Source organism: Gigantopelta aegis, chromosome 1 (genome assembly GCF_016097555.1).
Source record: "Gigantopelta aegis isolate Gae_Host chromosome 1, Gae_host_genome, whole genome shotgun sequence".
Lineage (NCBI taxonomy): Eukaryota > Metazoa > Mollusca > Gastropoda > Neomphalida > Peltospiridae > Gigantopelta > Gigantopelta aegis.
In genome coordinates this window covers 40,449,836-40,521,924 of record NC_054699.1, presented here as the reverse complement: position 1 = coordinate 40,521,924, position 72,089 = coordinate 40,449,836, and the positions used below count along the sequence as shown (strand labels likewise).

Below are 72,089 nucleotides of genomic sequence, written 5' to 3'. Positions count from 1 at the left end.
TTACTAGTATGAGCATCCAAGTTCAAAGTTATATTGTTTAATGTTTTGAAAATATTACATTAAATAGGTTTTGACTATTCTGCACATTAAACATCAGAATTAACAAGATATAGTTTAAATGACCTCTAAAAATGCACAATGTTTTTAAAATGGTAAAAACATGTTGGTTACAGGTTTTTGTGTCAGTGGTGTTACCGATTTTGAATTTGTCAATTTCTATATATAATCATACCCAATCTGACAGTTTTGAACTTCAGTGAGCACTGCAATGCTAGAAAGAAGTGAATGGCATCCTAAAAAGACAAATTTGTTAAATAATATAACTTTTATTTGTGTTTTTCATGAGGATTTGTAAGCAGTATTTTTATTTTCCGTCAGTGGTATTACCAATTTAATTCAATGGCAAATGAAGTTTTACACAAACTAAATGATGTAAAATGTATAACACTGGATTTTGATGATGATGAGGATAACTAGTTTAACGTGCCCATATACCACTAGGGTTTCGAACACGCCCATCCCGAGTCCGACCTCCGATAAGATCGGTGGCCTGACTCGGGAGGGGGGGGGGGGGGTGTGTGGTAGAAACTGGGCAGAATTTTGAAAATAGCAATTAGTAAAGAAGTTAATAGATAAAAAAATTAAAAGGTTACAAGCCAAAAATAAAAAAGAATTGACTGCTCGGTCGAATATTTATATAATTTGGAGCATTTTAGAAGGACAGTCCAAAATTAAATAAGAGAAAGAAGAGAGGATCGGACTATTTAATAATATTTAAAAAAAAAAAAAAGTAATTTCGACATAAAATTTTGAACGCAGATCTAAAAGTTTAAAGTCCGATCGATATGTCCACGCGAGTGGCCTCGTTAAGGCCGTTTGGGTGCACAGCATCTACGGGGAGGTGATGTTGTTCCTCTCCTCAAAGTGAGGCACCAGTCTCCTGTAGCTGTTGGTGCTAAGGCAGTGGACCATCTGTGGGTACTGGGCGCCGGTGACGATCTTCATGATTCTGTGGATGGTGTTGTTATCCATGTCATGGCTGAGGAATCCCTGTCGGTAAAGATCATCCCGGCGCGACGTCACTACTATAGCTTCCACTCCCCGTAGTTTGACCGTGTGGATGGCGACCTGGTGGCCATCGGGAAACGTCTTGAAGTTTTCTTCGTAGACCCCGCCTGGCAGTCTGTCGGGGTCCGTGACGTCTCCCACCAAGTACTTAGAGTACTGGCCTTTGATTTTCCGCGCTGCCACTCTCCAGTCACCCGAAGAGGAAGTAGAAGGCCGCGTCTTGGCTGGTTGGTCCTCCGGGGGGGTCACGGCCTTCCTCTTGACAGCCCCAACATCCAGAGTCGCCGTCGCGGAGTCCCCCGTGGGTGGGGGTCTCGACGCAGACGAACGACGAGCGGTAACAGGTGACACTGGTCGCGGTGCACTGGTTGGCTGCTCCACTTCCCGCATCTGAACAGTCGGTCCGGCTGGTTGGCGAGTCGCCTCCCGTCGATCCGTCCGGTTTGGCCGTGGTGGGGGCGGCGACGCAGATGGGACCGCCACTGGCGGTTGAGCCGCCAGCTTTGTCCCCGCCTGAGCCGCCCCTGGCGCACGTTTCCTCTTCCTAGTTCCCTTCCTCTTGGCTGTAGCCGCGTCGCCATACACCAAGGTCACGGTTGCCCGTGACCCGGTGTACGCGACGCGGTACTCCAACAGCGATCCATAACTAGCGATCAGTCCCCCCAGGTGGGGGGGGGGGGGGGGGGGGTAAGCCGAGAGCGCATGAAACCACGTCTAACTTCATCGCTGGCCAAACTGAATTTTGATCATTCAAGATCATTCAAGATTGACCACGTGGTAAGGCTTTTGTTAATTGCATGGTTTGGGGAGAATTCATTGTTTACTGTTATTTTGTCAGTCGTGTTACTGTCAGTGGTGTAACCAAATACGGTAACACCACTGACAAAACCATGCAACATCAATAACATTCAAACAATATTTTAACTAAACATTTTTTATTTCTTCTTAAATTTATGAACAATATTAAAAATGTTAAAAACATTTGATACATTTGTCCACATATTTAAAAGTAAATCCATGATCAATTTAATACACAAGTCACTTATTCGATTTTCAAAATTTTTTTTAAAGGTGCAAACCCTAGTTTTAGTCTGAAAAGAATGGGCACTAAGTTTAGCTAATTTACGAACCTGTAACTCATTTGGATAAAGTTACAATAGAGTGAAAGAAGAGTGTCACGGGAAATATCTTTAAAAATAGACTAGTTTTAAAGGGACATTCCCTAGTTTTTAAACACTAAGGTATATTTTTGACTATTATAACTGTTTTTTGTAACTGAAATCATACTTTACTTACATTTTATGGTTTAGATTATCAATTGCCATACATTTGATGTGTCTTTGGTCATCCTGGTGTTTCTGATATCACAAAATGCATTTCTCATATTTTTCAAAACGCACGTGAGTCTGAGAAGTAACAGTTATGGAGTCGAGTTTTAGTCCGTTTTCAGAGGGTATTTCACCATTTCAAAGTCACAGACTCCTGTTTCACTGAACTGTAACTTTATCCAAATGTGTTACAGGTTTGTATATTAACTAAAATTAGTGTTAATGTTCACAGGTTCAAACTAGGGTATTTCCCTTTAACTCAGATCAATAATTACTACTTCTCAAACATACGTGCGTTTTAAAAAATATGAAAAATGCTCTTTTTTTTGGTATTAGAAACACCAGGATTATCAGAAACACTTCGGTTGTTTGGAAATGGAAAATCTAAAAAATAAAATATAAATAATGTTTGATTTTAGTGATCATAAACGGCTCTATTAGTGAAAAATATTCCGTTTAAAAACTAGGGTCTGTCCCTTTAATTACTGAAGCCTTTTTTAATTATGTATATATATATATATATATATATATATATATATATGTATATATATATATATATATATATATATATATATATATATATATATGTATGTATATATATATATGTATATATATATATATATATATGTATGTATATATATATATATATATATATATATATATATATATATATATATATATATATATATATTTTAAATTAAAAAAATTCAAACATGTTAATTTCCGCCACTCTTTGTATTGCTTGTATTACTCAAAGCTAGTGTTGCAGTCATAACGCTGCCAAATGCCAAACAGTCATAACCGTACAAGAAAGAAAGAAAGAAATGTTTTATTTAACGACGCACTCAACACATTTTATTTACGGTTATATGGCGTCAGACATATGGTTAAGGACCATACAGATATTGAGAGGAAACCCGCTGTCGCCACTTCATTGGCTACTCTTTTCGATTAGCAGGTAGGGATATTTATATGCACCACCCCACAGACAGGATAGCACATACCACGGCCTTTGATATAACAGTCGTGGTGCACTGGCTGTGACGAGAAATAGCCCAATGGGCCCACCGACGGGGATCGATCCCAGACCGACCGCACATCGAGCGAGCGCTGTATCACTGAGCTACGTTCCGCCCACACCATAACTGCACAAGACTGAGTGCCAACTTGGAAAATCATGGTCAGTTCTAAGATAAAAAATTAAAAAAAAAAAAGTCAGGTCAGACTTCGATTTTTACATTAACTTACAATTCTTTTTTTCTTTTTTAAGATTGTGGAATTAACTTTGTGTTCGCAAAAAAAAGTTCTTCAAATTAAAATTTAAACTGTATCAATATTTGACTTTCTTTTCTTTTTTTATTTTGTTTATGAGAATGATAGGTTACTTTATTTTATCAAAGCAATGTTTAAACTACCATAATTTAAAAAATCAAAGTAAAATCTGCACTATGTCAGTGGTGTTACCCTTAGCAACAGCAAAAGTTTAATGTCAGTGGTGTAACTACTACTTTCTTTATACTCAATTATTTAACCATTTGTTTCATCAATAAAACAGGGGTGTTATATTCAATTGATATGCTCCAAAAATACAACACGGTGTTGCACACAATTTTAATATTAAAGAATTATCCAAAATATGATAAAAAAGATATTCAAAAATTGTAAATTTACATATTTTTGTCTTTTCAAAGGTTTATTTGTATATAGTAAGCATTCAAATGTGACATATATTTTGCTCATTTGTTTGTAAACACTTGAACATTAACAAATACCATTTTCTTTTTAAATCTTATAATTGTGTGCTAGTACGAGATGCATTTTATTGTGTGTAACACCACTGACAAAATGTCCTCACTTATATGTCTCAAACATTTTTTTCTAGTTCGGGTCAATCATTTAAGCATTAATTTCAGATTATCTATATATTTTAAATTCACATATAGAAATCGTTTTCTGATTTCATACAACCAAACAGTTCAGATCTGTATAGCTTAAAAATTGCACTTAATGGAGAATGGTCCATCCCATGAAGTGGCGACAGCGGGTTTCCTCTCTCAATATCTGTGTGATCCTTAACCATATGTCCAACGCCATATAACCGTAAATAAAATGAGTTGAGTGCGTCGTTAAATAAAACATTTCCTTCTTTTTAACTGTATGACCTATAATTTACTTTCATGGTCATTTTATTATTATTTTCATTTCATTTCAACTTATTTTCGTGCTTATATCCATTTAAGGTTCAAACACGCTGTCCTGGGCACACACCTCAGCTATATGGGATGTCTGTCCAGGACAGTGAGTTAGTTGTTAGTGGTTAGTGGTTAGTGAGAGAGAAGAGGGTGTAGTGGTCTTACACCTACCTATTTAGTCCTTAAAAGTCGCTCTAAGTGAAAGTCGGTACCGGGCTGCGAACTTTGTACCTACCAATCGTAGTGGTGGTGGTAGTCATAGTAGTAGTAGTAGTAGTAGCAGCAGCAGCAGCAGCAGCAGTAGTAGTAGTAGTAGGATTTGTATTGCCAGGGTACCATGTGTGATGGGATTGGTAAAATTAGCGTGAGCAAATCAAATTTGGGATATTTTTTCTGGCACTGTTAAATTAAATTATTATTTGGAATTTTTAATCATTGTGACGGATCATGCTCTTATCTTTTTCGCCTGTGGCAATGTTAATGGTTTTAGAGGGCTGTGTGCAGCTTGGTTAAGTAATACCCCCCGCGCGACGGTGGTAGTCTTGTATCCCAATATGCACTTAAGACCAGGTGGGCACTTTGTTACGTAATACCTCCGCGCGACCGTACCCCCTAATACATACCCAGACCAGGCGTGGAGGCCATGTGGCCAGTAGTTACGTAATACCTCCGCGAGTTCTGTTTTATGACCAGGGTATTCCTAGCGGAATGGTGACATCTAGTCTGACCATCTAAGAAAAAAAATGCCGTCTTGGTCGCTGTGGAACTATCACATGATAGGGGGAGTACCGCGATGTGCCCCCAGGCGATATTCGGGTTTTATAATAAATAGCTAGGATTTTAGATATATCGAGGAGAAACTTTGGAAGGCTGCAGGGGAACGAACGTCATCCACTGAACGATCTATATAAGTTCAGTCCGGACGTGGTAAATATATATTTCTGCTCTGTTGTATAACCTTGATGTGATTGATGTGAATTTAAATATTTTAATACTGTATTATACCAATATTATTTAGACAGTGTTTCCGGTAATCTGACGAAGTAAATTGTAGGCTTCACTGTTCTAATATATTAAAGCTTAGCCAGTCATCCCAGAGGACCTAGGTAAACTGTAGGTTATTGTCTTTATTGTGATAGGTACCAGTATTAATTCTGTATTGCAAGGTTACTGAATGAGTAGTTAAGGGTTAATTAAAAATTAACCAGTTAGGAATAGAGTTGTAATTCATTTATTAATTAAGTTCCCCTGGCAGCGTTTCTCAATTATCACACGTGTGCGTGTTGTATCATGGTGAAGTGATTAGAATATTGTGTAAACTAGACACCTAGTGATTAACTAATTAAGTGTTTAGTTCTGGGTTGTTATATTTGTTGTTGTTAATTAACTACTGCGGCATATATTTGTCAGCGTAAGGTTAATACAGATTCCAAAGTGTATTGTGTTTTGTTGTGTTTTCTAGTGAACTAACGTGCTATATTAAACATATTTATATAAGATCGTATCTCTAATTATACCTAGAGCCGAGCCACTCGGGTATTGGACTGCCCAATACAGAGAGATCTAATAGATATACAGTTAGGAGAGATATTTGGATAATCGTGTTTTATTCAGTTACGGGTGTTATAGGATCCCCGTGACAGGAGTAAAAATTGGGGCGCTCGTCCCGGATCTGAAACGGGACATGCATATTTAAAAAGTATTGTTTGTAAATGGGGGCTTTATAAATTATTTTTACAAATTACTAGAAGTAGCAACGTTGTTCACAAGAAAAAATAATAATAAGTGCGTCATACCTAAACATGGATAAGAATTTGCTGGATAGGCCTACGCTCAGTGAAGTGGAGATTAAGCGAGCACGTAAGGCCGAATTAGTTGAAATCGCGAGTGAGCGGGAAATTGATTTAACATCAGCTAAAACATTAGGAGATATAAGGACAATTATTATCCAGGAAGTTTTTTGTGATAGTCCTGTTATGGAAGAAAGTGAGATTGTTCCAGAGATAGAAATAAATGAGTTAAGTGTGGAACAACAGTTAGCTTTTAAAAAACTTGAGTACGAAAGAGTAGAACGTGCATTAGATAGAGAAGAGAGAGATAGAGATAGAGATAGAGAAAAAGAACATAAAGATAGAGAAAGAGAAGATAGAGATAGAGAAGAGAGAGAGAGAGATAGACATAGAGAGAGAGAAAGAGAAGAGGGGGATAGAGAATTCCAGTTAGCAAAATTAAAAGTGGAACATGAGTTAAAGTTGAATACTGAAGAAGTTAGACGGGAGGAAGGAAATGGGTTTAACATGTCGGAGGCTTATAGATCAGTGCCTGTATTTGACGACCAGGAGGTAGACATGTTCTTCCAACTTTTTGAACGGGCCGCTAAGCAGCTAAATTGGCTGCAGTTTAAGTGTACATTGTTAGCCGTGTCTAAGTTTAAGGGCAAGGCTAGCGTAGCTTATAATTCAATGAGTGATGAGCGAGCAAGTCAGTACGACCTAGTTAAGTCTGCAGTGTTGAGGGCTTATGAGTTACGACCTGAGGATTATCGTTTACGGTATAGCGAGTTGAGAAAAACGCAGGGTCAGTCTTATAGTGAGTTTGTGGCTAAGAAGGCAGGGATGTTTGATAAATGGGTGGTTTCTCATCAGGTAGAGTCATATACCGAGTTACGGGAGTTGTTGATTTTACAGGACATTAAAAATGGATTACCAGTTAGCTTACGTATTCATTGAGAGGGTCGTGATGTCAAAAAAATAGAGGAGGCAGGCATAGTGGCAGATGATTACGTGTGTTAATACACAAAGCTCAGGCAGTACAGGGTAGCTCTATACAACAGGGTGATAAGAAGAAATTTCAGCCAGGTTTTTCCCGGGAAGGTAACTATCGGAGAGAGTCATCTAGTTGGTTAGCTAGTCAGGCAAGGAATGCACCTGGTGGGCAAAGTAAGGATAAGCCTGCATTATCAGCCAATGCACGAACTTTTCGTCCACATTGCAGTTACTGTAAAAAGGATAACCATCTTGTCGGGGACTGTTTTAAAAGGAAACGCGATAATGCGCAAGTGGTCGGTTTAGTGAGGTCAGCTCCGTTAGCGAGAGAGTTAATAGTTAGTCCCATGGCAGAGAAAGTAAACCCGTATGTGTCCACTGGTATGGTTTGTGATGTGAAACAAGAGTTGTGTCCTAAGGCAATATCAGTCTATCGAGATACAGGGTGTAGCCAGTCACTGATAACGTCAGAGTGTTTAGCTGGTATAGAGAATTCAGATACATGACGTAGTTTGGCCTTAACCTCGGTTACTGGAGAAAATATGGTTGTCCGGTTAAATAACGTTTTCTTGTGTTCGAAGTTTGTGACGGGACCAGTCATTATGGATGTTGTGAAGGACTTGCCTTTTGAAAACATAGGAGTTTTGTTGGGTAATGATTTGACTAGTCAGTGTTGTCAGCCGCAATGTGACCAATTGTTAATTGAAGACAGCCCTTTACCCATAGAAGAGTGTGAGGTTGATGAGATTAGATATCCTGCTTGTGTAATGACTAGGACTATGGCCAGAGGGGTAACACAAGACCCAGAGGATATTTGTGATTTGTCTGATACGTCTGTGAGCCATGAAATTGGAGTGGATGAGGTTATCAGTAAAATGGTAGATAAGTCAACTGAGGAACTAAATGTGGTGGAACCTGTTGATCTCCCGCAGAGGGGAAATGAACCAGCTGTGTTTGATAGAGGGGACTTACCTTGTAATAGACAAGAGTTAATCCTAGAGCAGGGGGCTGATCCAAGTTTGTTGGCAGCTCGCACTACATTGTTAACTGAGGGTGAGATGGAGGATCAGATGTCAGGTTATTATATGGACAAGGGAGTATTAATGAATACGAGTGTGAAGAAGGTTGTGCCTGATAGTGAGGAATGTGTAACAAGATGTAGAATTGTGGTGCCCTCTAAGTACCGTCCGTCATTGTTATTGTTAGCACATGAGGACGTGTTTGCTGGCCACTTAGGGCGGAATAAAACTCATAGTAAAGTTGCCTCAGAGTTTTATTGGAAGGGAATGTTTGCAGATGTCATCATGTGTGTCAGGTTGTGGGCAAACCAAATCGGCTAATTCCTTCCTATCCCCTACAGAAGGTTCCCATAGTTGGGGAAGCCTTTTCAAAAGTGTTGATAGATGTCGTGGGGCCATTACCGAAAACGCGTTCAGGCAACCAATTCTTGTTAACAATTATGTGTTTAACTACGCGTTTTCCAGAGGCGATTCCCGTAAGGAAGGTTACTGCGTCTGTTGTAGCTAGTGCGCTGCTTAAATACTTCACGTATATGGGTTTACCAAATAAAATTCAAAGCGACCGGGGTACGAACTTTATGAGCAAGTTAATCCAGCAAGTACTGTCTATGTTAGATATACGACAGATTCGTTCTGCTGCATTCCACCCTGAGAGCCAGGGCGCAATAGAACGTTTCCACCAGAGCATGAAAAGTATGCTCCACTGCCATTGTTTCGGCAATGGTACTGACTGGGACCAGTCAATCCCTTTCGTGTTGTTCGCAGCACGGGATGCTAAGCAAGAATCCCTAAGATTCACCCCATTTGAGTTGGTCTATGGGCATTCAGCCCGAGGCCCTCTCAAATTGGTAAAAGATAGTTGGTTAGACAAGGATAATGCCGAAAACCTGCTGATTTATGTAGGGAGAGTTAGAGATAGGTTGTGGCAGGCGACCGAACTAGCTAGGAAGCATCTGAGCTATGCTCAGAGCAAAATAAAATCAGTCTTTGATAGGAAGGCAAGGAGTCGGGAATTTAAACCAGGGTATAAAGTGCTGCTGTACCTTCCCATTAAACGGGGTTCATTACAGAACCGGTATTTCGGGTCCTATGTTGTGCACAAACGGGTTAATGAGACAGGGTATGTGATCAACACTCCTGATAGGGTTAGGAAAAGTAGGTATTGTCACATCAATTTGCTAAAAGGTTATTTTGACAGACTGCCGATAGTTCCAGTGTTACCTGTCCAAATTGAGAGTCACTCAATTGCCTGTGATGACGTCAAGACTGCAGAGATCAAGTTAAGCAACAGCCAGATTCTAGCAGTCTTCAGTTCCTAGCTACAGCACCTTGACAGCCCCCAGCGAGCAAAGTTGACTACGTTGATACAAGACAACGTTTCCATTTGTCAGGACTTTCCAATGGTTACCAATACCTTAATCCAGGATGTGCGCTTGGAACCCAACGCTACACCGATTCGATAGCATGCCTATCGGATAAACCCTGTAAAACGTGCGGCACTGAAAAAGGATATAGATTACATGTTGGAACACGACATTCTGGAACCATCAAACAGTCAGTGGGCATCACCTGTTATACTGATATAAAAGGGAGATAACAGTTTTCGGGTGTGTGCTGACCTACGTCTCGTGAATCAACTCATCAAGGCAGATGCCTACCCTCTACCCCGCCTTGACGATTGCATCGACCGAGTTGGACATGCTCAATACATCACCAAATTGGACCTATTGAAGGGTTTTTATGCCATTCCGTTAACGGAGAAAGCTAAGGACATCCTGGCGATTATCACACCTGACGGCCTCTTCCAATTTCGATTGATCCGTTTGGTTTGAAGACTGCCCCTGCTGCCTTTCAAAGGATGATGAACCAGGTGTTAACGTCAGTGTGTATCTGGACGATGTGGTGTTAGCCACCAACACTTGGGATGAACATTTAACCGGGTTACAACAAATACTCAGTCGCCTACAGAAAGCTACTTAGGTCATACTGTCGGACATGGTTGCGTCGCCCCACTGCAGGCCAAGACACTAAGCATCAGCCAGTATCCTGCACCGACCAACCGTCGTGAAGTTCGCCGGTTCTTTGGTATGACCGGTTATTATCGTCGTTTCTGCGCTAAATTTGCGACGGTAGCTGCCCCCATCACATCGCTGTTAAAGAAGGAAACGAAGTTCCAGTGGTCAGATGAATGCGAGAAGTCATTCAACCGTCTTAAGCAGATGCTCTCCTCGTCTCCCGTGATGGCAGCACCAGACTACCGAATGTCTTTCAAGCTGGCTGTGGATGCCAGTGACGTGGGAGCTGGAGCTGTGCTGTTCCAAGAAGACGAAAATGGACTGGACCATCCTGTAACTTTCTTCTCCAAAAAGTTTGACAAACACCAGGTGAACTATTCCACTAGAGAGAAGGAAGCTTTGGCCATGGTACACGCTCTGAATCATTTTCAGATCTACGTGAAATCGGCATTGCATCAAGTGGTGGTCTTTACTGATCATAATCCGCTTACCTTCATTCACAGAATGAAAGCCACCAACCAGAGAGTTTTGAGATGGAGTCTTCTTCTGCAGGAATTCCCAATTACCACTGAACATATCAAGGGCACATCCAATGTAATCGCTGATGCCCTGTCCCGAAGTTGAACGTTGTGATAATGTGTTGACGTTCTTGATTTCTGTTTTTGTTTTTATATATTTTATCGTATACCAGGGACTCAGAGACTCAGTGTGATTACTGGTAGTCACCTTTACTATGTGTTATAAATGCCCGGATGCGTCGGTTAACGCACATTTGTTTTGTTTAAATGTAGTATATTTCCCTATTCCTAGAGTAGAGGAAATATCCTTTGTGAGGTGGGGGTGTGTGACAGAACATGCTCTTATCTTTTTCGCCTGTGGCGATGTTAATGATTTTAGAGGGCTGTGTGCAGCTTGGTTACGTAATACCCCCAAGCGACGGTGGTAGTCTTGTATCCCAATATGCACTTAAGACCAGGTGGGCACTTTGTTACGTAATACCTCCGCGCAACCGTACCCCCTAATACACACCCAGACCAGATGTGGAGGCCATGTGGCCAGTAGTTACGTAATACCTCCGCGAGTTCTGTTTTATGACCAGGGTATTCCTAGCGGAATGACGACAGCTAGTCTGACCATCTAAGAAAATAAATGCCGTCTTGGTCGCTGTGGAACTATCACATGATAGGGGGAGTACCGCGATGTGCCCCCAGGCGATATTCGTATTTTATAATAAATAGCTAGGATTTTAGATATATCGAGGAGAAACTTTGGAAGGCTGCAGGGGAACGAACGTCGTCCACTGAACGATCTATATAAGTTCAGTCCGGACGTGGTAAATATATATTTCTGCTCTGTTGTATAACCTTGATGTGATTGATATGACTTTAAATATTTTAATACTGTATTATACCAATATTATTTAGACAGTGTTTCCGGTAATCTGACGAAGTAAATTGTAGGCTTCACTGTTCTAATATATTAAAGCTTAGCCAGTTATCCTAGAGGACCTAGGTAAACTGTAGGTTATTGTCTTTATTGTGATAGGTACCAGTATTAATTCTGTATTACAAGGTTACTGAATGAGTAGTTAAGGGTTAATTAAAAATTAACCAGTTAGGAATAGAGTTGTAATTCCTTTATTAATTAAGTTCCGCTGGCAGCGTTTCTCAATTATCACACGTGTGCGTGTTGTATTACGGTGAAGTGATTAGAATATTGTGTAAACTAGACACCTAGTGATTAACTAATTAAGTGTTTAGTTCTGGGTTGTTATATTTGTTGTTGTTAATTAAAAACTGCGGCATATATTTGTCAGCGTAAGGTTAATACAGATTCCAAAGTGTATTGTGTTTTGTTGTGTTTTCTAGTGAACTAACGTGCTATATTAAACATATTTATATAAGATCGTATCTCTGATTACACCTAGAGCCGAGCCACTCGGGTATTGGACTGCCCGATACAGAGAGATCTAATAGATTATCAGATAGGAGAGATATTTGGATAATCGTGTTTTATTCAGTTACGGGTATTATAGGATCCCCGCGACAATCATATTAATTCAATTGGGAATTTTAAGAGTCGTCATCGTCAACATCACCACCACCACCATCATCGTCAACATCACCACCACCATCATCATCAACATCATCACCACCATCATCAACATCACCATCACCACCACTATCATCATCACCATCACTACCACCACATCATTATTGACTTTGCTACCATCATCATAAACATCACCATCACCACCATCATCATCACCATCATCAACATCATCATAAACATCACCACCATCATCAACATCATCATCAACATCAACATCATCAACAACATCACCATCATTATTACCACCATCATTATCATTACCATCATCAACATCACCACCACCATCACCACCACCACCATCATCAACATCACCACCACCACCACAATCATTATCAACATCATCATCACCACCACCACCACCCACCACCACACCACCATCATCAACATCACCACCACCACAATCATCATCAACATCACCACATTATCAACATCACCACCACCACCACCAACATCACTACCACCAAAATCATCATCAACATCACCATCATCACCACCACCACCACCACCACAATCATCATCAACATCACCACCACCACCACCATCACCAACATCACCATCACCACCACCACAATCATCATCACCACCACCACCACCATCATGATCATAAACCCGCAATATGTTATAATACAATTTTTGTGCAACAACACATATATAACGTTCATCCTTCCCCACCCTCAGAAACAAAAAATTAACAAATAATGATTTTTTAAATATCGCCATTGTATTTGAAAATTAAGGACCCGTAATTTTTATCCCATCTTTGTTATAAAACATCTGTGGGAAAAACAAACAGCTGAAGATGTGTGCGGTGTGAAGTGGCGAGCTCCGGGTCGCGCGTTCGATACTCGACCTGTGTGTTCTTTGTCCAGTGTATAGGGAATCCAATAAAAACAATGGCTTTGGTAATTCAATTCATTAATCGATTTCGGCTCACCTTTCGCCCAATCGAACACGCGTCGGCAGCAAGATCAAAGATTAAGGCTGTCCAGACTATTTGCGAAGACAAACCACACAACGATCAACGTAAATATATGGTTTGAGTTCAATAGTTTATGGACAGATCATAACTACATTATATTACATTCAAACGTGCTGTAATTGAAACATACTAATCTTGCCAAGGTTTTAAGAAGCGATCTTAGCGCTAAGATCATCTTACGTATATAGGCTATAGCGTTACGATCCAATCTGATTAAAATTAGCTGTAGTGGTCTCACCAATATATCTAACAGCATTGCGTGGACTCCCATGTCCAGGTGACATTTCATCTATAAATAACAATTTAAATATCGACCAATTACACTTCGGCTTTTATAACGTTATTCGGGAGCATACAAATTAAAAAAATATCGGTCGAGACTATTTATGCAATAGGCGAACTTGTTGGTCTATTTCAACATTGAAAGAACAGGGGTAAAAGTGCAGTAATAAACTGAATTGTATACTATTATAAACAGATTTTATGGCTATACCATCAGGGTTTTTTCGTCTTGAAACGAATTTTATATTGAAATTAGTTTTCGGCATACTTCGTAATTCACCCGAATCATTTCGTATACCCTTGGCATAATCCCGAATGTTTTCAAATTCTTTTCAAATCACTGGCATGATTTTGCAAGTAAGGTTTTGATTGGTCGAATGAAAGGTCAACTGAACATGAGCTCCAACGGGGTGCTGTTAGATCCACATGTAATAGTGGAGCTAATTTTAATTAGATTGCGTTACGATCGCTTCGTAAAACGGGGCCCTAGGTGATTAAGCCATCGACCTTAATTGGAAGAAAGGAAGGAAATGTTTTATTAACGACGCTCTCAACACATTTTATTTACGGTTATATGGCGTCGGATATATGGTTAAGGACCACACAGATATTGAGGGAGGAAGCCCGTTGTCACCATTTCATGGGCTACTCTTTTCGATAGGCACCAAGGAATTTTTTTTATGCACCATCCAATAGACAGGATAGCACATACCATGGCCTTTGATGTAACAGTCGTGGTGCACTGGCTGGAGCGACCTATATATAAAATTTGTATTTATAAGACCATATATTTTCTTTTAATTTGATAAGGCCTAAACTACCACTACCACGACCACCCAACCCCCCCCCCCCCCCCCCCAAAAAAAAAAAAAACCCACCCTTCCCCCCAAAAAACCCTAACCATATACTGGGGAACACTGGTGTAGCGTGGGTTGCCAGCGCCCGGGGCAAAGCAGATATTGCGCCCCCCTAACCAGTGGACCGTTAGCACTCCTCTAAACGATTGTGCGTCTTGTGTAAAATAGGTGAAATTGAGGACGAGTTTCATGCGATATTATGTTGTCCCTTTTTCAGTGATTATAGCATTTTATATATCAAGAAATATTATAGAATCCACCCATCTATGTTTAAATTGATAGAATTACTAACAACTAACAATGTAAATGATTTATGTAAATTAGGGAAATATCTGTTCAAAATGTTTAAAAGACGAGAATCGATAGTTAAATAGTCTATATACAGAGTTCTATACAAAAGCATTTATATTCTCCGTGTCCTTTTCATGCCAACACCTTCCATTGTGTCATTGTTGTATATGCATTTGTATGTATAACTGATGAACTGTAAATGTCCAAGGTTAATAAATGAATTGAACAGTCCAGAATTTTACGCCCAGGGCAACCGCCCCAGTGGCCCCGCCCACGCTACGTCACTGTTAGGGAAATCTTTAGTTGTACGTGACGTAGCCCAGTGGTAAAGCGCTCGCTTGATGCGCGGTTGGTCTGGGATCGATCCCCCTCTGTGGAACCATTGGGTTATTTCTCGTTCCAGCCAGTGCACCAGAACTAGTATATAAAAAAACCTGTGGTATGTGCTATCCTCTCTGTGTGATGTTGCATATAAAATTCCCTTGCTATTAATGGAAAAATGTAGCGGGTTTCCTCTCTAAGATTAATAAATCAATGTGCTCTAGAGGTGTTGTTAAAAAAAAAAGTCAGAGGCGGATCAAGGGGCCCGATCACCCATAAATTTTGCGACAGTTATAATTTTATTATATATTAATTTTCACCCCCCTCCAAACCTCTCCCAAAGTTCCTTTGGCATTCCGATTCATGTCATTACCGCCCCCCCCCCCCCCCCTGGATTTTCTGGATCCGTCACTGTTAGTTGTACCAGTGATGTCACAAGTGTTGTGTATCGTTTTCCACCGATGACTGTTTAATCTTCTTTCTTTCTTTTTTTTAAAACCTAGATTTCAAGAGGGAGCCATTGCTCAACTCTGATCAGTAGTCCATGAAGTGGCGACAGCGAGTTTCCTCTCTCAATATCTGTGTGGTCCTTAACTATATGTCTGACACCATATAACCTTAAATAAAATGTGATGAGTGCGTCGTTAAATAAAACATTTCCTACCTTCCTGATCAGGCACGTGCGCAGGAATCTTTGCGGGGGGGGGGGGGGGGGGAGGATTTAAACTGGTGAGCGAAATTTATGGGGGGGGGGGGGGGGGAGAGAGAAGTCATGCTTCCTTGAAAAATACATTGACTGGGCCCCTGGTTACACGAATGCCTACGTACCCCCACCTTCGAATTTCAAGTCATGATTAAACAAACAAACAAAATCAAGCGAATCAAATACAATCACTTACCTTTAAATTATGGATATATATATTATATCCACTCATCAGAAAATGTATGTCGTCACTAGTAGTAATAGGTCCATACCAGGTGTTTTACATTTATACACATTTCACATAAATATGATTATTAAAATGTCAAATAGCGATTCCGTTCACACATTTCTCAAGTTGAACTATATTCAAAAGAATGTACGTGGTATCGCTTTGACATCAATAACCATATTGAAACGTCAATGCATTGTTGACGTCACATAAAAGAAATTTGGACTTCACGTCAAAGCAATGTTGTAGGCCCCTAAATGGTAGTTTCCGGTAATTTTGTAAGTTAACGAAAAAAGGCGAAATACTTTTTAAATCCGCACCCCAGCACACTCTCACAGGATCCGCGCCTGACACGGAATGAAAAAAAGTGTAAAGTTTGTTTAATTTAACGACGCCACTAGAGCACATTGATTTTTTTATCTTATCATCGGCTATTGGACGTAAAACATATGGTCATTCTTTTTTAGAGGAAACCGGCTGTAGGCAGGATTTTGTAGGGGGGGGGGGGGGGGGCACCTGTGTAGTGGGATATGACACAGGAACCTGTTTAATGTTATTAATAACCGAAATGGTAAAAATTTCCCGGGATTGGGGGGGGGGGGGGGGGGGGCATGTCCCTCTTGCACCCCCCCCCGGCTACGCCACTGCCACAGCAAGGAATCTTTTATTTGCGCTTCCCACAGGCAGGATAACACAAACCATGGCCTTTGTTGAACCAGTTATGGAACACTGGTCGGTGCAAGTGGTTTACACCTACCCATTGAGCCTTGCGGAGCACTCACTTAGAGTTTGAAGTCGGTATCTGGATTAAAAATCCCATGCCTCGACTGGGATCCGAACCCAGTACCTACCAGCCTGTAGACCGATGGCCTAACCACGACGCCACCGAGGCCGGTGACACGGAATAAAAGTTGATCAGGACAATATCAGATAGGATTGATGCTGCCAAAACTAAAGTAAGTGCATAAATAGGATTCGTCACGAGTGTTTTTAAATATGGAAACTATCAACCGAGTCTACATCAGTCAGTATTTTTCGAGACTCTGCCCTCGCCTAACAATATGATCGAAATGTATTAATTTCTGTTTCAAAATAAAAGAAAAAGAAAGAAATGTTTTATTTATCGATGCACTCAACACATTTTATTTACGGTTATATGGCATCGGACATATGGTTAAGGACCACACATATATTGAGCGAGGAGACCCGCTATCGCCACTTCATGGGCTACTCTTTTCGATTAGCAGCAAGGGATCTTTTACATGCGCCATCCTACAGACAGGGTAGTACATACCACTGCCTTTGATATACCAGCCGTGGCCCCACCGACGGGGAACTATCCAACACCGACCGCGCATCGAGCGAGCGCCTTACCACTGGGCTACGTTCCGCACTTGTTTTAAACTGTGCGAAAATATAGCAAAAAGCCATCTGTTTTTTAAATATGTGGGAGAGAGTATTATCTCGCATCCCCCACAAATGGTGGATTTAAAATAGGCTAACCAACAATTTGGGACTTTATACCGTCCTGTGTACCTAGGGATGGACACTGGCGTAGGAAGCAGGGATTTTATATATATACTCTTCAAAAAAAGAAACGCAAAAGGGTACAAATGGGTTATAACTCCGATTTTATGTTTCCTACCGGTTCATGCTTTGTGAATATAAGGTCATTGCATGTCCCAAACACATTCCCACGGTTACATTCGATAAAACGCAGCTACTGTACAATAAAGTTCCAAAATGTGAATATTCGCAAAAACGCAGCCACGTGCAAACCATGTCACCACTGCACGTGCGTTGTCTGCACGTGCAACATGAACACCGACAGTATAAAAGTGCAGGGTGTTCGCTTGCCTGGCCTCTGTATCTGGCCGACAGTTGACAATCCAGGACATGCCACGTCTCAGTGAACCGCAGAGAAACAATGCCATCGGCCGACTAGACGCAGGCGAATCCAGAACGGCCGTTGCCAGGGCATTCCATGTGTCCCCAAGCACCATCTCCAGACTGTGGGACCGTTACCAGCAACATGGATCAACACGTGACCTCCCTAGATCCGGTCGACCACGGGTCACTACCCCCGGGCAGGACAGCTACATCCGGGTACGCCACCTTCGGGAACGATTGACTACTGCCACCTCCACAGCCGCAGCAATACCAGGTTTGCGCAGGATATCCGACCAGACCGTACGGAACCGCCTACGTGAGGTAGGAATTCGTGCCAGACGTCCAGTTCGAGGTGTCATCTTAACACCACAACACCGTCGACTCCGACTGCAGTGGTGCCAGATTCATCGACAATGGCCTCAACTGCGATGGAGACAGGTGTGGTTCAGTGACGAGTCCCGATTTCTGCTCCGACGTCATGATGGAAGATGTCGCGTGTATAGGCGTCGTGGTGAACGTTATGCGGCAAACTGCGTGCAGGAAGTGGACAGATTCGGCGGGGGTAGTGTCATGGTGTGGGCAGCCATCTCACACACTGGCAGAACTGACCTGGTCCACGTGCAGGGCAACCTGAATGCACAGGGCTACATTGACCAGATCCTCCGGCCACACATCGTTCCAGTTATGGCCAACGCCAACGCAGTGTTCCAACATGACAACGCCAGGCCTCACACAGCACGTCTCACAACGGCTTTCCTACAGAACAACAACATTAATGTCCTTCCTTGGCCATCGATATCACCGAATTTGAACCCAATTGAGCATCTATGGGACGAGTTGGACCGACGCCTCCGACAGCGACAACCACAGCCCCAGACCCTGCCCGAGCTGGCAGCAGCCTTGCAGGCCGAGTGGGCCACCATCCCCCGGGACGTCATCCGTACTCTGGTTGCTTCAATGGGCAGGCTGTGCCAGGCAGTTGTCAACACACGCGGAGGCCACACCCGGTATTGACTCCAGATGACCTTGACTTTGGTGGTGTGTCCTATCACTTACTCACAATGGACTAGAGTGAATTGTGAACAATCCTGCAACATTTGGTAATTATCGGACTCACCATTCAATAATTAAATCAATTCTCCAAATGTTACGACAATGTGGTTTTGCGTTTCTTCTTTTGAAGAGTATATATATATATATATATATATATATATATATATATATATATATATATATATATATATATATATATATATATATATATATATATATATATATATATATATATATATATTTCTTAAAAACTTAAAAAAAAGTAAGGTATATTAGCTGTGGGGAATGATTATATGATAATAGTGAATTAACTGGGCAAAAATTACAACCGGTAGTTCAGTATTATAGTAGGTTTTATGACCACCAAAGATCTAGAAGGACGATTGGGGTCAGAAGTGAAATTTGAAAGTTGACGGGTTTTTTTTTATCAGTAAATCGCAAATTCAAACAATTAAAATGACTAAAAACAAAACAATAACAACTGTATGATCAACAGAATGAAAAAGATTGACAGAAATAATGTTCCACAGTGATTAATGGACCTTCCTGGAAATTGTCAAAATCGAGAATGACATCCCACGCACGTGTACAGGGGAACTGCGTGATGCACGTGCAAACTATGGAATGTGTTTCGGTGTGTTGATAAACAGACCAGAACGTTCTTTACTAGGATGTCTGTGGTCAAAACGTATGTTCGGTCTAATAGTTGATATTAACATTAATATTTCAGGTTCCCCTACTTTTTTTGAAGAGTATATTTATACATATATTTATATATACAGTATATGTGTGTGTGTGCCCCCCCCCCCCCCCCCCCCACACACACACACTTTTTAGGCCTCGGATCCTACACCCGTGTGACCGGCCTCGGTGGCGTCGTGGCAGGCCATCGGTCTACAGGCTGGTAGGTACTGGGTTCGGATCCCAGTCGAGGCATGGGATTTTTAATCCAGATACCGACTCCAAACCCTGAGTGAGTGCTCCGCAAGGCTCAATGGGTAGGTGTAAACCACTTGCACCGACCAGTGATCCATAACTGGTTCAACAAAGGCCATGGTTTGTGCATCCTGCCTGTGGGAAGCGCAAATAAAAGATCCCTTGCTGCCTGTCGTAACAAAGAGTAGCCTATGTGGCGACAGCGGGTTTCCTCTAAAAACAGTGTCAGAATGACCATATTTTTGACGTCCAATAGCCGATGATAAGATTAAAAATCAATGTGCTCTAGTGGCGTCGTTAAATAAAACAAACTTTACTTTACTTTCCTACACCCGTGATGGGGGTGCAAGGGGTCAGTTGTACCCCCAGAAAAATAACAAAAGGTTACCTTTTCGTCCACCTCAATTACTGCATCTTGATTATATTTTTACTGTCACCCCTCTTATTTTAAACTGGTACAAGCACATTTAAAACAGCTGAAAATGGTTATTTCTAAGCCTATAATATTATATAAAATTGTTTAAAATTAATTTCAAATTGTGTGGATTTATTTTATGTTTCCTACCGGTTCATGCTTTGTGAATATAAGGTCATTGCATGTCCCAAACACATTCCCACGGTTACATTCGATAAAACGCAGCTACTGTACAATAAAGTTCCAAAATGTGAATATTCGCAAAAACGCAGCCACGTGCAAACCATGTCACCACTGCACGTGCGTCGGCGGTGAAGTATGAATCCAGCTTAAACGTTAAGACACCAATAAACAAATATCTGAGCATGTTCACAAATACATTAAACAGACACAACGATTTGACTAAGAAGACTTTATCTCGTGGTGTGGAATCATTTATTTGTTGTTCAAACTTCGATAACTCGATCTTCGTGGGGACGAGCAAATAGTTCGCGTTTCAGGGAATTCGAGTTTTCGAAATTAATATATATATGTTACTAATAATGATTACTGTTAAACCATCGATTACGTCTATATCTTTTCCTTTGTTTCAGGATAGTCAGTTCTATTGATTGGTTTATTAACAGTGTATTCAATTACTGAAAATTGCAGTCGCCATTATTGTTCAATTTAATGTTTGTAATTAGGAGAAGGCCTCGTAAGTTGAATAACTTGTGCCCAATCCTTTTGTATATATGTCTGTTTGTGTTTGTGTTTGCGTGTGCGTGTGTTTGCATGTGTGTGTGTGCGTGTGCGCGTAGGAGACTGTGTGCGTGCGTGTGCGTGTGCGTGTGTGTGTGTGTGGTACGTTTCATGGTCATGTCTTATCTCTGTGGTCAGTTGAATGTATTTCAAATTTAAGCAGCGATTTTTACATAGGATTTTTGTATTTAATTTATTATTTATCAACTTTTTTTCCAGCCCAGATTTTGATAGTTGGTTAACACACTGACAGATGGTGGATCATCGAAAATTGTTAAATAATTATAACTGGTGAATAATCAAAGACATTGAACCAAAATTCTTCAAAACATTTTCTTTGAGTTACAAAGAATGCCGCTGATAAGCAACAGATAAAAGTGAAGTTTTGTTGAGATTTTATACCGTCATTCTTGACATGGTCTCTAGTTTGTGCTGACTGGTGTTGGCTTAGGGAATATATTGTCTCCTTGAATAATTCCAGTGTCCCAAACTCAATGAATTAAAATAATTCCTATATTGCATATTGTTACTAATATGAATTTTCTGAATGCTACGCTTCAGTAGGATGATAATTCTTTATACAAAGGGGTGTGACGGTGTTGACAAATAGTTACGGTGTTGACATCATCTGCAATTACGATGAATAAATCTTAAAATGTTTTAAATATGATGAACATGTATTAATTCATCTTTCTGAATGACTATCAACCAATGAATTAGCAGGACAATATTTGAGCTGTATCTTCAGAGAGCACAACAAGCTTCCAGTGCCTATAAAAATCAGAAGTTGTATATAATTACAAGTTCATCTAATTAAAACGGCAAAGGCATTGAAATACTAAGGTGCCATCCATCATTTTCAACATTTTCACGAGCGTACAAACCGTACACTTTTGACCCCCCCCCCCCCTAAAAGTGTACATCCCCAAATGAAACATGTTGATCGACATTTTTCATTTTCAAAAAAAGTGTACGCTGGCCCCTTAACCCACTCCCCCCCCCCCCCCCCCCCCCCCCCCCCACGTACGGTTTGTACGCTCGTGAAAATGTTGAAAATTATGGACGGACCCTAAATGAATGTTTGTTTAACACACATTTAAAAATTATTTCATATCTATTTAAAGCTATATGTACTTCCAGTGTTTCTGCCAGAAAGACGTTTTTGGGTATGGCGCTATGAAATTGAATATTTACAATGTGAATTGTTCTGAATGCGATAGGGGGTATAGGGCCTCTCCCAGAAAGACAATGGGTTAGGTTTAGGGTTAGGGGTAAGAAAATCATACAGTAATGATAAGAGTCATTAATTTTGTCAAAAGATCAACTTGAAAAATATTGGGTATGGCACCATACCCATATTACTCTCTGACTTCTTATCTAACACACCGGCCTCGGTGGCGTCGTGGCAGGCCATCGGTCTACAGGCTGGTAGGTACTGGGTTCGGATCCCAGTCGAGGCATGGGATTTTTAATTCAGATACCGACTCCAAACCCTGAGTGAGTGCTCCGCAAGGCTCAATGGGTAGGTGTAAACCACTTGCACCGACCAGTGATCCATAACTGGTTCAACAAAGGCCATGGTTTGTGCTATCCTGACTGTGGGAAGCGCAAATAAACAGAAACTTTTCGTTAATTAATATTATTTGAAAAGATTGTGGGGTTTTCTTCATAGAAGGAATAAAAAGAAATATTTTATTTAAGACACACTCAACACATTTTATTGACGGTTATATGGCGTCAGACATATGGTTAAGGACCACACAGATATTGAGAAAGGAAACCCGCTGTCACCACTTCATGGGCTACTCTTTTCGATTAGCAGCAAGGGATCTTTTATATGCACCATCCCACAGACAAGATAGTACATACCACGGCCTTTGTTACACCAGTTGTGGAGCACTGTCTGGAACGAGAAATAGCCCAATGGGCCCACCGACGGGAATCGATCCTAGATCGATCGCACATCAGCCGAGCACTGTACCACTGAGCTACGCCCTGCCCCCTAGAAGGAATAATATAACATGTCTTTTTTTTTCTTTTTTTTCTTTTATTATTGACCCCAGACACAAGTATGGCAATGTCAGGGTTGGGGGCCCTGATTTCACTACCTTACATCCATGTTATAAGTACATATGAACATTATTTATATATATAATATAGTGTAATTAGAATCAATATAATAATATTAATAAGCATGAATACATGAAAACATGGAGTTCACTAATATGTGTCCTGCCCGGTAGAAGGAATAATATAACATGTCTTGGTTTATCATTATACATCATAGGCTGTGTTTGTTGACCGGCGTTAGAATGATAATCTTGTAGGCTACAATAAACCATAAGTGTAATTTCAGCCTGAGAATGATAATCTTATAGGCTACAATAAATCATAAGTGTAATTTCAGCCTGAGAATGATAATCTTGTAGACTACAATAAACCATAAGTGTAATTTCAGCCTGAGAATGATAATCTTGTAGGCTACAATAAACCATAAGTGTAATTTCAGCCTGAGAATGATAATCTTGTAGGCCTACAATAAATCATAAGTAATTTCTTTATTAGTCGACTGATTGTTATAAAATACTGAATGAAATCAGTTTTGGGTTATTTTGATTTTGGTTCAGTCTCATGGCCTTTATTTGTAACATGGCAATTATATGTTTTTTACCCTACATTTGTTCATAATTGCAGGTGACTTTGTGGTACATTTCGTAATTCACATGAAACATGTCGTATACCCTCAGGATAATTCGGAATGTTTTCAAATTATTTTTAAATCACTGGCAGGATTCTGCAAGTAAGGTTTTGATTGGTGGACATGAGCTCCAACTGGCTGGTGTTAGATCCACATGTAATAGTGGAGCTAATTTTAATTAGATTCAAGTACCACTTGGGTTGTCATGCCACGACCAGAAGCGGTTAGGCCCTTTCTAAAAGCCCTATGGGCAACCTAGGGAGACACCCCAGCATCAAATAGGTCTAATTAACGAACTACTCTCGACTCACTAAAATCAAAACCTATGTTAGCTTTTGATCTTTCTTTTTTTACCGACCTTAATCAAAATTGCACACCTTTTCTCTTTGGCATGTTTTAGTATTATTATTATTATTATTATTATTATTATTATTATTTTGCTCCTTTAAAATTCCATAGCACCACTACCCCCCATCCCCCCGCATCTCCCCCCCCCCCCCCCCCCCCCCTCCCCCCGTTACCGACCACGTTCGGGCTGCTGGTGCTCCCTTGCACCTGCCAGTGCAGGCGGTGTTAGATCCACATGTAATAGTGGAGCTAATTTTAATTAGATTCAAGTATCACTTGGGTTGCCCCTGCGTGTGCTGTAACCTCACCGTGGTGCAGGGGTGTAACATTCTCTTTGAGAATGGCCAATACAGCACAAAATTGAAGTTTTTAGTAAAATTCAGTATCCGTAAAATTCTGTGATATTTGTATTTTTGCAGTTCTTTACACTGTTTTTGTTTAAGTCTTGAATTTTTATATTGATGTTGATCATCTCTTTATTTATTTGCATTACCATAGTTTGACACCCAATAGCCGATGTATTTTTCGTGCTGGGGTGTCGTTAAACATTCATTCATTCATTCATTCACTTGGGTTGTCATGCCACGACCAGAAGCCAGTGCAGGCCAGTGCAGGCGGTCCCTCCTCCTTCCCACCCCCACCTTTCCTGTCCTGGACGAAGGAGCAGGCCAAGGCCCGCTCTTGTGCCCAGGACAGGCGTGCGCTACAGCAGCTTGCTCTGAATGTGCACGTAAAGCCCTATGACCTGACCTGACCTGACCTGACCTAAATACCACTGTGCACTCGAGGTTGACTGTATCGTAGAATCCGTAATCGGCCGAAGTATTACGAATTCTCTCGGGTATTTCCGTACGTGGGTTTAATCTAAAAAGGAAATAGGAAGCCTTTAACTAAAATCGAAAGAGAGAATTGACTATTAGTGTTGTACGTCTTTTATTACCATGTGTATGAGAAATACTTTTGTGAAAAAGAAACACAAAATCATTATTATCAAAACACAAAAAGTTATATTATTTTGCTTAAACAGATAATATAGATATTTTTGGAAACATTTTCCTGTATATTCCTCGGTAGTATAGTGGTCAGTATCCCCGCCTGTCACGCGGGAGACCGGGGTTCAATTCCCCGCCGGGGAGGCACAATATTTTTTGTTTTGTTTATTATTTAAAAGCAAATTAAAGTACATCTTTTAACTTGTTAATAAATAACACTGGATTATTGTATCAAATAAAAAAAATTGTGCGAATACCAAAATAATTGTGCTGTACAAATGTTTATTAATGCACAGATGTACGGGCTCCCATTTTTGTTTGGGGGAGGGGGAAAGGGTGGGGTCAGGCTGATTTTGTTTTTCCGAATTAAATGAAAATGCACGAATCGTGATAACAATATACTTTTATCACAATCGCATAGCAACAAAAAAAAAAAAAAAAAAACCAAAAAAAAACAACAAAACAAACATCGTTGATGATCAATTAAAAATCTACGTCTGTCTCCTTGAGTTTTAATTGAATAGTTCTAAAACTCAGTACAATAAGTGGTTCTCAGCTATAATCCTCACAAACTAATAGAGAGATACACAGGACATTTTTAATTTGTTATTATTTTTTTTTTTATTAAATTTAAACAGTTTAAATAGCAATTTAACATCGAACATTTAAGTCTCTCTTTTTCTACAGTTTTAATTGGATAGTTCTGAATCTCGGTACATAAATTAATAGAGAGCTATTTTGGAAATTTAGAATTTAGAATTTTTTAAAAATTAAATTAAAACACTTTTTAACAGAATTTTAACATTAGAAATTCATAAGTCTATCTTCTTCTGGAGTTTTAATTTTATAGTTCTGATTCTCAGTATAATTGCTATCAGACTATTGAATTTTAAAAATTTAAATAAAAGTTTAATATTCAAACTTTTCAGTCTATCTTCATCTAGAGTTTTAATTTAAAAGATTTAAAGATAAATTTAACATTCAAAATTTGAAGAAGAAAAAATCTGTTTTGATTAAATCATTTTGAAACTTGATATTAGGTTATATCACAACATAAACAGTGCTATACTAGGTAAACATGATGCTGAGTTGGGTGTCAATCACCTAGATTGTTTATGAACACCACTGAGTCATTAAATGGACTATTCCGAGTATTTAGGCCTAGCAAAAGTTAAAGTTAAAGTTTGTTTTGTTTAACGACACCACTAGAGCATATTGATTTATTAACATATAAGTCTTAGAGAGGATACCCGCTACGTATTTCCATTAGTAGCAAGGGATCTTTCATATGCACCATCCCACAGACAGGACAGCACACACCACGGCCTTTGATATACCAGTCGTGGTACACTGGCCAGTGGCGTAGGAAGGTGCCAAAAAGTGGGGCACATTTTTATATTTACACACTTTTACACTATTGTAAAGCAAAAAGAAAGCAAAATAACTTAATATCCCCTTGCGCCCCCCATCCCCTTCCTACGCCAGTGCTGGCTTGAACGAGAAATAGCCCGATGGGCCCACCGACGGGGATCGATCCCAGACTGACCGCGCATCAAACAAGCGCGATATAACTGGGCTACGTCCCGCCCCTCAGTCCTAGTAAGACTTCCGTTTGTTTACCCCCCCCCCCCCCAAGAAAATAAACACTCATCCTACTTTTTCCTTTTTTCTTTTTTTTTCTTTTAAAAAACCCCCAACAAAAAGCCCACTATCTTATCGTACATGTTTTAAATACAGAGCATTCTTTGGATATATGCATTTGAAATGACCTTTGACCGATTTTTCTTCAAATTTCGTTTGGCCGCTGGAAGAAATAATAAGCTGTACGTTCGAAATTATTTTAGACAAAACTCGATGTTAAGATACTACAAAGCATTACGATGTCTAGAAAGGCTTTGGTTATTGAGATATTCATTTTCTAAGCAAAGAAAATATAAGCAAATTGTAATTTTAATGATACAAAAACTAGTTGCTTATGGGTTATCTGTATTTTTTTTTTAATCATTAAACAGGGCAGTACGTACGAATAAAATAACGAGCACAAAAAGAATAATACTCTGAAGCTAATATATATTATAACAGGTCGTGATACGTGTTACTGAAAAGTCACCGTATCGGGCGTATCTTTTTTATTTCGTGGAGACTCAGTCTGAAAAGATATTTTGATTCCTTAACTTCACTGAACTTGTTATAATTTTTTTTTTTTTTTGTAAACTGGCTCAATACAATTCAGATTGGCCTTTGTGGGGGCTGGAGTGAATTCATAAAAAGCAGTTTACCAAACCTTGTTATAACATATTCAAAGTACGACTGTAATATAGCACTACGGACTGTAATTAACTATAACTGCAAAAATATTTACGCGCTTGAAATATATGCAAAAGGTTTAAACACGTTCGCCGTAAGCATAACTAGCCTACCTAGGCCAATCGCTAAGAATTTAATCTTGGTAGGGAGGGAGGTCATTAAAATTGTTAACACTGAAAATAGAAAATAGAAATCAGCAAACATAGCAAACCATATATAGTGGGTTGTGAACGTAAGGGTGGTGTGGGGGCGGGGGGGGGGGGGGGGGGGGGGGGGGGGGGGGGGGGGGAGTAGAAGGAAAGTGCTTTGATTTATACATTTCCGCACGATTCATTATAAAATAACTCAAAATTTAGAAAAATCCGATCAGACATATAGGATATGCACTAAAAAGATTGTGGTTTGTTTGTTTGTTATTGTTTTTATTTTTACCATGTAAAATGCTCGCGGTACCTAGTCATGTTGGAAACGGGTAAGGGCAGTGGTGGGGGCACTGCTCCCCAACTCTGAAGATAATATATACCCCCTCCCCCCACCAATTGAAATCAAATAAATATATAACTGCCCCCCCCCCCCCCAGTCGCTGTCATCTTCCGCCGCCTGTGGGTGGGGAGGGGAGAAGGCGGCAGCTACTCGACCCCCAACCATGCGCCTATTAAGCTTTTGAATCCCAGGCGATGTTATGTCTGTTCTGAAACTTTTAGCAGGAAAATAGGGGTGGCAATGGGGAGGGCATAGTAAGTCAAATTAATGCCAAATTTATCTTTCACTGCAGCAACTGATTGTTTGGCCTGCTTGAAATGCTTCCAGTGTCGAAAAAAAATATTTAAAAAATTGAACGGGCAGTTTATAATACTACTAGGCCATGGATAGTTTTAAAATAGGGCTTATATCAACACAAACCTGTCATGTATTAAATACGACCTTGGGAAAGTTCACAGAACGTGATAAATCATAACCTTGCCTGATGGGAAAATAACCCGCCATTATTGTATTAGTTCATCACGCCATTATAGGTTAACCATCAGGGGCAGATCCATAAAATCGGGAAAGAGGGTGAAGCGCAACCACTGACGTAGCCAGGATTTTATATTTGGGGGTGGGGTGGGGGGCAACTCACGCTATGTATGTATGTATGTATGTATGTATGTATGTATGTATGTATGTATGTATGCATATGTATGTAATGTAATGTAATGTAATGTAATGTAATGTAATGTAATGTATGTATGTATGTATGTATGTATGAATATCTATATATTGTATGTATGTCGAGGTTGACTATTACATACATAGATATTAACGCACTGGCGCAGGGGATAATTAAATCCTTTCTGGCCTCACAAATTACACCATGCCGTTGCTGGGACTGGAACCTTTGGCACCGAATCGCCTGCAAATTGCAAGACTAACTACGATGCGCTCTGAGCTATTGAGGCATCCATATGTATGTATGTATGTATGTATGTATGTATGTATGTATGTATGTATGTATGTATGTATGTATGTATGTATGTATGTATGTATGTATGTATGTATGTATGATTTTATAAAATTTAATACAGTAAAAACAAAAAAGGTTTGATTGGGGACATGGACCCCGTGCTCCCTCCCCCTCCCTTTTCGCTACTCCACTGAGCGCAACGTCGGGTTGGTTTGGAAACGGCTGAAGAAGAAGAAGAAGAACAACAACAACAACAACAACAAAAACTAAAGAAGATGATGATTAAATTTCCAGTGTGTTTGGATAACTTCTACTGGACATACACATGTATTAACTGTTTTATTGCACCTTTGAAATAATGACTAAATGCGACATAATTGTTTTGGCGTATTTCATTTGTTTTTCTTCACTGAATACCACAGCTTCAAATGCTAGTACTGCTCCAATGGTCTGACCATGACATTTCATTCTGTGTTATAATAGTAATTTCGTGCATGTGTTTTATTGCTAATTGTTTGTATTGATATTGATAATACATTTTCCAGTATTCCTTTGTTTAACACACAACAGCCGATTCTGTTGTTCTTCACAACGCCGATGATCATTGGCTGAAACGAGTCAGACTATCCATTCAATTCTGAATAAAAAAAGAAAAAAAAAAAAAAGAAGAAAAAAAAGGTACGTTATTTCCCCTCGACCAACCGATATGTGGACTTAGTTACATTATGAATAAGTTAGATTTTTTTCGTCTTTTTCTACATATGTTTTCATCAAAGTATTTACCCGAGTCTGTAGATATTTTGGAGGTTTTAATTAAAAACGTAAACCCATATTTTATTTTACTTGAGTAGCCTACTTTGACAGTCGCAGGATTATCATACTAAAAATGCGAGTTCGCATCCCAACAGGAGTGGGGTTTTATTTATTTTTTCGCTATGAAGAACACGGGTATGCGAGTCTGATTTGTAATATTCAATTACAACACAGGTTCACTGCACCTTAAGGTGAATCCCGCAGAATTTTCCATCAGCAGCAAGCTTGGATCTTTTAGATGCACCTCCCCCACAGACAGGACAGCACATACCACGGCCTGTGATATAGTCCCTACCAGTCGCGAGCCACAGGTTAGCACAGGGAAATGGAACTGGGTCACCGATGTGGTTCGATCCTACGATCAAACATCTAACTGTGATTGAAAAAAAAAAAAAAATTGTTGCGTTAACAAAAATGGAGTGGAAATTTACAGTATGGTGTTTGACATTTAATACCAAAATTATAGTACCATCAACGTGTTGCGTTGTAGAAAATTTACAACAATTCTGTTTATTACGAGCTATTGAAATTTCAAACATTTTAAAATAACTTTTAGGGTCTATATTTCGACACAAAAATAACACTGACTGTAATTATAATCGATAATATAAACGTGAACGATTACTGGTATCTTTATGGTAGCACTATACCAATTAATTTCCGGCTGGGTCGAAGTTCGAGGTGCACGAACTTTTGATAGAGAAGTTAACACCACAAGTCCTGTGATTGGTTATAAATGTGAGTGTGTTGGTTGTAAAAAAATGTTTAGTTTCATCTGGGCTAAAAATGTATACAATTTTAATTCATCTAGTACCACTGTGTCAAGTAGCCATGTGCTTGGAACATGTATGGGGTACATGTAAAAAAAAGTACTAAAATTTTGTGCGAAACTAGGGGTATTGTAAAAACATCTGGTTATACCGAAAATGAGCCATGAAAGGTACCATTTTCTGCAGTTAATACTTTGAGGTAGGGGTTGTAGTACTGATATTTATGGGTCATAGTTTGGTTGATATATTGCATATAGTGTTTTTAAACACAAACGTTAACATGGTCGCCTATGGGATTTGAATTGGTATAGTCCAACCTTATCCATCTAGCTTTCACTTTAACATGCGCTTCCGATCAACCCATATATTTCAACCAATCAACAGTAAGATCACAAAAAGACGTCTAACCAAACGATAACTTTGAATTAATAATAATATCTGATTAAATAGATAAGACACGAATTCAAATAAAAACTAATAACAGATCGTTATAATATATTTTAGCAAGTTACATGCAACAAAATTGTCGTTTTTAATATTTAATTCAGAGAATTTTGTTTTATTGTTTGGTTGACCTTTCTCGCGGTAATACTGGCTAACACGTGTTCACCTTGGCATCAGACGTGACCAAGAACCGGGAACGTGCGTTGAACAGAAACCGAGCATTTGTGGTTTTCGTGAGAACCAAGTTGAAGTTCTCTTCGCGTGAATCGAGGGTACGTATGCACATATTCTTACTTTGTTTTCACATTATTGCAAAATTTTGTTGATAATATTTGTTTACTTCAGAGTTGAAAATCGAAATAACTGAGTAACTCGTCTGCTTTTTAGTTTCGAAAACGAAAAGTACGACCGCATCTGAACATGGCTACAGTAAACATCGACGTAATCATGGCTAGTTAAAACTACGAGGTTATTGCATCTCTTTTGAACTGCGATAGAAATGTTTACATTTTGAATAATGATAAAAAAAACACACCCTCCCCACTCACATTGGCGTAGCCGGGGGAGGGGCGCATAACAATAATCAAGGGATGTGGGAAGGTAGGGTGGAGGTCGAAAGCCTGCCCCCCCCCCCCCATGCAAATCAACTTTTATTTATAAAAATATATGCATATATAGAGGAGCATGCCATGAAGTTAAAGCTGAACCCTCTAGAAACTTCTCTAGACCCCCCCCCCCCCCCCCCCCCGAGCGTGTGTAAGAATGGATACAGGGATACAGGGAGGGGTCTAGACTGGGCAAGGAAATTTTCTACAGTGGGGTTGAATGATTAAAAAAATATCGACCCCCAAACCATTTCCCTGTCAAGCCCCCATAATTTCCTGCATGTCGCTAGTCTCCCAACTACCTTTTTGCTTACAGCCCCGAAACATGACTGGCAGACATTGTAGGAGTCTCCCCCCACTCCCCAATATAAAATCCTGGCTACACTAATGCAGTCCTCAATACACAGCGATGGAAATAAGCAGAATTCTTTATTTGTCCACCGAACAAATACATCGATAAATCTACTTGTCAATCAATATTTTCACTTATCCAAATAAATATTTTGTTTTATTCAAGTACAAGGACCGTATTTTTGATTGCTCAAAATTAAACTGCATTGAAAATTTTTACTTGTCCCAAGTGCACCTTAATTTTATATCTGAAGTGGGTTTTCCCCCACCCTCCCATCTACCTAAAATATGGTAACACTGCGTCCCACTACCAGGTTGTTTGAAAAAAGGTTGCTTTAACTCAACCTGCCCCATTGTTAGAATATTGTTATATTGAGTCAGTGATTCTTCAATGTGCACTATTCAAAAATATGTGCAAGCTTTAAGCTGTGCACATCAATCATGATCTACATAACCGGATGCAAGTGATCTTTTTATAAATTGCTGCATCCTAACTGCACTTGTAGTCAAGTGCGTGACAGTACTGATGGGAATTGGTTTTTAATTTTCTTGTGTGACATGAACAACAGAAATATATTAACCAACTTTTACTTGGTGGCTTCAACTGTCGATAACAACTTCAAAACAAAGACTTTTGTTATGGTTGCATCTAGTTAGGATATAAATATTATTTCGTTGCTCGTGTTATTCCATAGAACTCGTATACTTGCCTGGAGCTTATGGAGCTTATGATTTATTACTCTCCTGAAATGTTCAAACATGAAAGACTGCTAATGCCCTCTCCCATGGTATACGAAAACAACTGGATTGAAGGCATCGGTCTTCACCAGAAAAGGCAAGTGATTGCTCTCCTCCATGCTCGCCTGGAAAGTTGGGAGAACGATAAATTGATCACCTTATTTTCTATCACATGTTCTCGGACAAAAGATGATTTCACACTGGTGCTTTGGACTCTGACCTAATTGCAGTTTGTTGGACACAGGTGTCTTTTATCATGTTACCAATACGGACAGGACGTAGCCCAGAGATAAAGACTTAAGAGCTCACTTGATGCGCGTTTGGCTTAGTATCGAGTGACCCATGCTGGTTTGCAGATTGGGCCATTTCTCGCTCTAGCCAGTGTACCACGACTGGTCAAAGGCCATGGTATGTGCTTTCCTGTCTGTTGGAAAGTGTGTGTGTATGTATATATGAATATATATATATATATATATATATATATATATATATATATATATATATATATATATATATATATATATATATATATATATATATATAGATATAACAAAAGATCCCTTGCTGCTAATAGTGAAAAATATCAGAATGATCAAATGTTTGCAGTGTTTCTGCCAGAAAGACATTTTTGGTTATGATGCTATGGAATTGAATGCAACCAGTCAACAGGAGGTATGAGGGGCCTCCCCTAGAATAAAAATGGGTTAAGTTTAATGTTAGGGTTAAGAAAATCATACAGTAATGATAAAGAGTAATTTTGTGAAAAAGTTAACAGTAAGAAAATTAAATTTGTGTATGGCACCATACCTGTTTTACCCTCTGGCAGAAACCCTGGTTTGACATCCAATTTAGCTGATGATTAATTAATCAATGTGCTCTAGTGGTGATGTTAAACAAAATATACAGTATGGAATGTATGGGAAGGGCAGTGTCCAAATTTCACGGCACAGCAGCCAGTATTAAAGGAGGGCAACCACCATGTGTGTGGTTGTTCATCTCATTTCAGCTTTTTGTTGCTAAAAATAATTTTCACAACTTTAGTAGATTGAATTTGATTCGAAATGCGGAAAGATTTCCTTTATTTGGGTACAGTGAGCTTGATGTAGACCAGTGTAAAGCACTCGCTTGATACACGGTCGGGTCTAGGATCGATCCCTGTCAGTGGACCCATTTTAAGAGTAGTACAAATAGTAATGTGACAGCATTGTGCACGTATATCAGGGCTCAAAACACGCAAAAAAATATGGTGGCCCAAAAAGTAATAATGGATGTTGGCAAATTAAGGTAAACGAACCATGAACCACGAGCAAGATTTTAATGTGGAATAAATATATGCAAATACAAATATCAAGTGGCTCATATGTTACAGCTCTAAAGAAGATCATGCACCCAAATAATATTATTTGGGTGACTAACATCATTATTTTTTAATATTTATGTCGCCCAAACAGGACATTGGTCGCATTTGGCGATCTGGCCACAGGCTGTTTCAAGCCCTGATATATATATATATATAAGTTATAACATATTGGTAACAGGCGCCATTTACTGGTTCATCCAGCAATGTGGATAACTGTAGATCGAGCGAGCGACCACTACTGTGCATGTAAACCAGATGTAGGCCAGGAACCAGGGCTGGGTTCAGGATATATTTTATGCAGATGAGGACTAACAGTAAAAATGGTATATGGACCAGCCAGTGACTGGTGTATATCAACGGCCGTGGTATGCTATTCTGCAGGGCTATCTCTGGCACTTGCCAAATTCGCGAATTTTATTTTAATTTGACTATTCAGTTTTATGTAATAACTGACATTTTTTTTTAGAAAACAACTGTTGATTTCTGCAATTTTTTAAGTTTAATAAACAATTTGGCGAATTTATTATTTGCTCACCCAGAGCTAGCAGGGCTCAAAATGCAGTGTTAATACATGCACCGGTGCATGCTGATTTTTGCGTGTGCATGTAACTTTTAAAACTGGGTGCACGCTGTGCATGCTAATATTTTTCAAGTACTGTGTATTGGGTATACTAGTATCCTGTTGTCTGCCAGATTCAGACTCAAGTTGTTGAATTTTGCGTATGCATTTAGTAATCTGTTCGCCACATGAAAACGATAACTTTTATCTTATGGGCGCATCCATTTTGTATCCCATAATCCTACTTACAACAATGGCGTCATTTCCGTGAAATATATTTGCGAAAATTGCCGGCAATATCTCGGTTATATCCGTGAACGGTATTAGGGAAGGTGGTGGAGACCGACTTTGGAGTATCCACGCAATACAAAGTACCGTAACTGCCGTGAAAATTTTTGACCTCATATATGGGCACTTGATCAGATGATTGCGAACGTGCAGGTGTGTTACTCGCGTAGTTGACTCGAAGTCAGCCAGTGATTATTTCAATCGCAACTTCTCGTCGAATTCTGTAGGCTAATTTATATTATACCAACAGATCTTATCGAGTTAAAAAAAGTTGATAACTTGCTTAATACAAAACACAAATATTCGTACATTTTTGTAATAGGCCTATTATAGATTTCTGTAAGGCGTTTACGTTGGGTGAAATTTTCAAATTTGATCAAGAATCAGTATTAAATGCAGTTGTATAACATTCCGGTACTGTTAATAAATAAATATAGGTATTGCCGAATAATTCCGAATAGCTTCATATAAAAAAAACCCCCACGAAGTTGGCATATTTTTGGTGCATGCAGAATTTTAATGGTGCATGTAGATTTGTTTTCTTCATTTCTAGCCCTGTTCTATCTGTGAGTGCATATAAAAGACCCAGGCTTGCTACTAATGGAAAATTGTTGGGTTTTTTTTTTTTTACACTTTTGCATTGTTATATTGATGTGGTTCATCATTTCAGTTTTGCACTTCCCATAGTTTGACACACAATAGCAGATGTACTTTTTGTGCTGGGGTGTTATTCATTCATTCACAGTGCTATGAGAGATTCAGCTGAAATTTTTTCTAAACTTTATCATGTACTGTGTCATTTTTGACAGACTTATGGCCCTTGAACTTAGGAGCTCTATATGAATTATTTTTTTCCAGACACTTTCTTTGCAGTGCCTCAAGATAATATTGTGTTAAAATTGTCTATAACTTCTGTTGCAAATCAAGTTTGACTTTTATCGCAATATACTCTTTTCCACAGTTATGGCCCTTGAACTTAGGATATGAAATTAGTTTTTTCAGACACTTTCTTTGCAGTGCCTCAAGATATTGAGTTGAAATTGTCTATAACTTCTGTTGCAAATCAAGTTTGACTTTTATCGCAATATACTCTTTTCCACAGTTATGGCCCTTGAACTTTGGAGATAAGAACATTTGTTTTTCAGACTTTTTTTTTTTTGCAATGCCTGAAGATATTGAGATGAAATTGTGAAAGAGCTTTATCATGTTCTGTTACAGATCAAGTTTGACTTACATTGGGCTACACCAATTGTTTCTTTTTACAGTTATGGCCCTTGAACATGTAAGAGATATGAATATTTGTTTTCCAGACTCTTACCAGTGCAATTACAGCAAATGCTATTTGCTGTGGTTCAGGAATATGAAAATTCTGGAAAGTCTTGTCGCCCGTGACATATCAATTTACATTTATTTATTTTAATGAAAATGTTTAATTGTTTCCTTACATTTTAACTGGAAATAGTAGTATTTGATAATAAAATATTACTATTTGATCCGGGAGTCTTCATTTGGAGCCTTTCCGAATGATCGCGGATAATGACAAAACATTATGAGATATACTGATTTATTGCACACTAGTGTAAGATATGGCTGAAGTCGTAACAATCACTCAATATCTAACTAGTGTAATATTGGTGTGACGTAGATCACTTGCTGACCCAATTCGTAGAAAAATAACGTAGTAGGTCTCGACATCTGTTTACTTCTGCATTGCGGCTTGTTTGCAGTTGGTTTGTAATAAATAAAATACTAAACTAGCTTGCCTGTCGTACCATTTTTATGAAATGAGTGAAACGTTTTGGTATCTGACGAGCGAAAGCTTGTTTAGTATTCTATATAAATGTCACTTTAAATGTCCTTTTTTCTTCTCGGAACCTGGAGAAGTCTCCTACATTATCAATTCTAGATTAGGGTCTAATACAACACAACTTTTATTATGCATTTAAAATTAACAAAAGATAACTTGTATTGTTAAATTACGTATGCTTTTAAAGCCTTGAATGTCCAATGGGTTCTCATAGTTATTTACATGCCAGTCTGTGATAGGTCGTATTATGGTATGGCATTGTACGTCTGTCTGTTAACCTTTTCTTGTCCGGACCATATCTTGCATACAGATGCCTACAGGACCATGAAACCTAACATGTAGGAACAACTTGGGATAGCGGTGTGTCGCATACTATTACTAGGTCATTGTGACCTACTTTTCATGGTCTACTGTACATAACAGTAAATCCTGGTCCGGACCATATCCTGCATACACAGGGCACAATATTTCACGCGAACCGCCGTTCTGTTCGCGTGTCAGTTACGCAAAATTAAATTTATGCGAACCGCAAATAGTTACGTCATGACCTGTAAACGTTCAGAAATTAAAACTTGCAAACTTCACGATTACAGGAAGTTTATTCATGCAGACATACTACTGGTATTCTGACAAATGTTTTAGACTGATTTTTAGATACTTGATGCGCAGCAAACCAGTAAACGTTATATTGCAACAGTTGTAACTTGCAACCAGTCGACAGTTTTAAAGAAATGTGCTCGGACCGTTTGGGACGGCTAAATTTTCTGCTGCTATTTTGTCTCTAAAGGAATATATGTAGACGTACTATTGGATTGGCTATAATTTTAAATATGTTAAAAACAGTTTTAATGTAAACAGGAATCCAAAAGTGTCACAAAAATTGAAAAATACTAACATCGCATAATGAGCTTTAAAAAACAACATTTGGAATGCCACTGTAGTATATAAGTACCATCGATGAAGTGAAAGTAGCATAGCCACCGCAAATCGTGAAAAGGAATCCCTACAAATGAGTATTTATCTATTTCAAAGGCGTATCGCCCATTACGCACAGTACGCATGTACGTAATGCAAAAACGAAATCCGGGAATAGGTCGAGGCTGTCTGTAATTGTTCTATAAAATAGACCTCTTAAAATTGACTCGAATTTTTTTTTTTTTAAATGCATCTACATGCGTCCTGAGTTTCAAAATTTTCACAGGGGCAGGCCCCCCCAAATCCGCCCGCTCGGGCACGCCTTTGGTGTGCGTAATTCTAAGAATATTTCTAGCTACGCCCCTGTATTTTGTTTCAGTACTGGGGCTAATATTCAGTTCTTTTATAATATTGTAACTTTAGCAAGCATTAAAGACATTTTTTTTTTTTTTAATGTTTTCTTTTGTATTTGTTTTGCCTTTATGTTTCAGCTAAAAACTATGTATTTAAAATATAATTTCAACGTAACCCATGGGTTACGCAAATATAATTCACGTAACCGAACAATTGGTTACCTAGGTAAAAACCACGTGAACCGACTTCCGGTTACCTCAGATTTCGAAATATTGTCCCCTGCATACAGGACCATGAAACCTAACATGTAGGATTCTAGGAACAACTTGGGATGGCACTTTGTTGCATATTTTCACTGTCTACTGCACATAACAGTAAATCCTTGTCCGGACCATATCTTGCATTCAGATGCATACCGGACCGTGAAACCTTACATGTAAGGTGTATAATATAATTCACCGGTACTCTTTGTTATTTTTTATATTTGTTTTTAAGAAGGTATAATATTTCTAAAACAACATTAAATTGAACTACATGTAAGCCTAATCCCCCCCCACTCCCCAACGTAAAGGATGCCCACTCTTGGTGTTTTCTTTCACTGTAACCAACATGTAACCTGAATGACCATAACTTGCATCTTACAAGAAACCCTGATAAACATATATACATGTATCTGTTATCAATATTATTGCATGTGGGCCGATACGAGATCACATTTTTCGCATTATAAACTAGTTTGCTAGCAAATTAATTTAATGATATACAGTACTGGAATCAACAAACAATTTGAATATTTCAAGCGACAGATGATACACTACTGAAAAGTGTAAAGATGGATGCCCATCACTCCAAATGTTTTCACTGAAAGAGGTTTTAATGTGGCCTATCAATTTTTGATTTAAAAAAAAACAAAAACACCAACAACTTCCAAACTCATGATTGATTGGTGTAAACTTGAAAATAAAAGATAATTGCATGGATAATAAACAAAAATGTGGGGGCAAAAGTGCATTCATCTGTTCTGGTTAAACAAACACAATCTTTGTTTTATTAAGTGTTGGCCTTTTGCCAAATATGCATGTATACAGGGCAGTAGTGTGAAGAAGATAGGTGTTGATTTTAAAGTCCCAGGTTAGCCATATCTTGTAACCCATGTTCAGGATGTCAAAAAATATAGATGACCCTGTAACCTACATGTATATAGATTGAAGGTTTCTACCAGGGTAAAATGTGGTTTGCTTCATACCCAGATTTGTTTTCAGATTATTATTTTTTTAAGTTGACCTTTTGACAAAATGAATTGCTTGTTATCATAGGCCTATACAGCCTGTTTGCTGATCCATTTCATTTATTTCAAATGAATAAATATTGTTTAAAAAAAACCCCAACTTGTTATCATTACTGGATGATTTTATACCACCTAACCATAACCCATTTTGTTTCTGTTTCTGTTTCTAACAGCCCTGTACTGTTATAATGGTTTGAGAACCATGTGTTACGGGAGTGGGGCTACCATAATCTAGAAGCCCTGTTATAATGGTTTGAGAACCGTGTGTTACGGAAGTGGGGCTACCATAATCTAGAAGCCCTGTTATAATGGTTTGAGAACCGTGAGTTACGGGTGTGGCTGTGTGATTCACACGCTCATTTTGTTTTTACAGGCTCGTCATGGCCAGATGGAAGTCGGGGGTTTCCGGATGGGTGCAGATGTTGTTAAATACTTTCCTCTTTACTTTGGTAACCGAGGATGCGACGCAAGAATCGGTTACCTCTGAAGACACCACCGCGGCCACTCTTGTTGAAGACACTAATGTCGATAGTCTATCAAAAGTGAAACTACCACGAAAGCTGCCTTCGATCATCGAGATAAAAAAGAGGCTGCCTAGTCACTGTTTTGATCGCCAGACATCCACGTCTATGTACTACATGATACGGGACTTCGTTCAGGTGATTGCCGCGTACTATGTGGGCGAGTTTCTGTGGAACAACCTGAGTCCGGCGGTGTTGGTGGTCGTCGCGCCCGTGTTCGTCTTCGTTCAGGGGACGTTCTTCACGTCGCTGTTCGTGATCGGCCACGACTGTGGGCACCGGTCGTTCTCCAACTACCGCCTGCTCGACGACATGGTCGGCAACGTGACACACACCTTCCTGATGACGCCGTTCTACACGTGGAAGCTGACGCACAGCCACCACCACAAGAACACTGGCAACATCGACCGCGACGAGGTCTTCTACCCCGTCAGGAGGAAGTACGACACGGGTGGGAAGGTCCTGCCGGGGTTCGGTCTGGGGATTGGCTGGTTTGGGTACCTCATCACTGGGTACAAGCCGCGCAACGTGCCACATTTCGACCCCTTCCAGCCCATGTACCGGAAGCATGTGGTCGCTTGTCTCGTGTCGCTGGTCTCGATGGCCATCTGGGGGACGTGTCTGTACCGGTACGCTGTCACTGTCGGCTGCGCCAAGTTCTGCTACCACTACTTCGGCCCGCTGTTCGTCTTCGCGACCTACACCGTGGTGATCACCTTCCTGCATCACCACGACGACGACATTCCATGGTACTCGGACCACCTGTGGGACAACGTCCGCGGCCAGCTGAGCTCGATTGACCGTGACTACGGCATCGTCCACTACGTGATTCACAGCATCGGCACGCACCAGGTGCACCACCTGTTTCCCAAGATGCCGCACTATCACCTGGAGGAAGCAACGCAGGTGTTCCGCAAGGAATTCCCCGAACTCGTGCACTTGAACAAGAGCCCCATATTCCCAGCGTACTTCAATATGTTCGCCCGGTGGGCGAAGCAATGTATAATTGCAGACGATACTGATGTCCATATATACAAATGATTGTTTTCTAACAAATTTCTAGAATCAAAATTATCTAATTTATTGTGTGCTGTTGTATTGCATGATAACCCAGTACTGACCTTTGAAATTAACGTACATTTTCACAGGGTTTTTTTTTTTGCCAGTGGGTATGAAGGGTAACAATGTTTAAATCCTAAAATATTTGAAAGTAATGGATATATTTTTATAATTTTTTATTTTAGAAAGATGATAGTAAGAAAACTGCTGTTTATAATTTGTTAAAGCACATAAAATGCGGTGTCCAGTTTCGAAACATTTCAAACCCATAACCACCTACATTATGTTTTTATTACGTACCCAAAAATTATTTTCTGGCAGAAAGCCTGAATTATAATGTAAAAATCTATTGTGAATTAAGGTATTTCCTCTTAAATGTTCTTGTTCCTCTTAGTTTTTAAAATATTAATTTCTTCATATTATCTTCTGTTCCAAGTGCACAAACATGCACTGTAATCTGACATTCCATTGCCCTAACTTTTCAGATTATATGCTGGAATGTCCTTGAATTTTGTGATCTTAAAATCCAGGCCTGGAATGTCCTGGAAAAAGCAATAAATTTTATTGTCTGGAAATTTATATTCAGACAGCAATTTGTTATAAAAACATTCATTGTTATAAAAACATTCATTAATTTTGGGTGCTGGAAAAGTAAAAAAAATAAAATGTCCTGGAAATGTCCTTTAATTTTTTTTTTAAGTGTAAAAACCCTGTGGAGAGAGGAAGTAAAAAAAATGCCAGTGATATTCCATTAATTGGTTGTAATTGAAAATCAATCGATGTTCGAAATAAGCACTTGTCCGTTTGTCCCGACAAGTGAAAATCTATCCGGACAAGCAAAATGTGCCTTGGTGGTTGTCCAGTGGACAAGTAAATCAATTCAGCGCAGTTTCCTTTTGAGCAATCACAAACATCCTGGTACATCCTGGTACATAAAACAATCCATTTATTTGGACAAGTGAAAATATTGGAGGACAAATAGATTTCTAGATGTATTTGTCCGGTGGACTAGTAAATGTTTTTGATTATTTCTATCACTGTCAATAATTTTGCCTGTTCTGTTGTGATGATTGTATATTTGAATTTTTTTTAATAAAAATAAATTGTCACCGGAAAATATTAACTAATGGTTCCTGCAGTATGAATGATAAGACTTCATGTAAATATTTTGGGGTTTAACAGAGCCCTGTACATTAATTGCTAAATTAGCCAACTGCTAAATTTTATACAAAGTGCTACATTTACATCTTTGGCGAATCAAATATTCCTTAACTCGCCGAATTCACCAATTGCGAATTTAAGATACAATCAAATTGGCGAATTTTATTTTAATTTGGCGAAATAATTTTATGAAATAAATGATATTTGGTAGAAAATAACTGGGTTTCTTCCATTTTTGAAGTTTAGTAGGTAATTTGGCGAAATTTTCTGCTAACCCAGAGCTAGTCCTGTTTTTCGTGTGTACATGTATGTTTGTTAAGAAAACTGATGTTACAACTGATATTAAAAATAAAATGAGTGATTTGGGGTTCTTTCCCGGTGAACACTACATGTACTATACGTGCATAGTCATCAAATCTCATTTTTAAAGTTTATATTTAATTCTAACCAATGGTACAATTGAAAGTTTGTGGATTGATGCAAATCGATAATAACCAATAATCCGTAATGAAATTCTAACTGGTTACCAAATAGCCAAAGTGTTTTAAAGGGGACACTTGTCTGTCCTGACAGCATGCGCTACAACAGCTTGCTCTGAATGTGCACGTAAAGCCCTATGACCTGACCTGACCTGACAAGTGAAAATTTACTCAGGCAAGCACAATGTGCCTCATTGGGTGTCCAGTGGACAAGTAACAATGTTCACTGCACTTTCTTTTTGAGCAATCAAAAACATCAGCAATACTGTTTAATAAAAAAAATAAACAAGTAAAAGTATTGGCGGACAAATAGATTTATATAGTCCGTCCCATCATTCTACAAACATGTATTTTGTAAATAATTTTAGTTTGGTATGACGTACGAAAAAAAGTAAAAATGTTTTGGAAATAAACATTCCATTTTTGTGTGCAATTTACAAATCAGTTGGCTCGGAAATAAATAACTTGTACGAAAATTGCGTTCCCTGTGGGACAGACTATAGTTGTACTTGTTTGATGGTTAAGTGAACAGTTTCAGTCAGTGGTTTAACATCTTTATTCATGAGGATGTATTTCTAAAAAAAAAGAAAAAAAAAGTACTGTATGTAATAAAACATATGCAATTGCAAGCAAGATATTAATGTGAAAAAAGTGACTGATGTATCGGTGCAATAATTACTTAACACACGTTTGAAACAATACAATGACCAAGAATAAAGTCAATAAAAAAGAAAGACAGACAAAGCAAATGCCAAGCACCTGTTTGAATGAAAGTACTATTTTCAGCCCTCGAAATAGATCGGGTATCACATCGGTTACACATTGCTGTTTTCCCATACATGTATCTTATTCTCATTCACGATCAAGTTTTTGTTCGGAATGCATGGTTTTTACTTTCCTCTCAGGCAACTGCACTTGTCGTAACAAACAATACGTACGATACCAGCCTGAAATAACATTGCATTTATCATATTTTTATGGTGCTGAAAATTCTTACTGACAGACAACATTTTGCATTAATTAACATTTAATGGGCTTTTATGTTAATGGATCCTTCTAAACTAACTGACCTTACATACCAATGTTAAATATGATCCATTCTTGATCGGCAGCCTGTTTTGCATTTTAGTTGGAAGTTTTGAACCTGGAGTAGTAGTAACCGAATTGATTACTCTTGAAAAGTATCAATTACACCGACTTCAGCTTATTTCGAGGGCTCGTTTTATGTACATAGAAAGTAATCCACGGCTCAAACTTAACGACCACACCGACCTCAATTGCCGTAGATGTGATATGAATTGTCGTCAGTCTGGGCTTTGCAGATGGCCGTTTTATTGCCGATGGATTTGAAGTCTGTTTTCTTGTTTTTTTATATTTGTTGCCAAGTTAAATGGTTTAAAATTGCCGTATGTGGGCTAAAAATATATTGCCATTTATAAGCATTTTACTGTATAAGTTTCAAACCCTGTAATCATGTAGTAAATGGTCCACGAGTAGATGTTCACAGTAAAGGGACAGACCCTATTTTTTAAACACTACGGCATATTTTACACCTAAACGTTTCTTTTAACTCGTAAAAATGGACGCTGAGTGAGTGCTCCGCACAGCTCAATGGGTAAGTGTAAACCACTTGCACCGACCAGTGATCCATAACTGGTTCATCAAAGGCAATGGTTTGTGCTATCCTGCCTGTGGGAAACGTAAATAAAAGATCCCTTCACTGCCTGTTGTAAAAGAGTAGCCTATGTGGCGACGGCAGGTTTCCTCTAAAAAACTGTCAGAATGACCATATGTTTGACGTGCAATAGCCAATGATAAGATAAAAAATCAATGTGCTCTAGTGGCGTCGTTAAATAAAACAAACTACTTTTACTAATGGTGAAAAATATGCCTTAGTGTTTATAAGCTAGCGTCTGTTCCTCTTAAGGTAACTAGATTTAGATTACACCATTAACTCTATCCTTGATTTCTGCAATTCCTTGTATAAGTGGTGCAGCTAACTGCCACATCCAACAAGTTACTAGGCCCCATATTTTCAAAGCAATCTTAGCCTACGAAATTGTAAAATCATCATCGTAAGCTGTGACATCACTATGGCTTGTGCTGTAGTGATGTCATAACCTACAATGGTTTAAGATTTCATAGCATTAAGATGGCTTCGAAAATATGGGCCCTGTTATGATTTGAAATTGTTAAGTATATTAATTAATGTGTATATAAATTTATTAATGTATTTTTGTTACATTAATGTATATATTTTACCTGGTTGGACTGCATTGTTGTGAATGTACAATGTTACATGCAGGGAACATTTTGTTCAGTATCTTGTCGTAATTTGCTACGCAAGTTTCAGAGATTGCTAAAACAGTTTTTAAAACATCGAACAGTAGTTGCTAATCAATTTTTAATTGACTAGAAATATTGCTAATCAAGATTTTGAAAACAAAATGTTCCTAGACATGGTTTTGAGATCATTGGCTGCTAGTTTTAAAATGGAACGTTGTGCCTTTTACATGGAACTGTGCATCCCAGTGAATTTCTTTATGAACATTGTTTTTTTAAGGAATAAGTTGATTATTATTTTATTTTTTATCTTACATCATTCTATACTGATGGAAAGAAATAAGGGATCACACCAACACTAACAGGAGATAATGACTGCAACCAAAACTCTTATCCACAGTTTCAAGAAGTTAACGGACATTGAATATCACATTACTGCCATTCAGTCCAAAAATACATCCTTGAACTTGATAAAAACATCACAATGCTAATAGTGACTGAAATTTGGTCTACAATAACAACTGTTCCTTTATTTTTTTCTCTCAGTATATTTTTCCTTTGTCTTGTTACTTAGGCCTAAATAAAAAATGTCAGGGTTTCTGGGAACCCAACAATTAATACCCAGAAAAAAATGGCCGAACATAATTTTTAAAATATTGATTTCTTTTTCTTAATTTTTAATTTAATTAGTGATATGTGTGATTGAAAAGAGCACATACATAGCATTTTATCTGGACCCATAGGGGTTAATGTAGTATAATAAAAAGGTTTTCCCCTCAGGATTTTTGTTCAGTGTTGGCAAAAATAGTTGACGTAACCTGATCCTCCATAGGAGGTGAAAATTCAGGAGGGGAGGGGAGGGGGGTTGGAGGCAATAAATAAAAGAAAAAGAAACCGGACCTATTTTTTTTGACACTATCACTGAAACACGCTATTGTGTTTTTAGGCCTTGGTGTGTTTTTGTAATCAAGTTGTTATATAAAAAATAATGTCATGAATGTCCTTTAACTTACTTATCAACATAATATGCATACATACATATAAGCTTTAAAAAAAAAAAAGTTCATAAAATACATTCCTTGCAAAATCATTTTGATTTGTTTTTTTATTATTAATTTGTAACTTTTTAGTAGAGGAGGCTTTTCTGGTGACAGCAAAAGTATAAACTTTTGAGTTAAAAGTTTTCGCGTTTAGATCATTTCTCACAAACTACATGAATACGTCGTAGGTCAATGAAACTTGGTTTGTAGTTGCACCTATGGATGTTCATCACAGTGCACTGAAAACATTTATAGCAGGCGAGATATTTAATTCCCTTAAGTTCTTGCTTTTTAGATATTAATAATTCAGTACTGGTTAGCGTGTTAATAGTTGGCTATAGTTGACACTTAAGAATAATTTGAATAGTTGTACTATGCTTTAAACAAAAGAAAAGAAGAAAAGCTGCTATAACATTTAAACATTGATTATAAAAAAAAAGCATACTGTGTATATTATATTGAATAGTAATTGCCTTTTTACGCCTGTCAAGCCTTGTTGCCATCTAATTGCAGGGCAAGCTCTGCCACTCGCCAATTGTGAATTTTGACAAGAATTGGCGAATTTTATTTCAATTTGACGAAAAAATATTGTTATAATTTATATTTTGTTGGAAGATAGCTATAAGTTTGGCATTTTTTAGATAATTTGGATGTATTTTTCTGATTATTCAGAGATAGTCCTGAATTGCTGGTTATTATATCACTTGGCAGGGCTGTAGATCTCACTAATTTGAGTACAACAGGCTTTGTCTGTTCTGAGCATGCCAAGGTCTTTCTAATGTTAATAATAGCTGGAAAATTGTTGTACATGGGGTGGGACGTACAGGCATAGCCCAGTGGTAAAATGCTAATTACCTGATGTGCAGTCAGTCCAGGATTGATCCCCGTTGGTGGGCCTATTGAGCAGTGTACCAGAAACTGGTATATCAAAGGACGTGGGATGGTGAATATAAAAGTCTTTAAAATCTACTAAATGAAAATGTAGCAAGTGTTCCCTTTCTCTGTCAGGGGCAAGACGTAGTCCAGTGGTAAAGCACTCGCTTAATGCGCGGTTGGTTTGGGATTGATCCCTGTCACTGTCAGGCATGTTTTATTTAACGACTTGCTCAACACATTTTATATATGGTTATATAGCATCAGACATATGGTTAAGGACCACACAGATATTGAGAACGGAAACCCGTTGTCGCCACTTCATGGGCTACGCTTTCCGATGAGCAGCAAGGGATCTTTTATATGCACCATCTCACAGACAGGGTAGTACATACCACAGCCTTTGATATACCAGTTGTGGTGCACTTTCAAGAATGAGAAATAGCCCAATGGGCAGGTACCATTATTACAATTTTTTCTTTCTTTTAATTAAGGGTTCTAAGACAGGGCTTATAGAATTTTATAAAAATCAACTAGCCATGGGATCAGTGATTTTAAAAATGTACTAGCCATGATTAAAAATGTACTAGCCCTACTTTAAATAAATACAATTTTACAAATAGTAATAATCAGATATGCCACCTAAAGAGGGAGATTGAGCTTAAAAATCCTTAGATTGGTGTAGAAAGGGGGAGCAAGATATTCATATTTACAAAATATGTAAATGCAGCATTTGACGAGGATTTTTTTTTTCACTAGCTGTCGGGCTAGTTATACTAATTATTTACTAGCCCAACACTGAATATTACTAGCCATGGGAGTGGGGCTACCATAATCTAGAAGCCCTGTAAGATTAGCTTGTTTTGTTTAATGACAACTAGATCACATTGATTTATTCAGCATCAGCTATTGGATATCAATCATTTGGTAATTGCGACATAGTCTTTAAGAGGAAATCTGCTACAGTTTTCTATTAGCAGCAAAAGAATCTTTTGAATTGCACTTTCAGCACAGAACAGCACATACCACAACCATAGATATACCAGTCGTAGAGCACTGGTTGAGACAATAGAAAACCCAGTCAAAGAATGTAGTTAGTTTTTTTGTTTAACGACACCACTAGAGCACATTGATTAATTAATTGTTGACTAGTTATGGATAGTAAACATTTGTAATTTTGACATAGTCTTAGAGAAGAACCTCGCTACATATTTCTATTGGTAGCAAGGTATCTTATATACACCATCCAACAGACAGGGTAGCACATAATACACGTTTGATATACCAGTTGTGGTGTACTGGCTAGATCGAGAAATAGCCCAATGGGCCCACTGACGGGAAACCTACTACATTTTGCCTAATATAGCAAGGGCTCTTTTATATGCATTTTGCCACAGACGGGCAAGCACATACCACGACCTTTGACCAGTTGTGGCGTCTTATTTTATTACATTTACAATCTACACAAGGAAACTGGTTCAGGGATGTGATACTCATTTTCAACAAGCATTGAGAGTATTGCTAATGCAATACACGTTCCCTACCGGGCCCAACAATTTTTCTTGTGTCCTAATTTTAAGGGCCATAACTCTGTGAAATAGGTAAATTGCCATTAAAGTCGAATTTGATCTGTGATACTACTACATGATAAAGAAAACTGACGACACAAAATTTCAGTTCAGTATTTTTGAGGCATTGTGAAAAAAAATTCTCCACTGAAAACTGAGAACAACAAACATTCTGCGAGTAGTACTGCTAATGCAATTTTAAGGGCCATAAAAGTTGAATTTGATCTGTGACACTACATAATAAAGGTAATTAAATTTCAGTTCGGTATCTTGAGGCATTGTGAATTATTTTCCATGGAAAACTTGAGAACAATGGACAGAAGGACAGACGAAACCAGTAGGGCAGGGTTCGAAAAATCCACTAGTCTCCAGTTCTGGCTAGTTAATTTTTAGTCTGGGCAAGTGGAAATTAGCCGAAGTTTCTGTGAGGGCTAGCGACTTACACAAACATTTGTCAAACATTGCAGCAGGGGACTTGATAATGTGTTCCATCTGTCCATGTGAATGTAGTGGTTGTAAAGGTGTTGTTGGCATGGTAACACTGGCTAACTGCTATGACAACAGTTTGAGGACACGGTGTCACTGTGCTTGTAAGTGGCCGACATTTTAATACTTGTGTATGACCTTTTCTGTGAACTGTGCGTATATTGGTAAGTTCTTTCAAATAAAAATATCTGTAGTGAGCAAAATACCATTTAAAGTCTGAACCACATTGTTAACAACTACGATAAATTACTCCCCTAGGCCTGTAAATTCCTGTAATACTTGGGTCAGTAAATTCCTGTCATATAATTTCAACTAGTATCCGTGTACCAGCTACAGTTGTACGAAGAAACATGAGGGGTCATACTGAAAATAGGATGAAATATTTTGTGTCTAGGGTGCCAGGTAGTCGAATATGCTCCCCATTATATCTGAAACCCCATGTTTTATGTCTGGATCTACGGTAGTCGAATATGCTCCCCATTATATCTGAAACCCCCATGTTTTATGTCTGGATCTACGGTAGTCGAATATGCTCCCCATTATATCTGAAACCCACCATGTTTTATGTCTGTATCTAGGGTACCCGGTAATCAAATATGTGGATGGATTTATGGTACCAGGTAGTCAAATATGCCAGTATCTGAAAACCCCCAGTTTGTTTTTTAATTTACTTGTAAGATGTATTTATATATTGGTTGACACTTTGCTTGTAGCAGTGTTGTCATCTAAAGGACTTGATATGGTGGCGTACAGCCTACTCATTTAAAGTCGGACCTTGTTACAGCGACCAGCGGGTTTCCGCTCTCAATATCTGTGTAGTCCGTAACCATATGTCCGACACCATATAACCGTAAATAAAATGTGTTGAGTGCGTCGTTAAATAAAACATTTCCTTTCCATCCTGTATATCACGGTCATTTAGGTTTAGTACCTATAGCCATGACCGTGGTCAGTGTGTACCGAACACAAACAGAAGCACAATTTCAGTGCGTGATGGGGCGGGTCGTAGCCCAGTGGTAAAGTGCTCGCTTGATGCATGGTCAGTGTAGGATCCACCCCTGATAATTTACACATATTGTCTTAGAGAGGAAACCCGCTACATATTGTCTTAGAGAGGAAACCCGCTACATATTTCTGTTAGTAGCGAGGGATCTTTTATATGCACCATCCAACAGACAGGATAGCACATAGCCTTTGGTATACCAGTTGTGGTGCACTGAATTGAGCGAGAAAGGAAACCCGCTACATTTTTTCCTAATGCAGCAAGGGATCTGTTGTATGTACAATCACACAGACAGGATTGCACAAACCACGGCTTGGACATACAAGTCGTGGTGTACTGGCTAAAACGAGAAATAGACCAATTGGCATACCGACGGGGATCGATCTTGGATCGACCGCGCGTTAAGCGAGTGCTTTATTACTGTGCCACATCCCGCCCTTCTGTCCAAGAACGGGAGGATAGTTGGGGAGGGAGGAGGAGGGGCTCACACACAACAACTGGCAAGTGGAAAGCAACACTGGTATCCCGATCCTGGGAACAGAAGAGTGAAAGAGATGCTTCCATACCATTCTACTTACAGGACTATTACAATATGTCGCAAAAGACTAAGTCTCTAGGTCGTCAATATCTTTAATTTTGATCCCCGTTCAAATATTACTAACTCTTATTTGGGTCTGCCACCCCCCACCCCCCCCCCCCTTGTAAAGTCTGCATCCCCCCATTGTTTTTTTTTTTTATTTTAAATAAAAATAATTATGTAACACTTATATTGTATGTGTACTTCTAGCTATAATTACCAACGTAAACATTGTCCCTAACCCTAACCGTTTATGTTAACAAAACAAAGTATTGTTTGTTTTGTTTAACGACACAACTAAAGCACATTGATGTATTAATCATCGGCTATTGGATGTCAAACATGTGGTAATTCTGACAGTCTTAACAGAGAAAACGTGCTACATTTGTCCATTGGTAGCAAGGGATCTTTTATATGCACTTTCCCACATACAGGATAGCACATACCACAGCCGTTGATAATAATAAATCACTGGTTGAAACGAGAAAAAGCCCAATCAGTTGAATGGATCCACTGAGGTGGTTCGATCTTGCAACGCAGGCACACCAGGCGAGCACTCAACCGACTAGGCTAAATCCCGCCCCAGAAACATTTGGTAATTTAGACATATAAGTACTAAGAGAGGAAACCTGCTACATGTTTCCATTAGTAGCAAAGGGATCTTTTATATGCACCATCCCACAGATAGGATAGCACATACCATGGCCTTTTATATACCAGTCGTCACTGGCTGGGACGAGATATAGGCCAATGGGCCCACCGACGGGGATCGATCTCAAGACCGACCGCACATTAAGCGAGCACTTTACCGCTGGGCTACACCCCGCCTCGAAACGTTTCCTTTAAAGTCAGTTCGAATTGCCACATATGCTCAATTGGTGCAGAGGAGTGGATGTTATAAGTCACACTGAGTATAGTATCAGGCGCGGGGGCTCAAGCCCCCCTCCCCGCACCTATTTTTGGTCAAACAATATAATGTATTACAAAATACAAAAAAAAGAAGCAGCACACTTTGGCCGTCCACTTGTCAAGGACCTTTAAATTCTATTTTCCAAAACAGCGGGCATTGTAGTGAGATACCACTCGTCTTAACCGTTTGCAACCCTATATAGCTGTTTGGTAGTAATGCTATAAATAAGATTAAAATATTTAATGATTTTTTTTCCCTGATTCTGGCATTTTCGTTTAATTCGAGCAAAAGCCCCCTTACAAAAATGGAAGCCTGTACGCCTATGGTCTTAACATCGTTTCTAGGAAAGAAGGAAATGTTTTATTTAACGAAGCACTCAACACATTTTATTTACGGTTATATGGCGTCAGACATATGGTTAAGGACCACACAGATTTTGAGAGGAAACCCACTGTCGCCACTACATGGGCTACTCTTTCCGATTAGTTGCAAGGGATCTTTTTTTTGCGCTTCCCACAGGCAGGATAGCACAAACCATGGCCTTTGTTGAACCAGTTATGGATCACTGGTCGGTGCAAGTGGTTTACACCTACCCATTGAGCCTTGCGGAGCACTCACTCTGGGTTTAGAGTCTGTAACTGGATTAAAAACCCCATGCCTCGACTGGGATCCGAACCCAGTACCTACCAACCTGTAGACCGATGGCCTAACCACGACGCCACCGAGACCGATCGTTTCTAGGAATGCCCTTGTATTTTTAAACAGTTCGAATCAATATTACAGAATACTTGAGCATAAACGTACGTTCTGGCAAAAACGATAGTTACTCGGGCAAAATGTGAAAACCCGAGGCCTTTTTATACGCCCGTCGATGATGGGTCGTATTATGGTATGGCGTTGTCCGTACGTTTGTTAACGTTTTCTTCTCCGGACCATATTTTGCATACACATGCATACAGGACCATCAAACCTCACACGTAGGAACACCTTGGGATGGCGATGTGTCGCGTACTACTACTAGTCTACTGTGACCTACTTTTCATGATCTACTGCACATAACAGTAAATCCTTGTCCAGACTATATCTTTCATACAGGACCATCAAATCTCTCATGTAGGAACAACATGGGATGGCGATGTGTATTGCACTATTACTAGGTCACCGTGACCTACTTTTCACGGTTTATTGCACATAGTAAATCCTTTTCGGGATCATATCTTGCATGTGCATACAGGACCATCAAACCTCACATGTAGGAACAACTTGGGATGGCGGTGTGTAGTGTACTATTACTAGTCCACTGTGACCTACTTTTCACGGTCTACTGCACATAACAGTAAATCCTTGTCCAGACTATATCTTGCATACAGATGCATACGGGACCATCAAACGTCACATGTAGGAACAACTTGGGATGGCGGTGTGTCGCGTACTATTACTAGGTACATCAGTAGTTGGTCCAAAACAAACTGTTCATCCATCCCACTGCAAACATTTCACATAATTAGAATTAAATCATACCCGTAACATATTCATTAATATAGATATGATTTTCCATCAAACTTCTGATGGGCGTGTCATGTACTTCACCGGTACTCTTGGTACCATGTATTTTCATCATTCTACCCGCAAAATTGGTTGTAATGCATGTCAAAATGCGTAGCGATTCGTTTACAACCCTATATTATTATATATACTGAAGGCCAAAAGAAACTTTACCATTTTCAATTTGGAATTTATGAAAAAATTGTTTTTAAAAAGTAACTCAATCCAAAACACATAGCCCAAACACAACAATAATGTATGCAGAAAATTATACCCGCCCACTGCACGTTTTGGGTGGGACACACAGCAAAAGTGAAAAACTCGTGCACTATGAACAACAGCAATTGCACGTGCAATAAGGGTATAAAAACGGTTTAGACGGCATGTCAAACATCCACACAGATAAAAAAAAAACCCACCATAGGAATGCCACGACTGACACCAGAACAACGCGAGAGAGCCCTGGGTATGATACAGATTGGTGCCACTCATGCCCACATCGCCAGAACCTTCGGTTGTTCCCGTGTTACTGTTACAAACAGGCAAACAGGGCAGACATCAGACAGGCCAAGAACAGGCAGACCCAGGGTGACTTCGCCCTGTGATGACCGGTACTTGCGTACCTTGCATCTACGAAATCGCTTCCTGACAGTGACGTCATCAGCAATGAATGTCTTAGGTCACAGTGTTAGTAGACAGACAGTGGCCAGGCGACTCAGGACTCGTGGAATAAGGGCTTACAGACCATATAGAGGACACTTACTGACACCACAACATCGTCGTTTGAGATTGACATCGGCTAGGACTGTACGACGACGTTGGCAGCGACGTGATTGGCTGCGGGTTCTTTTCACTGATGAAAGCCGGTTCTCTTTGTTCAGAGTTGATGGAAGACAGCGTGTGTACCGCCGTAGTGGAGAACGAGTGGCGGCTTCTTGCGTTCAGGAGGTCGTGCCATATGTTGGAGGGAGCGTCATGGTGTGGGGAGGTATTTGTGCACAGGAAAGGACACCATTGGTCATCGTTCACAGAAACTTGACAGCTCAACGTTACAGGGATGACATTCTTCGTCCAACTGCAATACCATTTCTCCAACGGCAGCCACGTGGCGTCATTTTTCAGCAAGACAACGCCAGACCTCATACAGCCAGAATCGTACAGAACTTCCTTGGAGCCAACAACGTAAACGTATTGCCGTGGCATGCACGCTCCCGAGACATGTCCCCCATAGAACACCTCTGGGATGTTTTGGATCGCCGTGTTCGACAACGACCACACCCTCCAGCCAACCAACAGGAACTGATCCAGGCCCTTCAAGAAGAATGGCAACGCGTCCCACGTGACCTCATCAGACGACTGATTTTTTCTATGCGTCGGAGAATTATTGCTTGTATTGGGGCAAGGGGTGGTCACACACGCTATTAATGTGACTTGTTATTGAACTTGAGTGATTGTCTGTATGCTTTGCATGTCGTCCATGAAGTTGAAAGCTCGATTTGTGTACACCACCTCGCTTTGGGAAAATGTGACGTCATTATCAGAACTGAACCGCAAAAGAAACGCGACACATGTGTGGCTGAGAAAATATGTTTCAATTTATTAATATCAAATATCGTTTGCCTGTGTTCAGGTAGTGGGGGGATCCAGCACATCGAGATTGTAGGGCGTGACATGTTCAATACCGTGTATGTCCTCCCTGGGTGTTCAAAACGGCCATACACCGTCGGTACATGGAGTGCACGAGGCGGTTCACAAAAGCCATTGGCACCTGTGCCCACACCCACAGGAAAGCTGCCTCCAGTTGCACACGAGTTGTCGGCCGTGGGACCACCTAGTTAAGCCGTCTCTGGATTTCATCCCACAGGTGTTCAGTCGGGTTCAAATCAGGGCTGAGAGCCGGCCACGGCATGGTTCTGATGTTGTGCTGATGCAGGAAGTCCATGGTGATCCTGGCCGTGTGGGGGCGAGCATTATCCTGCTGGAACACGTGGTTATGGTGACGCGTGAAGAAGGGCACTATGTGAGGTGTCAGAATCTGGACAACGTAGCGCTGCGCTGTGATGCCATTCCCTCTGCCTGCACCAACATTTTGGAACAAATGGGGCCCAATTCTCTGATTCAGGCCTATAGCACCCCAAACCATGATGCTTTGGCCACCCCACTGGTCTCTCTCCAGGACACATGCGTCTCTGTAGCGTTCACCCCTCCTACGCCACACCCTCACTCTGCCATCCGAGTTGGAAACGCAGTACCGGCTCTCGTCAGAGAAGACTATCAACCTCCATTGTTGATGCCGCCAATGTTGGTGCTGTGTAGCCCACTGTAGTCGTGTCTGACGGTGGCGGGCGGTGAGGACAGGTCCTCGAGCGGGACGTCGGCAAAACAGGTTGTTGGCGGCCAGTCGACGTCGTACCGTGTCGTCACTGATGGGTCGCTGTCCAGTGCCAATGGTCGCGCGAGCTGTCATGCTGGCCGTTCTGAAGCGATCATGGAGGTGTTGCCGGTTGATGTAGCGGTCCTGCCTGGGCGTGGTCACCCGGGGGCGCCCGCTGCGGTGACTGTCTGCAGTGCTGTAGACGATGGATGGTGCTGACATGGACATTGTAAGCGTTAGCAACAACCAGGGCATGCTGCCCGGCTTGCAATCGGCCGATAGCTTGTTCTCTCTGCGCTGCTGACATTCGGGTCATACCTGATGCGTGCAAATTACGAATGCCAGGAACGCGGTTCAAGTTGGTTTTTATACCCATAACCTCCACGAGATGCACGTGCATTTCGGTTTTCATGACAATTGTTTGCGACTGCCACCCACGGCCTTCGAGACAGGTGCGTTTTGGCGTGTCGTTTCATGGAAAGTTGAAAGGGTACCTGCAATTTGGGTCTCAGTCATAATATTGACAGTTACATCCTCGAAATAAATTGTTATAATTTACCATATAGAAATGACATTTAAAAATCTCGCGTTTCTTTTGCGGTTCAGTATATTTTACCTCACGCGACTATCTTTTGTTGTTTTTACACCAGAGTGATTTAAAACTATGGTAAAGTTTCTTTTGGCCTTCAGTATATATACGGTAGCTGTTTAGCAGCAATGAAAAAAAAAAGAGTATTATCCAGCTCCATAAAAAAAATCGAAGTATTTAATAATAACGAGGTATTTGATGACAGCCTCTTAAAGGGGCAGACCCTAGTTTTTAAACACTAAGGCATATTTTTCACCTAGACGTCTCAAACTGTAAAAATTGACACTTTACAATATGGTTAATTTACAAACCTGTAACAAATTTGGATAGAACAGAGCAAAACAAGAGTCTGTGACGTTGAAATACCCTTTAATATAAAGTAATACGCCACTCCATAACCGTTAGTTCTCAGATAAACGTGCGTTTTCAAAAATATGAATTTTTTTTGTGGTATTAGAAACACCAGGATAACTACAAACTTGGGTTGCACGGAAATGGATAATCTAAACAATAAAATAATATAAGTAATGTTTGATTTCAGTTATCACAAACGGCTGTAATAGTGAAACGTGTCTTAGTGTTTAAAAACTAGGGTATGTCCTTTTAATATAACACCTGCAATGAATCCAGTCATACTGTGTTTTAGGTGCATTTATTATTGTGAGGGGGCGGGTCGCAACCCAGTGGTAAAGCGCTCGCTCGATGCGCGGCCTGTGTGGGATCGATTCTCGTCGGTGGACCCATTGGGCTATTTCTCATTCCAGCCAGTGCATCACGACTGTTATATCAAAGGCCGTGGTATGTACTACTACCCTATTGGGCTATTTCTCATTCCAGCCAGTGCATCACGACTGGTGTGTCAAAGGCCGTTGTATGTACTACCCTGTCTGTGGGATGGTGCATATAAAAGATCACTTGCTGCTAATCGAAAAGAGTAGCCCACGAAGTGGTGACAGCGGGTTTCCTCTCTCATTGTCTGTGTGGTCCTTAACCATGTGTCTGACGCGATATAACCGTAAATAAAATGTGCTGAGTGCGTCGTTAAATAAAACATTTCCTCCTTCTTCCTTATTATTTTGTCGAACAACATCGAAATAAGTAAATAGCAGAAATGTACATGTATACTGGTATAAACCTTTTTCCCACGCATTAGAATTAGTACTAAACCAAATAACTTTGGTGCTCCGAACTTTTGATAAAGAAGTTAACACCACAAGTCCTGTGATTGGTGATAAATGTTTTGTGTGTTCATCTGGGCCAAAAATGTATGCAATTTTATTTCATCTTGTACCACTGTGTCAAGTAGCCTTGTGCTTGAAACATGTATGGGGTTCCTGTAAAAAAAAAAAGTTCTCAAATTTTGTGCGAAACTAGGGTGTTGTAAAAACATCTAGTTACACCGAAAATGAGCCGTGAAAGGTACCATTTTCTTCAGTTAATACTTTGAGGTAGGGGTTGTAGCCTAGTACAGTAGTACTGACATTTATGGGTCATAGTTTGGTTCTTATGTTGCATATAATTATAGTGTTTTTAAAGACAAACGTTAACATGGTCGGCTATGGGATTTTATTTGATATAGTACAACCTAGACCAATCTATGTGACGTAGCCTAATGTGACGTAGCTTATATTACGTTTAAGGGCGTCGACTACTTGATCAGGGGCGGGATTTAGCACAGACATCGCTTGAGGTGCTTGCGTCGCAGGATCGAACCACCTCTGTGGATCCATTCAACTGATTGGGTTTTTCCTCGTTCCAACCAGTGCATCACAACTGGACAAAGGCCGTGGCATGTGCTTTCCTGTCTGTGGGAAAGTGCATATAAAAGATCCCTTGCTGCTAATTGAAAACCTTTGATGACTACGTGTCAGAATTGCCAAATGTTTGGCATCCAATAGCCACGGGGGCGGGACGTAGCCCAGTGGTAATAGCGTTCGCTCGATGCGCGGTCGGTCTGGGATCGATCCCCGTCGGTGGGCCCATTGTGCTATGTCTGATATATCAAAGGCCGTGGTGTGCACTATCCTGTCTGTGGGATGATGCATATAAAAGATCCCTTGCTGCTAATCGAAAAGAGTAGCCTATGAAGTGGCGACACCCGGTTTCCTCGCTCAATATTTGTGTGGTCCTTAACAATATGTCTGACGCCATATAACCGTAAATAAAATGTGTTGAGTGCGTCATTAAATAAAACATTTCCTTCCTTCCTCCCAGTAGCCGATGAGTAATTAATCAAGGTGCTCCCTTGGTGTCGTTGAACAAAACAATCTTTATGCCAACCTATGTGACGTAGCCTAGTGTGACGTAGCCTAGGTTTAAGGGTTGAAAGGCAATCCCTTTCCAAATTTTCTAAATCCGACCCGGCATTTACTACGTGATCAACTGAACTTGAATCAGTCGTCTGATTATTAAAATATATCCAACCATTGCCTCGCTACTTAGACCCAGTGAACTGTCAGTGCTATGTATTTATTTATATTTATATATTTATATTTATATTATAAATACACATAAATACACAAATACTCTTACAGTTTCCTCCTAATGAAGTACCCGGCACCTAAGCCGTAAGCTGCGCGTGGGCAGTTTCAGCAGCAGAAGCAGACGCGGAGACCAATTTACGCGCGGTTCTTTGGCATCCATCGATCTATACTACCAGTGCGCGGAGAGCGCGCGCGGCTATCGTTTATTCTTTTAATACCAGCAGTGACCAGTCAATGACATTTCCGCGCAGACTGCTAGCAGAATAGTCCGCGCGCCGGCGATCAATATGGCGCTCCCTAGACCTGTGCCTGGTTCTCATTCCTCGAAGCAAGCGTCGGAACACCAGGTTCTGGAGGTAAGAGTGTTAGCTTGATCACCTAGGTCTGTACAACGCTGTCCGGTTGGGGGGGGGCTATACAATTTGTGCATGGTTTTCCGTAGCATCTTATGAGTCGTATAGTCATCTGGTAACAATATAAATGATACACGTATAGTAATATTGGGTAACAATATAAACAATACACGAAGACTAGGAGCCATTTCTGTAAAAATCTGTCCGGTTTTGGGGGCTATACAATTTGTGCATGGTTTTCCGTAGCATCTTATGAGTCGTATAGTCATCTGGTAACAATATAAGTGATACACGTATAGTAATATTTAGTAACAATATAAGTAATACACGTATAGTAATATTGAGTAACAATATAAATAATACACGTATAGTTATATTGAGTAACAATATAAATAATGCACGTATAGTCATATTGAGTAACAATATAAATAATGCACGTATAGTCATATCTGGTAACAATATAAATGATACACGTAGAGTAATATTGGGTAACAATATAAACAATACACGAAGAGTAGGAGCCATTTCTGTAAAAAGCTGTCCGGTTTTGGGGCCGATTCAATTTGTGAGTAGTTTTCCGCAGCTTCGTACGAGTCATATTGGGTAACAATATAAAACAAAACACGTAGCGTAGGCGCGATTTCTGAAAACTAGTAGGAGGGTTGAATGCTTTTCATCAATATTAACAATTATAGGCCCTAGTCGTTTAAGTAGAAAGCAGTGTTAAGATTCCGTTAATTTCAGCGAGTGTTGTATACGTACACAGTTACATGCATACATAAGTACATTTTATAAGAGTCTCAGTGCCCGAGCAGGCGGAGGGTGGGGGTCTGGGGATCTAGCCCCCCCCCCCCATCCACCCCCAATAATTATCAATAAAAAATATTATTGGTAATAAATCTAATGGCAGAGATTAATTTTACTTGTAGAATGCAGGAAATTGCATTTCAGGGCATCTAGTTATCAACATTGTACAGGGGAGCCTACCCCGAATCCCACTAGAAACTTTGCTTTGCATCCTCGATCTATCAGCCCCCCCCCCCCCCCCCCCCCCCCCAATGTCTACTTGCTTCTGCCGTGCCTGTCGAGTGGTTACGGTGGTGGTCTGGGAACTGCGGGCCATTCGGTGCCTAAGGTTCAAATCCCAGCAACGGTAATGAGAAACTATTTGCGAGGCCTGTGCTTTTATTTTTTTTACCGACACACCCACACACACACACACACACACACACACACATATCTTGCATACAGATGCAAAAAAAAAGGAGGAAAGAAATGGTATTTAACGAGGCACTCAACACATTTTATTTACGGTTATATGGCGTCGGACCACACAGATATTGAGGGAGGAAACCCGCTGTCGCCATTCACGGGATACTATTTTTGATTAGCAGCAAGGGTTCTTTTATATGCACTATCCCATAGACAGATAGCACACACCACAGCTTTTGATGTACCAGTCGTGGTGCGCTGGCTGGAACGAGAATAGGTCAATAGATCCACCGACGGGGTGCCCCTATGAACAATGAAATATGTATATAGCACAGTGATAAAGCGCTCGCCTGATGCGTGGTCAATCTAGGATCGTTCCCCGTCAGTGGGCCCATTGATACCAAATGTTTCATATCCAATAGCATTAATATGCTCTAGTGGTAATAATACTAATATACCAGTCACTGGCTGGAACGAAAGTTGGTTCATATGCCATTTTACTGTTAGTCCCCCACCCGCGTAAAATATTTCCTGGACCCGCCCCTGGTTCCTGGATATCTGCCCTACATATGGTTTACATGGTCGCTCGCTCTACAGTTACCCACATTGCTGGATGAACCGGTTAACGACGCCTGTTACCAATATGTTGTATACGTGCACAGTGTGCCGTCACAATAGTCCGTCATTTATCGTTACTATTTGTATTACTCTTAAAATCGATGCATTTTATTGTGTATGCGTGTTTGTGTAGTGTGTGTACATGTATGTATCTTTGTAGTTGGGATGTTTTGTGGAGGTTGGGTGTGTGTGTGTGTGTGTGTGAGATGCATTCTTGGAACGAACGAGCATGGAAGGCGCAAGACACTAGGTGGTTCGGGTGCATGTCCCCCGGGTATTTTTGAAATCTAGAAGCTCTGAAATTGCAGCCATTTCAGGAAGGTTACATACTTAAAACATCAACATCAATAACCGCTAGCTGCGGCCCATGTGTAGGACTAAGGAGCGGGACGTAGTCCAGTGGTAAAGCGCTCGCTTGATGCCCGTCGGTGGCCCCATTGGCCTATTTCTCGTTCCAGCCAGTGCACCACGACTGGTATATCAAAGGCCGTGATATGTGTCGTCCTGTCTGTGAGAAAATGCATAAAAGAGGTACTAATGGAAACAAATGTAGCGGGTGTTTTCTCTAAGACTAAGACAAAACATTTCCTTCCTTCTCCCCGGCTGTCTCTTGCGCTATACACCCATGTCCCAAAAGGTCTATGCACAATATTGAATATTGCAAAATAACATGGGCAAAACACAGCCAGAAAGCTTACCATTAAACACACACATTGTTTTAATTCTTCACCATTTCCTGGAAGTGAATATATGAACCATAACATGTATCACAATTAGGAATTATAGATAGTATAGTGGACCGTCGTTAATTAACTCTCACCCGGAAGTCAACTGTGTAGTGAGACCTACGTTTATGACCTTGCTTTAATTGGCCACCATCATCGGCCAATAGAATCAGTGATTTATGAGATAACCATATGGAGTTTTTAGATTTGCGAGTATTATTGTCTATTTGATCCCGCAAAAATGAAACATTTGCGGGCATCAAATAGACAATAACACCCGCAACTCTAAAAACTCCATATGGTTATGTCCATTGTAAACTGAATCGTTTTTTCTACAGAAATAATTGTATATTTGACATTTCTTGAAAAAAATACCTGGCTACAATCTAACTGTAGACCCTTGAATCGTCAACTTCGCCTGTTCCAATTGCTAATGACGTCACTTTCTAATGACGTCATTAGCTTTCCGGGTGTTATTGTCTATTTGATCCCGGAAAAAGAATGTAATTAACCAATCACAATACAGAGCACACGACAGTCAGTTTACAATGCAGGATAAATTGTAAATACAACCTGTGTTTAAAAAAAGAAAAAAAGAAAAGAAAACAAGTTTCATTGGTTGACAAGACTTGGTAAGTAGGCCTAAGGCATTTAATATTTGGCAAAATGGCAGCTGTGTATGTGCTCACATTTATTATTATTATTATTATTTTTAAATCTTCTTCTTCTCCGTATTGAACCACCTCTCCACAGTGGCACAGGTGCACCAAGGACTATGTCCTTGCAGATATAGTAAACACAAATTCCACTGGAATGTGTATAAATATTTGAATAGATTTTCCATTTGGAATGGGATTTAGACGCAACGAGACTTGAATAACCGAGACTAAAATCCGAACCAAAATGTTAACAACTACTGTCCGAACCAAATTGTTAACAATTACAAAAAATTACTCTCCTACCTTTAATTACCGTTACATTTCCCCCAAATTTTGTCCACACACAAGCTGTGAAAAAACCATTACAGTGACACAGCTTCCACATATGAGGCTATAACGATGTCGCCAGTATCGACTTTGCTGAGATAGCATAGGGCAAAATACAAGCAGCTTTCAGCCGTCTGCCATTTTGCTTTTTTATGGAATATTCTTCAAGAGGGGTGAAAGCCTCCAAAGTACGTGACATAATTAATATAAAATCAATGATCTTTAGTGGTATATTTAAACAAACAAAAAATATTTTCAAAAATTAATATGACGTCATCACGTTTGCTTTTATATCATAATATGTTATGACGTTACTAGCTTAAGTATGTCACCTATATCGACTTCGCTGAGATCGCATAGGGCAAAAAGCATGTAATTTTGTGCCGGCTGCCATTTTGCCTTTTTATGGAATACTCTTCCAGAGGGGTGAAAGGATATGACTTAATCTAATAACGTCATAACATGTTATAATATAAAAGCAAACGTGAAGATGTCATGTTATTTGTTTTTTATTTTTTGTTTGTTTAAAGATACCACTAGAAAACATTGATTTTATAGTGTTTACGTAACATACTTTGGAGGCTTTCACCCCTCTAGAAGAGTAATTCCATAAAAAAAAGCAAAATGGCAGACGGAAGAAAACTGCATGCATGGGCGGATCCAGGACATATATTTTTGAGGGTGGGGTGGGACTAAGAAAAAAAGGGGGCACATTGGCTCGTTAAAAGGGCATCTTAATAAAAGTTATATATCAGCACATTACTTGATGTAAAATCTCGATGTCGATCAACCGTTTGCTCATGAATAGGGCCTATTCAGTAGACGCTCAGTAGCTAACGACTCTCAGAGACTACGATCTGGTTTCTCCCGATGTGTGTGTGTGTGTGTGTGGGGGGGGGGGGGGGTCCCTGGGGGATTTAAAAAAATGGATGGCTTTAAACGCCTGTTCTTGGCATATGAATCGCAAAATTAGCCATTTTTAAACAATAATTTTAAAACTATTTTAAGCATTATTTTGCATAGTATTATGACCCAAGAATGTGTTTTATCCCCTTGGCATCTTGATAGCAAAATTACCTATTTTCAGACAGTGATCACTTCCTCTTTTTGAGTTTTATAACAAAATTGTTTTTATTTAGAAGAGTTCAAACCCGTTAATCTTTGATCTCAATTATTAAATCATGAATTTTAGCATTGACTGGGGGCGGAAGAACAGGAAGGGAGGCCCGGGGAAAAGCCATAGAATCAACTTTGCTTCGTATACAAGTATGACTATCATATCTTTCTTTGTAATTTGCATTTGATAACCTTTTTAAAGGGCACTATTTTAGGGATGGATCTGTCTAGGTAGGTCAGATATAGCCTTAGTCTCGCCTACAAACAAACAAACAAACAAAACCCCCAACAAAACAAACAAAAAACAACAAAAAACAAACAAACCAAATACAAAGGGGTACTTGTAAGCACTTGAAAATTATAACTTTAAAGGGCACTATTCTAGGGACTGGTCTGTTTAGGTAGAGCAGTTATACATATTTAAAAAAAAACCCGATACAAAGGGGAATTTGTAAATTATAGCTGTAAAGGACACTATTCCAGAGACAGCTGCTTAGATAGGGCAGATATACATGAAAATGACAGTAAATGAAAATTGGTAATTAAAAAAATCTGTAAATTGAATTTCAAAGCAAAATCTATACGGCTATCATTATGCAACTTTGATAACGTAACTATAAGGCGCTCATTACTCGCGTTAGACAATGTGGTGAAACTCAGTAACACACACATCTGCAAACTTGCGCATACACGCACAACTTAACTTCATGCAGCTAAAAATACTTACATGCAAAACATTTTAAGGGGGGTGGGGGTGGGGACGCGTCCCAACTAGAAAAGGATACCCGCACCCCACCTCTTTTTTGGAAGGCGAATTAATATATATATTGCTGGTTCATCCAGTTAATGGCATCTTCCGACGCTCACGGTGTATAATGTAGACTGGATGCGGCGCGTTCGTGTGATCCGACAATAAAATAAAATTAAAAAATCGATATGTACGTTAATTTCAACGAGAGCGTCTGGACATGTTGCGATGCGTGCGTCTGCTAAAAGCATGCGGCCAGCCGCAGTGAAATAATCGTATGTATATGGTATAATATACTGATGGGAAGAAATAAAGGATCACGCGAGTAGTAACATCAAATGTAGACTACAACCAAAAATCTTCGTCCACAAGTATCAGGAAATTATCCGTGTTACTGGATGTCAACCCCCACAGTACTGACATGCAGTGTCACAATATATCTCTGTATTTTATACAGACGTAACTACTCCAGTAGTGAATTACATTTGGTCTCAAATACCATGCGGTCCCTTATTTCTTTCCATCAGTATATATATATATAATATATGCCCCAAACGCATCGGACACAAAGATCGCACCACACGCACGCGCCGCTTGCAGTCTGCACGAGCGTTTACTCCTGCAGTTGTTTGCATCGACCTTTTTTTTAAATTTCATTTAAACGTATTTTTGTGCTTCTATCCAATTATGGTTCAAGCACGCTGTCCTTGACACACCTCGGCTATCTGGGCTGTCTGACCAGGACAGTAGGTTAGTTGTTGGTTAGTTAGTGGTTAGTGAGAAAGAAGAGGGTGTAGTGGTCTTACACCAACCATTTGAGTCGTTAAAACTCGCTCTGAGTGTGAGCCTGTACCGGGCTGCGAACCCTGTACCTACCAGCCTTTATTATGTTCGATGGTTTAACCACGACACCACCGAGGCCGGCTGACGAACTAACCAGCAGGTCCGGTCAAAGAGTGTCCATTACTCGCCCGGGAAGCGCCGGCTGTCGTCGGAAAGACGCGTTATCGATCACCGGCAACCAATTTACCCGTTTTCGTAACTATCTAACCCTGACAGACGGAGACTCTCACTCGCTCACTGGTGCTGCCTCTTCGACGTAAAAAACGTCACACACACAGAGATATAATTTATATATTCTACTATGAACGCGTGCAAGATTCTCACGGATTACAAACGCATGAACATCGGAACTTTGGCCCTGTGCATGGGCGAACCGCTGTGCTTGTTGTAGTGGACGATGATGTTTTGTTGCACGTTCTTGCTGTAACGTCGGCACCGTCGTCTGACCTGCGTGGAATCTTACGTCGACAGTTTGCGTTAAGATCTACGTATTTAAAGTAGGTACCGCTGCGTCGCCATTGATATTATCCATGCATGTCGTCTGCTATGGCTTAATTTAACATGTCATTCTTCATTTCAGTTTATTTTGAAAGTGAAGTTTGTTTTGTTTAACGACGCCACTAGAGCATATTGATCTATTAATCATCGGCTATTGGATGTCAAACATTAGGTAATTTTGACTTATAATCTTTAGAGAGGGAACCCGGTACATTTTTCCATTAGTAGCAAAGCATTTTTTATATGCACCATCCCACAGACAGGATAGCACATACCACGGCCCTTGATATAACCAGTCGTGGTGCACTGGCTGGGACGAGAATTAGCCCGATGGGCCCACCGACGGGGATCGATCCCAGACTAACAGCATATCAAGCGAGCGCTTTACCACTGGGCTACACCCCGCCCCTTTTTCAAGTTGCTTTTTTTGTTGTTTTATTGTTAATTCGTGCTTTAAATTATATTCACATACGGTCCAATTCTGTTTCGCATATATGACTCCCCGTTGTTTGCGGTTAACGTTATTGTTATATTTCAGTGACATAAAATAAATAGAGAATATTAAGTGTGTTTGAAAACACGAGTTGTAATACAAACGGTATCACGCGGAAACGAGTATAGTATTTTATTTATTACACCACACATCAATAAACGAAAATAGTAACGAATTACCTCCAAAATAACTAAACAAGCAGGGACGGCGGAAGCAAGTAGACAAGGGGGGGGGGGGGGGGGGGGCTGACTGAGATCGAGGTCACAAAGCAAAGTTTCTAGGGAGTTCTGGGGTATGCACCCGCGTAAAATTCGTCTCTGCCATAAGATTTACTACCAATATTATTTTTCATTCAGAATTGTCTATCAATGAAGTTTACGTTAAAAAAAAAAAACCTAACAAGGGCTGGACGTAGCCCAGTGGTAAAGCGCTCGCTTGTGGCGCGGTCGGTTTGGGACTGATCCCCGTCGGTGGGCCCATTAGGCTATTTCTCGTTGAAGCCAGTGCACCACGACTGGTATATCAACAGCTGTGGTATTTGCTATCCTGTCTGTGGGATATGAAAATAAAAGATCCCTTGCTACTAATGGAAAAATGTAGCGGTTTTTCTCTCTAAGACTATATGTCAAAATGACCGCATGTCTGCCATCCAATAGCCGATGTTTGATAAATCAATGTGCTCTGAAAACAAAACAAAAAATAAAATTAAACAATATTATAAGGCTAAACAAAATGATTAACATATATATTTTGTTAAATTATGCTGCTAACATTAATTATAATAACTGATAGTTGGGGTTTTTTTTTTTTTTTTTTTTTAAATGTGAATGGAAAGAACCATGCGCACACGTTTTGCATGAACATCAATGCGGAGTAGTACAGTGTAACACAGGCGATCACCCGATCAGAGGTGACGGTCATGACCTCCCAAAAGGCATATTCCACAGTGGGTACAGCGATAAATATCACATGGGTGTAATAAATTATCTATCAAAATTTAAAGGACGTGCATAGCGTCATTTTGATAAATTGAAGGTATGGCTTATTTACTATAGCTTTTTAACGAACGGTTATGTTTTATATTGTCATGTTAAAAGTTGAAATATCAGTTACACTACTATTTTATTAATTTAATTTAATTTAATTTTTAATTTTGGGTGGGGTGGTAGGGGGTGGGGACTAATTAAATAACATTGACTAGTCTTAATGTTTCGGATGCATGAGGTCGGATATTTCATTACAGCTGGCTGTATTCAATTTAGAGAAGAAAATGCTCGTAAATTGTGAGTGGTATATTTTAATATTGATAGGTGCACGTACGTGTAATATACATCTATGCGCGTATATATCCAGTTTGTCGTGTCGTGCGCTCTATTGGGTTGGAACGTTTTGAACGCGTCTGTCGTGTAGTGAATTATACCAGCCGTTGTTGCAGATATACATACCAATGGTCTGTCTGATTGATTTCTCCAAGGAAATCAAAGATTTCGTTTATGATGGCGTCTGCGTGCATGTCTATCGATCATGTAGTAAATATCAAACGTGATGAAACTCCGTCGTTTTGAAGAGAACGGTTTGAGCTCACGCCTTCTGTTAAGTTTTTTTTTGGGGGGTGGGGTGGAGGGTGGGGGTTCGTACAATATTACTTAGTGAAGGCTTCGTATATACTGGGTGCGGTGCGTGCGTGCGGTTTGACTATTACTTCTGGTGCATCTGCCTCCTGCATTGTGGGCATATACACAACTTGCGATTTTTTTTTTTATCGCGGCTGGCCGCATGCGTTTTGCTAGTGCACGGGGCACGTTATGTCAATACTTTTCTTTAGAAGAACCACACATTCTACGTCCTTTCGGACTAGCATTTTGCAGACACACGCATCGCACGCATCCAGTCTGTATTTCGATTTTTTTTTTTTTTTTTTTTTTTTTTTTAAACCAATCTATATGAACCATAGGAAAAACAAGTTATTTAAAAAAAAAAAAACACCCCAAAACATTCTCCATGTCCAGCTGGGACGGGACGTAGCCCAGGTGGTAAAGCGCTCACCTGCTGCGCGGTCGGTCTAGGATCGATTCTCGTCGGTGGGTCCATTGGACTATTTCTCGTTCTAGCCAGTGCAACAAGTCTGTGGTATATACTATCCTGTCTGTGGGATACTGCATATGAAAGATCCCTTGTTACTAATCGGAAAGAGTAACGCAATGTGATCTTTAAAGGGATATGCCCTAGTTTTTAAACACTAAGATATATTTTTGACTATTATGGCCGTTTTTGATAACTGAAATCATACTTTACTTACATTTTATGGTTTAGATTATCAGTTTCCGTACATTCGAAGTGTCTTTGGTCATCCTGGTGTTTTTAATATCACAAAATGCATTTCTCATATTGTTAAAAACGCACGTGCGTCTGAGAAGTAACAGTTATGGAGTCGAGTTTTAGTCCGTTTTCAGAAGATATTTCACCATTTCAAAGTCACAGACTCATGTTTCACTCAATTGTAACTTTATCCAAATGTGTTTCAGGTTTGTAGATTAAATAAACTTAGTTTTAATTTTCACGGGTTGAAACTCGGGTATGTCCATATGTCCAACGCCATATAACCACAAAAATATAACATTCCTTCCTCCCTTCCATATCTCCCCCCCCCCCCCCATTCTCTCTCTCTCTCTCTCTCTCTGTCCGTGCATACGCGCGAACGTGTCTTTGCCCCGTATGTGTGTTTACACGTGTTATGTCATTAGACTCATTATGTACTCTGTTAACCTGCATTTTATATAACACCGATATGTTTTATATATTTCTGTAATCCCAAGTGAATGCAAATATTGATTTCAATTAATGTGACTAATTAACATCTGCTAGTCGTGAATACTGAACTTGGAATTGAAACCCAGACCGCCATTATAGCCCAACAGGCTGGTGTGCAATATTAAGCGAACAAAGCCTCGTAATAAGATGAAGCGGGGTCGCTTCCGTGCTAGATAAATGGAAGAAAAAGCCACTTCCGTGTTTACAGACAACATTATTCCCTCGTGGGGACAGGAGAAAAAAATAAAATAAAAAAATAATCAGAATTGATTCCTTGAAGGAAATTAAGATTAATTTTTTTGTTCTTGTTGGAATCGATAACTTAAAAAAGAAAGAAAAAAACAAACAATGCTTTTATCCACAAAGCTGGCCTGTGGGAACCGGGACAGGGGTGAGGATGGGCTGGGGTTTTTTTATAGTGTTTTTTTGTTGTTGTTTTTTTTTTGGGGGGGGGGGGGGGTGGGGGGTTGCTACAAACATTATATAAAAATACCCTTTAGAACACTATAACTTAAAATACCTTTTAACCCACTATAACATGTATGCATGTCGTTAGTAACGAGGTATTTTGGCTGTTGAACCCATTGTAACTTACTATGGGTTCAACAGCCAAAATACCTCCCTCCACCCCCACCCCCGGAACACGCACCTGTAGTTTTAGTCGTTACAAAGGCTCTACTAGTGGGAAAGTGGTTACTACGGCAACGAAGCACACTTCCACCAAAGCCAGCGGCGAAGTTTGTTTTAGGTAAAGCCATTGATTTAAATGTCAGTTCCATTTGAAAATGTCACGCTGTCTGTGACACTAGTTTTTACGTGCCTATATCCACAGAGGTTCAGGCACGCCCACCTCGGATTTAATCTCTGACTTCGCCAGTGACTAACTCCGGGGCAGAAACAGAAAAAAAAGTAAAGTTTGTTTTATTTAACGACGCCACTAGAGCACATTGATTTTTAATCTTATCATCGGCTATTGGACGTCAAACATATGGTCATTCTGACACTATTTTTAGAGGAAACCCGCTGTCGCCACATAGGCTACTCTTTTTTACGACAGGCAGCAAGGGATCTTTTATTTGCGCTTCCCACAGGCAGGATAGCACAAACCATGGCCTTTGTTGAACCAGTTATGGATCACTGGTCGGTGCAAGTGGTTTTACACCTACCCATTGAGCCTTGCGGAGCACTCACTCAGGGTTTGGAGTCGGTATCTGGATTAAAAATCCCATGACTCGACTGGGATCTGAACCCAGTACCTACCAGCCTGTAGACCGATGGCCTAACCAAGATGCCACCGAGCCCGGTACACTGGCAGATGGTGTACATGAGGTGTACATGAGGGATCTTTTATTTGCACTTCCCACAGGCAGGATAGCACAAACCATGGCCTTTGTTGAACCAGTTATGGATCACTGGTCGGTGCAAGTGGTTTTACACCTACCCATTGAGCCTTGCGGAGCACTCACTCAGGGTTTGGAGTCGGTATCTGGATTAAAAATCCCATGCCTCGACTGGGATCCGAACCCAGTACCTACCAGCCTGTAGACCGATGGCCTGCCACGACGCCACCGAGGCCGGTCTCTTCAAAACAGTGTCAAAATGACCATATGTTTGACGTCCAATAGCCGATGATAAGATAAAAAATCAATGTGCTCTAGTGGCGTCGTTAAATAAAACAAACTTTACTTTACTTTGTCCTTATTAGGGTGCGGGGTTTAACTCAGTCGGTTGAGTGCTCGCTTGAGGTGCCTGCGTCGTAGGATCGAACCACCTCAGTGGATCCATTCAGCTGATTGGGTTTTTTTCCTCGTCCCAGCCAGTGTACCACAACTGGACAAAGGCCGTGGCATGTGATTTCCTGTGTCTTTGAGAAAGTGCATATAAAAGAGCCCTTGCTGCATTAGGAAAAACGTAGCGAGTTTCCTCTGATGACTACATTCAATAGCCTATGATTAAGTAATGTGCTCTAGCGGTGTCGTTAAGCAAAACAAACTTCTAGTCCTTATTACTAGGCCAACTAAGTTAATAATCACTCAAATAGCTCCTTAAGTGTACTTTCGATGAAGCGTTCAATTCAAGCGCCAAATTACTTCATGAAAACTGCGCAAATGTTTTTTTTTTGTATTCAAAATTCAATAGCACTGCAAATGCTCTCTCCCCCCCCCCCCCCCCCCCCCCCCCGCTTCCGACCCCGGTCAGGCTGCTTGTGCTCTCTTGCACCATCCCCTCTCCCACACGCCCCAACCTCTTTTCCTGTTCTGGACGAAGGAGCCGACGTTAAGTCGACACCTGCGCCCATGACAGGTGTGCGCTACAACAGCTTGCTCTGAATGTGCACGTTCAGCCTTATGACCTGACCTGACCTCTTTTGTTGCTGTTCTCTCCTTGGTAACATCCTGTTTGCCGTATTACGTGACTAGGACATTGTATAATTGGATGTGATCACGTACACATGAGATTGTGTGTATTGTTATCTCCAGTGTGCACGTAGAACAGCTACTACACACATAATCACTGTAACAAAATATTACTGTTTTTGGTTTGGTTTAGGAGTTTGTTGGGATTGGGTTTGTTGTCTTGCTTTGGTGTGGTTTGGTTTAGTGGCTTTCGTTTTTTCTTGTTCTTTTCATTATTATTATTATTATTTAAATCTGCATTTCCAAAAAAGAAAAAAGGCCAATCCTATGGACGTTAGGATTTGCAAATTAATCTTTTAAAACCTCCACCAATATATTGGCTCTGACTTGACTTCTCAACTTATACAAGGGTAAAGACTACCAACTGCCACGACGAGGTTGGCCAACGACTGTCAAGCCTACGAGTCAGAATTGCCAAATGTCTGACATCCAATAGCCGATGATTAATTATTCAGTGCGCTCCAGTGGTGTCGTTAAACAAAACAAACTCTTACAACACTTTCTACGTCTGTCCAGCTGCTAGTCTGAGCACTCTTACAACTCGGGGGCGGGATTTAGCTCAGTTGAGTGCTCGCTTAAGGTGCTTGCGTCGCGGGATCAAAACACCTCGGTGGATCCATTCAGCTGATTTTTTTTTCTCGTTCCATTTCATTTCAACTATTTTCGTGCTTCTTTCCAATTAAGGTTCAAGCACGCTGTCCTGGGCACACACCTCAGCTATCTGGGCTGTCTGTCCAGGACATTGGGTTAGTGGTTAGTGGAAAGAAGAGGGTGTGTTGGCCTAACATCTATCCACTGTGCCCTTAAGAACTCGCTCTGGGTTGGAGCCGGTACCGGGCTGCGAACCCTGTACCTACCAGCCTGTAGTCCGATGGCTTAACCACGATGCCACCAAGGCCGGTTTCTCGTTCCAACCAGTGCACCACAACTGGACAAAGGCCGTGGTATGTGCTTTCCTGTCTGTGGGAAAGTGCTTATTATCCTTATAAAAGATCCCTTGCTGCATTAGGACAAATCTAGAGGGTTTCCTCTGATGACTAT

The 72,089-nt window shown here is 40.0% G+C and overlaps 2 protein-coding genes and 1 non-coding gene across 4 annotated transcripts in view; all 3 read left to right on the top strand.

Moving 5' to 3' along the window:
- Positions 1 to 25,306: 25,306 nt before the first annotated feature.
- Positions 25,307 to 25,378, top strand: Trnad-guc. The gene has a single exon. It is a non-coding gene; the product is annotated as a tRNA-Asp (tRNA).
- A 5,744-nt stretch (positions 25,379 to 31,122) lies between these two features.
- LOC121375004 (delta(12) fatty acid desaturase FAD2-like) lies at positions 31,123 to 42,910 on the top strand. The gene is made up of 2 exons (XM_041502198.1): positions 31,123 to 31,284; positions 39,651 to 42,910. The coding sequence occupies exon 2, from the start codon at positions 39,658 to 39,660 to the stop codon at positions 40,837 to 40,839; it is 1,182 nt and encodes a 393-aa protein (XP_041358132.1). The 5' UTR covers positions 31,123 to 31,284; positions 39,651 to 39,657; the 3' UTR covers positions 40,840 to 42,910.
- A 15,511-nt stretch (positions 42,911 to 58,421) lies between these two features.
- Positions 58,422 to 72,089, top strand: part of LOC121374992 (fatty acid desaturase DES3-like) — a 17,665-nt gene continuing 3,997 nt past the window's right edge. The window contains exon 1 of one of the 2 annotated variants that reach the window (XM_041502176.1): positions 58,422 to 58,584. In XM_041502176.1, the coding sequence (XP_041358110.1) occupies positions 58,516 to 58,584 (69 nt within the window). In that variant the 5' untranslated portion in view covers positions 58,422 to 58,515. Of the gene's footprint in view, positions 58,585 to 61,539; positions 61,769 to 72,089 lie in introns of those variants that run through there. The other variant, XM_041502185.1, reaches the window with a different exon arrangement.

Bases quoted from the DNA above. Each gene is read 5' to 3' on its own strand.
- LOC121375004 (XM_041502198.1), top strand. From the start codon at position 39,658: ATGGCCAGATGGAAGTCGGGGGTTTCCGGATGGGTGCAGATGTTGTTA.